The sequence below is a fragment of the Nicotiana sylvestris genome, chromosome 1 (genome assembly GCF_000393655.2).
Source record: "Nicotiana sylvestris chromosome 1, ASM39365v2, whole genome shotgun sequence".
NCBI lineage: Eukaryota > Viridiplantae > Streptophyta > Magnoliopsida > Solanales > Solanaceae > Nicotiana > Nicotiana sylvestris.
Genome location: NC_091057.1, coordinates 34,538,990 through 34,611,078, shown reverse-complemented (window position 1 = coordinate 34,611,078; position 72,089 = coordinate 34,538,990). Strand labels below are relative to the sequence as shown.

General features: G+C 37.2%; 1 protein-coding gene and 1 long non-coding RNA gene across 2 annotated transcripts; one reads left to right on the top strand and one right to left on the bottom strand.

Moving 5' to 3' along the window:
- Window positions 1–24,983: 24,983 nt before the first annotated feature.
- Window positions 24,984–26,785, bottom strand: LOC138879231 (uncharacterized). The gene is made up of 3 exons (XR_011402677.1): window positions 26,660–26,785; window positions 25,974–26,037; window positions 24,984–25,195 (listed from the first exon to the last, which is right to left on the bottom strand). It is a non-coding gene; the product is annotated as an uncharacterized lncRNA (long non-coding RNA).
- A 26,174-nt stretch (window positions 26,786–52,959) lies between these two features.
- LOC104231328 (protein BLISTER-like) lies at window positions 52,960–70,995 on the top strand. Its single transcript, XM_070145622.1, has 13 exons — window positions 52,960–53,349; window positions 54,978–55,746; window positions 55,933–56,456; window positions 57,988–58,107; window positions 60,581–60,646; window positions 62,416–62,526; window positions 63,611–63,687; window positions 64,382–64,449; window positions 68,822–68,935; window positions 69,043–69,218; window positions 69,350–69,418; window positions 69,764–69,919; window positions 70,358–70,995. Exons 1-13 carry the CDS (start codon window positions 53,293–53,295, stop codon window positions 70,436–70,438), a joined length of 2,388 nt encoding a protein of 795 aa, XP_070001723.1. The 5' UTR covers window positions 52,960–53,292; the 3' UTR covers window positions 70,439–70,995.
- The last annotated feature ends 1,094 nt before the right edge of the window (window positions 70,996–72,089 follow it).

Below are 72,089 nucleotides of genomic sequence, written 5' to 3'. Positions count from 1 at the left end.
AGCTCCTCTTTCCCTCCGGCTCCTCTCATTTTACTGCAGAATCCCCTCAAATGGGCCACCGGGTCTATGTGCCCGTCATATAGATTGAATTTGGGCATCTTGAATCCCACTGGCAGTTGAACATTGGGAAAAAGACACAAATCTTTGTAGGCCACGCTCACCTGGCCTCCCAACCCCTGCATGTTTCTGAATGACTATTCTAGGCTTTTAACCTTCCTGAATATCTCCTCATGTTCTGGATTTTTAGGTGGTTTCTCAGTCTCAACAGGGAGGTCGAAACGAGGAGTGTAGGAGTAAGGTTCTGGGGCCTTGAAAGTAGGCTCAGGGGGATAGTATTAGTTATTTTGGATCTGGAATAAAGGCTCACTAGAGGGTCGGTGGAGTGTAGCGGGTGGGGGTGCCACGAAAATAGGGGTGGCTGGTGGAGGAGGGTATGGAACTGGTTTGGGTGGTGGAGCTTGTGGTGTTTGGGAGGTGGTGCCTTGGTAGTGGTGGTAAATGGGAAATCCTGGAGATGAATCAACAGTGGGAGGTTCCTGGGATTGAGCCAACAGCGGGACGAAAGCAGGGTTGGTGGGGTAGGATGGTGGTGGATGCCCTTTTACCCATGCCGGTACATCTCTGCCATCTGTTGTTTTAGATTATACAACTCCTCTTTCAGATTAACATCATACTTTTCCCCCTCTCTTGACGGATCAATAACACTTGCATCCAGTTCTTGGTTAGCCATGATCAACTTGTTTTTGGACCTGGTGTTGTACGGGTGAGTTGCCAGAATGCCAAACAAACTAACCACCTGCCTGTTACTTGATGACAACAACAAACTTGTTAGCGATTAGGGCTTAACAGATAGGCAACCGCACGTTGGGGATGCAATGCACCTAAATTCTCTTGTTTTCTCTCCTTTTTTTTCTCTTTCTTTTTTTTCATTTCACGGTTATGATCGAATCCTATGGGGATTGCCTACGTATCATGACGCCGTATGAATCAGACCAAGTGTAGTTCTAGGGATAAGTGCAAAATAAAAGAAAGATACATTTTTTGGGTTTCCAATTTTTCATAAAATAAAAGTAAATAAACACCCTGGTTACGACGATTTTACCTACAGATAAAAAAAACTGACAGACTCGATGAGTGGACCAACAAACTTCAAAAGAAAACTGAAAATACAGACTCAAAATGAACAAACTAACAATACATACTCGAAAATAAACTAACAAACAGATTCGAATAAACAAAGTCAAGAATACATGAGTGCTTCCACCGCTGCTCCAGTTGGCCTTGTTGCGGGCCTTTGCGCCATGACGGAACAAATCATCCATGACCTGCCGGACAAAAATCATAATTGAGGCAAAGAACATGGATTGGGTCATGTCCTCACACTCGTCGCACTTCATCACAATGTAGTCCGCGATTCTCCTAACTCTTCCTCTGATAATGCCCTTCACTTGAAGCAACCGTCCAATTTGTTGAGATCTAGCGTCCAAAACTTGTTCAGCTGTGTGATTTTGCTCTTGGAGCTGCTGCAGGTCTTTCACTAGCCGTGTCATCAGCGCATAACAGTGTTCTCTTTCTGCTTTGAAATCTCTTGCCTGCTTAGTCATTTCGTTCTCAAGGACGGTGATCTTTTTCTTCAACCCCACGATTCTGTTGTCATATTTCTCTTTTAACTGTTTGACCAAGCGTGCTCATTCCTCCGCATTTTTAGCCAATTTTGTTTGAGCTCTTGCCAGTTCGCCTTCGGCCTTGTTCAGATCAAAACCATATTCACCCACTTTCTGCCTAAGGTTACTTATAAGCTTTTCATCTCTTACACTTCTAGCGGGGTTTTTGGCTGCTATTTTCATTTCCTAAATTTGGGCTCGGAGGGTATCATTTTCTTTGGCTAGATTTTTCTTTTCACCCTCATCTGCAGCGGCTTGCAAACCATTCTCAAATTGAAGATCTCTAACTTGCTTTTCCAGCTTGCTTATGGTGTCCCTATACTCATTTTCTTTGGCCAACCAATCCCATTATTCCTGTGACGCATTGACAAATTCTTGAAGATGGGGTCTTTTGGATGGTCTTCCAAACTCAACACTTCTTTTTTACCATGCGAGGTAACCGGGCGAGACTTCACCCTTAGATAGATCACGCACTTGGGTGTTTGCTGTCAAGTACTGGCACTCACTCCAGATCTGGAAAACTGCCGCTTCATGAAATTGACCATTAGAACCGATCTCGACTACCTGAGTGCTAAGGTCTTCATCCTTTGGAACTATTTGACATCTCCCCAGCTGTCTTAAAACCTGGTACGGAGCATAAGGCTGTATACTTCTGAGACCTATCAGGAGGAAGTGAGGACTGGTGGCCGGCATGTATATGATTTCATCAGCATGAAGCCAACCCAACTTCCATTCTATTTGATCGACAGTGATATAGCGGAGGCACACTATCCATTCTGCGACCCTTTTTGGCATATTGAACTCGTCGACCCTTGTATAAAACTCCTCTATGCAGCTTTTTCCCGTTGACTCATGGTTCATGTACTGGGGACGATGACATAGATGCTCAGTCATCCACATTTGTAGCAACAAGTTACATCCTTCGAAAAAGTCTGCTCCGGCTTTGCAGGCTGTGAGAGCTCGAAATATTTCAGACACTATCATGGGTGCGAGGGTGCTTTTGGCCTGAGTAAGCAAAGTGTTGACGACCCCGGTTACCCGTACATAGATATTTTTGTCCTTCCTGGGAAACACTAAAAGACCCAAAAATATCACCATGAAGGCGAAGCATCTATGCTCTTCCCATTTTTGTCGATTCCCTTTGCTGCAAATTTTGCTCTCCGGGTTTTCAAATCCCCCTATGTGTCTGTACCGTTGATATATGAACTGTGGAGTAGAAAATCCAACCGCCAAATCTGCATATTTGACCCCCCTGCTTATTTTTAGCAAATCAAGGAACTTGTGAGGGATGACGGCTCTCGGGGCAACCAGATATTTATGTCTCAAAGCATCGGTACTCCCAACATAACCGGTTATCTCTTCTAAAGTGGGTGTGAGTTCAAAGTCCGAGAAATGAAACATGTTGTCTGCTGGATCCCAAAATGTAACCAATGCTTTTATTAAGTCTCCTCTAGGCCTGATTTTCAATAACCCGGTGAGACCCCCCAAGTACTAGTTGACCACATCTCATCCTGATTTTCCCATATCTTCCCACCACATGTACAGTTCCAAAGGAATCCTGGTCATGACCTTCATTAGCAAGTTTTGACCCGTGCTCATTCTGCACATTTAGGTTAGGGTGATTGGTTTACACACAAAGTGAATCTCATTTGAAAAACTGACAAAAGGGGTTATTTTTGCAAAAATTTAAGAAATTAGGGCTGCTTTTGCGAATAAGGCCCTTCAACACTTTGAAATGGAAGTTTTTAGGGCTGTGCTCGCTAAGTGGCCAAAATTTGACAAAATACAGTCAGCGGCTATTCTTGCAAAAATAGCCTTCCGGCGTCCCGTCCGGACATTCGGCTACTTAGACAAGAACGGCATGACCCATTTTATTTACGACAGAATGACGACGCCTCATATATTTTTTCAAAATTTTTCAAAAAAAGCGGGGCTGGACCCGATGAGGCTTGCCTACGTATCCCACATCCGATGAGAATCAAACCTGCGTAGTTCGGCCAATTTTGACACAACTGCAAAAAATAAAACATTTAAATGATTTTTCTACTGTTTTTCTTCTTTTTTTTCAAAACTTTTTGGCAGAGTTTTGGGATGTTTTGGATGCCGGATTTTGGGCAACGAATGAAATTTTCTCTCATTCTTCGCACTTGGTCTCTCTTTCTTTTTTTCTCTAATAAATTTTGGTCTTTCTCACTTAATCTAGAAGTCGGTCAACATGCAGTCCGAAACAGATTAAATGCACAGGTAGCACATAAACATGCATCATGTTGGTCTTTTATTTTTGGGTACGCCTGTCCTAGACGGACCCAACCCCTATGTTGAGTCCCCAAAGTCAAATACATATGATGCAAACAAGCATTCCTACAAGGGATCCGGCATGAGACTGAGTTATTCTAAGTTCAAAACCTGGGTATGTTGTTCTAGACTTGTGCACCCGAGCAGACAACTCGAGCCAAGGGGGGCTACGTACCGGGAACCAAAAGGCCATCCGGCTTTGTAACTTGTCTGAGCCTCTTCCTAATTTAAGGTATGACACTAACAGAAGAGGAGTCACGCCAGCGTGTACATCCCTAAAGATGAGAAGAGAAGGGTTTCATAGCGGTTTATATACAGTTCAGATAATATCAAAGCGGTAAAAAGCAACATTTAGCACATTAGGCTCAAACATGTAATTAAAACCAGATAATAAATAAAAGCCAAATATAACAATTATTCTAAGCTTGAATTCTTGAACCCTGAACTAGATGTTCTGGGTTCTTGTCCCCAGCAGAGTCGCCAGAGCTGTCACACCTCCTTTTTCCTACCCCCGAAAAGAGTATAAGGAAGTTTTTTTCAATTTAAGTGACAATCAAAATGGGATTATTTATTTAAAATTCAGAGTCGCCACTTGGGATAATTTATGGTGACCCAAGTCACCGGTTTAGATCCCGAACCGAGGAAAGGTTGACACTGTTTTACAGTTCGCGAACACATATATACGGGTAAGGAATTATGTTAACCCGGAAGAAGGTGTTAGGCATTCCCAGGTTCCGTGGTTTTAGCACGGTCGCTCAACTGTTATTATTGGCCTTTTTATTTGATTTTAAAACATCTTTGAAACCTATGTACATTTTATTCTTTTTAAACCGCTTTTAATAAATTAGTGTTACATAATGTGAATCATGTCACGGGAGCCGTACCCACGATCTACAACATGTTTATTTTATTAACAAGATTAAATTGTGGCTGGGTCACATAAATGTACCCCCTGATTTTAGAAATTAGGCATCACAACTACGTCACGGGAACCGTACCCGTAGCTATGATAATTTATTAATTAATGCGCCTGAAGCAACTACGAAAGTTCGAAACATTTTCTAAACTAAATTGTTGAGGGCCATATGTTATGAATTTTATTTTTGTATGGCACACCTCAAATTATTTTAGGAAAAGAATTGTATTTATCTAAGGCAAACTTTAATACTCCTACTTATATTTAAAAAAAACTAAGTATCACAACCACGTCACAGGAACCGTACCCATAGTTGTAATAACTTAATTGCGCGCCTAAAGCAAACTACGAGATTTATTTTAGTAACTAAGTTATAAAATATGAGGGCCATAGATTATATGATTCAAATGTTTAATGACACACCTCAAAACTATTCAACTGAATGAACTAGGATATTCATATTTGGAGCTAATATAAAATTAATCATCGCAACTACGCCACGGGAACCGTACCTATAGTTGTGATGTTCAATTACGTGCTTAAAGTAATGCAACAAAAAATATATTAAACCCAATTTACTTTCAATTAGTAACCAGTACCCCATGACTTATGTCAAACACTTCGTTCTTCTCTTTTGAAACTTTCAAACCCCAGCAACTACATGTTCAATCCAATAATGTAAGGAACGAACAATTTAGAATATACCGAACTATGGAAACGCAGCAACATGAGTGATTAAACTCAAAGAACAAGAAACGAACAAACAGGCATATATTCCAACTCTTAACAGCAGACTCAAATCTTTCCCAAATCCAACACTCAAACTGGCCAAGAATGGGAGGAAATAAAGCTAAGTTAACTACTCAATAGCAATAATTCAATATGCTTTACCCAAAATGGACAGAAAGAATGAGTTTTTAACAAATAAAAGCTGCAACTTCAAATGCTAAAGCAAGTAAAATACACTCAAAGAAACACAAAAAAGAAAGAAAATGTTCGATCTTTTATCCAATTGGCGATGAAACTCCAGCAAGTATAGGTAAACGTAGATTGTCTTATTCTTATAGAATGCCTGAAACCCTCTTGGAAGTGGAGCCATTCAAATCAAAAGTATTGTCAAAAAGCTCCCACATACCAAACCAGTTGTGAAACAATGGAGATGTAGATAACCAGAAAAAAGAAACAATTTTCAATAGGGCATATATTCCAACTCTTAATAGCATGACTGTAAATTGAGTAAACTCACACTGAACTTAACAAATCCAAATGTTGAACTTAGCAAGTCCCTTTCCAAACCAGCCCTCAGTTTATTGGTGAGACCTATTAAGTTCAAATTCTATATGGGACTAACTCACTGATGCATCGGAACTTACATGGGATCCTCTTTCAACATTAGATGATCAAATTACTTATTGTTACCCTAAAACCACACTTTAAGCCTGGAATCAGCCAAACAAACAAGGACTTGCTAGGAAAATAAAGCACAAAGGCACACAGCTCGACTAGCAGATACCAACTAATTTTGAAAGAAACAAAATCATGCTACTACAGAATAAGCTTCATATTGAATCCTGTTCAGGAAGTTCACTTGACAGAATAGGCATGCCAGAAACATGAACACTCCCTGATTCTCTCAAACATGGTGAGTCACAAAGAAAGAGCCAATATTATCAAGGACAATTTCAGCAACTTCAAATCAGCAGAACATGCAAAAATGATCATAGAATCAGAGAAAAGGGGAAACTATTCAGTGATTCATGCCGAACATATCGAAACCAAATAGTGGGCTCGAGCAAATCACCATGAACATCAGAACAAGTTGCACACAGCAGGAAAAACACAAGAAAAGTTCAATTGTGAAGTGATTATTCCTTAATAACATAACCAAAAATTCTGACCAATAACACTTAACAAACCAACTATTCAAGCAATAGGGTGATTCCAGTTTAAAGCTTATAGTAGATGAGGAAGATTTCACAAGAACAAATCATTTAGAATCCAAGAAAAAAAAACATCTCGCGAATAAGCGTCATAGATTCATGCTCGCTCGAAAATCACAAAAAGAAACTGAACATATCTTTCATTTGAAAGCGATGAAATCTTAACTCAAAATATATTTCGAGCCCGAATAACAGTCACAACATACAGGGAATGGAAGACGACTACTCAAATCGGCTCTTATTGACTGAAAATGCTCAAGCACATCACACCACTGAGAAGAGATTCATTCAGCAAGAAATTCGATCACAGCACAAAACAAATCATTCTAGACAGAATCTCACAACTTAAGAACACTTAAAAAAAACAGAGTCGCATAGGAGAAAAAAGAATCGAACTTGAAGTTGCAAATTTCCTTTATAATAATTACAGAATCAGCAAATACACCTTTCGATCTCAAAATCCTAGCGAGTATCAATAGCAAATCAGCGGGACAACAGTAGAAAATCAAAGTCGACGAACTCGAACCTCAATTCATTTTTCACCTCTTTGGAACTCAAAGCCGTATTGAGAAATTAAAAAATGTATATGCTTCTTTGAAATTTTTTAAAGAAAAAAAAATTAGAGAAGAGAAATTAGAAGCTGAAAAATCCTCCAAACTCTTTTTCCTCTCCGATTATTTTTTACCCCGAAAATTCTCTCCCTTACAAAATCGGAATCGGCCCTTTTTGAAAACGAACCCCTGATGAATGTGGAGCTTGGATTGAGTGAAATCGATCCAACGCCTCATACCCATCTAACGAATCGTCCTCCAGAACCTTCCAATCGCGTGATATGGTTCAAAATCGGGCGAGTGAGGGGGGAAACTTTGGTATCCGAAACCGTTAGAAATGGCAAGAGGAGAGAAGTAGGGAACGCGTGGTTGTGAGTTTGGATTCACTCGCCTAACTTTAGGCGAGTTTGGGGACGAATTTAGGCTTCGGAGAAGAAGAATAGTGTTCTCCACCGTTTGGGTCTTTAGAGATTAGGGCTCTGTGAGTCTGTGTATTCGCGTGTGTATATTTGGGGATGGGTCGGGTCAGCCAGGAGGGTTGAGGCATGGGCTAGGGTGAAAAACTGGGAAGATTGATGGCAAAGTTTGGGCCCTAGCGTTTGGGTCCAAAATTACAGTCCTATTCTCTTTTCCCTTTACCCTTTATTTGTTTTTCTTTTCCCTTTTTAATTAAAAAAACTAAATTAGACTCTTAAATTAAACCAAACTGTAAAATTAAGTTAATTACCTACTAAGATATTTATGAAAGTTAATTACTCCTAAATTAAAAGAAAAAATTACCAATTTAATACTAAAAGGCTAAAATGCAAAAATGAGACATTTTTTGTGATTTTTCATTTTTATAAAATAACTAATTTACTAATTAACCAAAAAATATAAAAATAAATCATAAATGCAAATGCGTGGTATTTTTGGTATTTTTGTTTTTTAATGGAAACTAAATATGCACAAAGATGCAGCTAATTAACAAAATTCTACGAAAAATGCTATAAAATTGCGAAAATTGGAAACATTATTTCCTTATGTTTTATGGGAGTAATTTTTATAGGGAAAAAATCACGTGCTCACACTACATAGTCCTGAGCAGCTGCAACCGGCTAGGCTGGATGTGCCCCCGGCGTCTGAAGTCCCTGCACGACCTGCTCAGGTGTGCGAGCGGCGGGAGTTTGATTGCCTCCCCCGGCCTGAGAAGTAGCTGCGGCTGTAGTGGCTGAAACCGCTTGAGCTAGGCCAATGAAAACTGATAAAATCTAAGCCAAGGCCTCCTGAAGACCCGGAATCACAATGGGCACAGCTGGTGCCTGAGCTGGTGCTGCTGGAGCATCCATAACTGGGACTTGATCCTAAACTGTGGCAACTGGTGGATCTGCAGATGCTGCCCTAACTGCTCTGCCCCTACCGCGACCACGACGGTGTCCTCGGCCCCTGGTGGCCACAGCTGGTGGTACTGGTGGTCGTCCATCCTGACCGGTAGCGCATGTCCTCACCATCTGTGAGAGAATAGAATAACAGAAGTTTAGTAATCGGATCAACAAATTCGCACGACGAGAATTTCAAGAATATGAAGTTTTTCCTAAAGGTTCTGCAGCCTCTCGAGGATAAATACAGACGTCTCTGTACCGATCCACGAGACTCTAATAAACCTTCTCATGACTCGTGAGACCTATGTAACCTAGGATCTGATACCAATTTGTCACGACCCTAAACCCGGACCCGGTCATGATGGCGCCTCTCGTGAAGACAAGGCCAGCCGACACTACCCATTTCAATATTTAATAGTTAAGCATCAGTATAAGCATGATCAAATAAATCAAGGTTTAAGCAGTTAATAGCATAATTCGGGAAAATAACCCAACACAGCTCGATACCGGGGTGTCACTAGTCATGAGCATCTAACAAAATGGAATACTCAAAATCAAACTACAGAGTTTAATACAGGAAACCAATAACATAAAGAAATAAGATAGAGAAGAGCTCCGGGCTGCGAACACCAACAGCTACCTAGAGACTCCTCGGATCCGCCTAAGCCGGAAATGATCAGCACTCGGGAGTGTGTGATGACCCAAAATGTCATCTTTAATTTAAATAAGTATCTCGATATTTTAAGACATTGAAAAGCGCTATCAATAAATCCTCGACTTGCACGCACAGTCCGTATAATTGTTCGGAAGGTTCTTATGTGAAAATGGATTAAATTGTGAACTAGAGCTTTAAAACTCAACTGAGTTGACTTCGGTCAACATTTTGAGCAAACGAACCCGGATAAAGGTTTGACCATTCTGGTAGTTTCGTATCGTGATTTGGGACTAGGTCATATGCCCGAAATCAAATTTAGAGGTCCCTAGATATCGTCATTTAACAGAATATAGAAATCTAAGGTTAAAGATTTCTTAAGTTTGACCAGAGATTTGACTTTTTGATATCGGGGTCGGAATCCAGTTCTGAAAATTTTCATAGCTTTGTTATGTCATTTATGACTTGTGTGCAAAATTTGAAGTCAATCGGACTTGATTTGGTAGGTTTTTGCATCGAATATAGAAGTTGGACGTTCTTAGTTTCATTAGGCTTGAATTGGGGTGTGATTCACGGTTTTAGCATTATTTGATGCGATTTGAGGTTTCGACTTAGTCTGTATTATGTTTTAGGACTTGTTGGTATATTTTGTTGAAGTCCCGAAGGCCTCGGGTAGATTTCGGAAGGTTAACGGATATAAAAAGGCTGCTGAATTTTCTTTTACCCGAACTTTTTTCTGGACAGAATGTTAAGTTCTGAAGTCCCATTTTCCATTTTTACCAAATTGGAGCTCGGGGAGAGGCGATTTGAGGGAGATTTTCAGAGAAAACAACGGGGTAAGTGTTCTTAACTTAATTTTGGTTAGATTACCCGAATCTATTACTAGTTTTGGCATTTAATTGGTGATTTCAGTTGGAAAAATTTTAAAAACCCTCTTGGTTTAATTTGAAGATTTGAGGGTCTAGTTGATATCGGATTTTGGTAAAATTGGTATGGTTAGACTCGTGGTTGGATGAGGTTTCATATTCCATGGTCGGGTTCTGAGACGTGGGCCCCCACAGGCGAATATTTAGTGCAAAATTCGGATTTTTAATGGAAAATATAAAATTTAATATGGAATTAATTCCTATAATTTTTATTGACTAAATCGAATTGTTTATGATTAGATTTGAGAAGTTCGGGCACAAATTCGCGAGGAAAAGGCTTGTTGGAATTTTGAATTGGTTGCAAAGCGAGGTAAGTGTTTGATCTAACCTTAGCTTGAGAGATTAGGAGTTGTGTCCTATTTGTTATGTGTTATTTATTGAGTACGACGTATAGGCATGGTGACGAGTAACTATACATTGGTGTCAAACATGCCCGTGAGTCTTATACTTTCATTAATGTGACTCCGTTTCATATTGTATATGCTCTATATGATAATTTCTATTGAGGAATATGACTTGTGGAAGTATTATTGTTAATTAAACATGGTAGAGCATTGGCTCAAGTTGAGAATTGAGTTGTTGAACATTGTAGAGCATTGGCTCAAGTTGAGAATTGAATTGTTGAACATTGTAGAGCATTGGCTCAAGTTGTGAATTGAGTTGTTAAGTAAACGTGAAAGAAGAAAGGAGAGAGAGAGAATCATGATATTGTCTCCCTTGCCGGGATGTTATTGTTTTGATGTTGTTTCCCTTGCCGGGATTTGATTGTTGTACTATTGTTCTCTTGCCGGGATTTTATATTGATTTCATTTATTTCCTTGACCTTATTCCTTGTGATTGTTGTTTGGGTAAGGTAGAGTGTTAAAGCATGAAGGGTGATGCCGTGTATGATTTGGTGAGGAAGAGTGTTAAAGTACGAAGTGTGATGTCGTGTATGATGTTGTGAGGAAGAGTGTAAAGCACGAAGGGTGATGTCGTACCGCACGATGTACAATTCCGTGCCGATTATATTGATTTTATGGTGTTGATGAGAGTAAAAGCACGAAGGGTGATGTCGTGCAGTTTATGTTAATTCTTATGGAGAGGACGAGAGTAAAAGCATGAAGGGTGATACTGTGCACTTGTCCTTGATTTTTCCTAATTCTAATTGAGTTATGTTGTCCTTTACGTTTATTTGCTGATTTTATGTTGTTACTTGATTTTATTTTGATGTTATAGATTCCCTTACCCTTATTTCTTGTGATTGTTGCTTAGGTGAGGAAGAGTGTAAAGCACGAAGGGTGATGTCGTGTATTGTTTTGGTGAGAGAGTGTTAAAGCACGAAGGGTGATGCAGTGTACTTTTTGTTTGCTGTGTTTACTTGTTATTAACAATTCAAGTGTATTAACTGTTTAGATCCCTTTACTGTTGTGATCCTTTGGGTTGGAATCCATAGTGTTTACAATACCTCGCCTTATTATTTTATATGTTCAATACTTCATATTTCAGAATTTGTTACATTTTTAACTCAATTGATTTCTCAATTAAATTTTTCTTAGACCGTTTGAGGTTGTACTTTACTTAAAAAGGAATTTTTACTATGTTTTAATTTATTGATTTCTCGTATTAAAGGTAATGATTCATTCGATATTGTACTCTATTTGAAAAGGGTATTTTCTTTATCAAATAATTTCTAAAAATAACTTCATCTTTTCTTGTTGGTTTCCTAATTGGGTTGGAAGCTGTACTCTACTTTACGTTAAGTGAATGAGGCTCTTTGAACAGTCTTAATTGTATTGGGTTATGGAACCTATGAACTGAGTAACATGAGGATATTGTTGTGCAATGTGAGGCAGAAATATGTGGGCACAAGGTGCCGGGGAAAATATTATGGTTTTATTTAATGGCACGTGAGTTGTCCATGCGATTGTGATATAAATATGGGCACGAGGTGCCGTGAATATATGAAAGTGGGCGGAGACCTATTTTATTTATGATTATGAAATGAGGCGTCACAATGTGACCTTTACTCGAAAGAATTATATTCGAAAGATGCTTATTTGAAAGATATTTATTTAAAGGAAATATATTCATTGAAAAACATATTATCTTAGAGATTTATATTTGAAGGACTTGATTAATTGATTTCACTTGTATCTGTTATTTGTTGAGAAACATTTACGGTGTTCTTGTTGCCTGCTATCTATATTACTAGTTGATCATTGTTGCCATCATTGTTATCTGCTTCCTATTATTTTTGTACGTTATATTGCACAGGTTTATTTGGTAGTTTGGTCCTAGCCTCGTCACTACTTTGCCGAGGTTAGCTAGGCACTTACTAGCACATGGGGTCGGTTGTGTTGATACTACACTCTGCACTCTTTTGTGCAGATCCCAGTGCTGTAGACTTTGGACTGCAGTGAGATTGTTGTTTCTTGTTCATCAGGCGACCCGAGGTAGTCCTGCAGGCGTCCGCAGGCCTTGGCGTCTCCGTCTATCTATTATTCATGTTTCCTTCATGTATTTCCAGAGTCAGTGTTGTATTTATTTCTTTCAGACCTTTATTTGTAGTACTCCTAGACAGTCTATGAAGTTGTGACACCAGTGTTGGGTAGATTTGTATGGATTGGTATTAGTAGTATTATTAAAACTTTAAAATGCAGTTTTCCGCTTATTCAATTTTGTTGTTATCTAATTGTTGGCTCTTGACTGTTATCAGAATAAAAATGGAAACAAGGTAGATAGTGTAGTTGGTTGGCTTGCCTAGCTTTCACTAGTAGGCGCCATCACGACTCCCGAGGGCGGGAAATTCGGGTCGTGACAAGTTGGTATCAGAGCCCTAGGTTACATATGTCTCACAATTCACAGACAAGTTTAGTAGAGTCTTGTGGATCGGTACGGAGACGTATGTACTTATCTTCGAGAGGCTACAAAACTAGTAGGAAAAAAATTTCCACTTCATTCATTCCTTATCGTGCGGCATTTATACAACTTGAAGCATATATATATTATATTCTTTTACATCCACTTATGTATGGAATTGCGCACTACGCCAATGGTTTGTGATACCATAAAAGGGTTATAAGAGAGCCAGGGTTGCTCAACCATTGTTACCATGTGTCGTTCAGAATCGAGGTTGTGGAAGTGCAAAGAGATCTTTCAGTTGTGCGCATCGGAGTGCATCAGATTTTGACGTCTGGTTGATAAGTACAATCTTAAGAAGGTTTAATTGGTTATGTAATCATCACAAGTGGATGTAGATCTAAAGATAGTTAGTTGTATTAGAGACTATGTGGTTCGTATGAGATTTCTAATTAGCGAAGAGTACATACTAGCAGCCAAGACACTGGAGGAAGTGAGTTTAATTTCATGAGGATGACAATCGCCAAGTAAATGGTTTGAGATGTCTTATGACTGGTGCCGTACGAGCGGTGAAGGTTAGTATTCTGGATCGTCGGGAACGTGTCTTACGATTTCGCACCAAGTGAGGGGAGTCCACTATCAACGATCAGATTGCGGGGTCATGTGTTATATTAGTTTTGGCTTGAGCTGTATATATGTGATATTGAAAAGTTTGCCGAAACTTGTATATGATTAAGAGCTGATATTTGAATGGGATGATAATGAGACTTGAGATATTCCTGCGTCCTTAATAGTTCTACATTTCAGTATCAGTGGGGTCATGGAAACATATTCAGTATACTCGTAGTGTTTAAGTTAATCACAACACTCACGTGGGGCAGTCATCTTTTAATGTACCAGTGGCATGGAATTTCCTGCAATGGTTATTTAAGTTATCCGTTACAGACTCAGTATGAGCAGTCGAACTGCGGATGGGTTGCTATGAAAATGGTGATACTAGGAACATCCTGAGAAATTGGCATAGACTTGGGAGAAATCTGTTCCATCAAAGCACACGTGTCACGTACTCCATTACAGTTACTACTCTACTTACACTACCAATTAGGGGTGGAGGAAAAGCGAGTAGATAGAGCCTAAGAGGTGGAGGACCGACCCATTGATATATTTGCTATAGTATAGCTGAGGTCGCTACACTAGATGGAGTCGTTACAAGTACGAACTCGAGTTATCATAAAGGAACAATTTCCTTAACTTAATTCGGTTCTGAGTATCGAGGCAAGTCCTCCTAATATCCTCCACTCATGAGTGAACTTTGTAATTCTAAAATCTACTTATGTGAATACTCCTATTGGGAGATTATATGGAGATAGCTATGTCTATCACTATATGTTGGTCACTAAAAATAGTTGTGAGGCTAAAAGCAGTTTTTGTTAATCATTTCATTGAGTTCGATGTAATTTCCAAATAATTGATTTCAATTGTGAATAATATTCCCTATCGATATGAGGGTTCTTTATATGTTGTGATTTTGTTTAACGAAAATTATTTAGAAGAAGAAAGAAAGGAAATGGAAAATTTCAGTTGGCACAATGTGCATATTACTTGTGTACGGAGTTGAGGACGAGATCCTCGTACTTTTATATAATGTGAAATATTTAAACCGGACTACAAGCTGCGGTGGATGTTATATAAAGACGAGGTCCTTGGGTTGAAAAATATTTATGTGTTTAAATTCTCCCTTGTGAAATTAAAAATTTGTACTATAGTACTTATAGGGAGTCATGCCTATGAGGCTTATTTGAAATTTCTTGTATGAATATCTCTGTGCATAATTTGCCAAATTGTATTGTAATTATTGAGTTTTAGCCTACAAGGTGTGTGCCCAGGTGCGTTAAATTGTGAATCGTTAATTTGTGTAGGTAATTATGAGGTTTTCATGCTACGTTGTTAGTAAAGTGAAAGCTTGAAACAAGAATTTATTAACATGAAGTTAATTGACAATTTTGTAATCGATTATGTACCACTATTAAAACCAGAGATGTGGTTAAGGTCATATATATGATGTGTTTCATGTCGAAATATCTTTATGATAGTGTCACTCTTGTAATGCGAAGATTGGTGTTATTGATAAATACATTGTGGTGATTTGTTGAGTTGTGGATGTGTTATTAGGAGTTGTTTTGGTGTTACTCTGGCAGGTGGATAGGCCCAATTACAGGGGAGACTCTGCCGAAATTTCTAAAAATTTGGGAGTTAGAAAAATTTGGGATATGGAGATGTGCAAAGAAAGAGATAAGTTACATTATATGTTTGGAGACGGACTCTACTTCTCATTTGAGGACGAATGACCCTAAGTGCGGGAGAATATAACACCCCGTATTTGATAGGTGCGTAAGCACGAGTTGCTACAGCCAGTCGATACTAATATCGCGTGTTGATGTGAAAATCGGACCTTTCTGGAAATGATTGGAGTGTAAGAAATTTGGTCTTAAAGTTTACAAATATGGATAAAGGAGATAATATCAATTGAAATGGTGTTGTCAGCTTATGTTGAATGCGGTAATGTGGGATCAATCGCGAATATTTGTGTAAAAGTAAAATCATCAATTTGGTAACATGAAAATAATTCTTAGTACGTTCGAGGACGAACGTTTGTTTTAGAGGTGGAGAATGTGATGACCCAAAATATCATCTTTAATTTAAATAATTCTCTCAGTATTTTAAGACCTTGAAAAGCGCTATCAATAAATTCTCGACTTGTGTGCGCAGTCCGTATAATTTTTCCGAAGGTTCTTATGTGAAAAATGGATTAAATTGTGAACTATAGCTTAAAACTCAACTGAGTTGACTTCGGTCAATATTTTGAGCAAACGAACCCAGATAAAAGGTTGACCATTCTGGTAGTTCCGTATCGTGATTTGGGACTTAGTCATATGCCCGAAATTGAATTTGGAAGTCCCTAGATCAAATTATCATCATTTAACGGAATCTAGAAATCTAAGGTTAAAGATTTCTTAAGTTTGACCGGAGATTTGACTTTTTGATATCGGGGTCGGAATCTAGTTCTAAAAATTTTCATAGCTTTGTTATGTCATTTATGACTTGTGTGCAAAATTTGAAGTTAATCGGACTTGATTTGATAGGTTTTTGCATCGAATATAAAAGTTGGATGTTCTTAGTTTCATTAGGCTTGAATTGGGTTGTAATTCACGTTTTTAGCATTATTTGATGCGATTTGAGGTTTCGACTAAGTCTATATCATGTTTTAGGACTTTTTGGTGTATTTTGTTGAAGTCCCGAGGGCTTCGGGTGGATTTCGGAAGGTTAACGGATATAAAAAGACTGTTGAATTTTCTTTTACAGCATGTCAACAGTCCCCGTGAACAGTACCCCTGAACAGTACCCATGAATAGTCCCCGTGAACAGTCCATGAACAGTACCCAAACTTTTTCTGGACAGGATGTTAAATTCTGGAAATGGGACTCAATCCTATTTTCCATTTTTACCAAATTGGAGCTCGGGGAGAGGCGATTTTCGGGAGATTTTCAGAGAAAATAATGGGATAAGTGTTCTTAACTTAATTTTGGTTAGATTACCCGAATCTATTAATAGTTTTGGCATTTAATTGGTGATTTTAGTTGGGAAAGTTTTGAAAACCCTCTTGGTTTAATTTGAAGATTTGAGTGTCGAGTTGATGTCGGATTTTGGTAAAATTAGTATGGTTGCACTCGTGGTTGGATGAGGTTTCATATTCCATGATTTTTGTTGGGTTCCGAGACGTGGGCCCCACGGGCGAATTTTTAGTGCAAATTTCCGATTTTTAATGGAAAATGTAGAATTTCATATGAAATTAATTCCTATAATTTTTATTGACTGAATCGAATTGTTTATGACTAGATTTGAGAATTTTGGGCACGAATTCGCGAGGCAAAGGCTTGTTGAAATTTTGAATTGATTGCAAAGCGAGGTAAGTGTTTGGTCTAACCTTAGCTTGAGGCATTAAGAGTTGTGTCCTATTTGTTATGTGTTATTTGTTGAGTACGACGTATAGGCATGGTGACGAGTATCTATATGTTGGTGTCAAACATGCCCGTGAGTCTTATACTTTCATTAATGTGACTCTGTTTCGTATTGTATATGCTTTATATGATAATTTCTATTGAGGAATATGACTTGTGAAAGTATTATTGTTAATTAAATATGGTAGAGCATTGGCTCAAGTTGAGAATTGAATTGTTGAACATTATAGAGCATTGGCTCAAGGTATGAATTGAATTGTTGAACATTGTAGAGCATTGGATCAAGTTGTGAATTGAGTTGTTAAGTAAACGTGAAAGAAGAAAGGAGAGAGAGAGAGAATCATGATATTGTCTCCCTTGCCGGGATGTTATTGTTTTATGTTGTTTCCCTTGCCGGGATGTTATTGTTTTATGTTGTTTCCCTTTCCGGGATTTGATTGTTATACTATTGTTCCCTTGCCGGAATTTATTGTGATTTCATTTATTTCCTTGCCCTTATTCCTTGTGATTGTTGTTTGGGTGAGGAAGAGTGTTAAAGCACGAAGGGTGATGCCGTGTATGATTTGGTGAGGAAGAGTGTAAAGCACGAGGGGTGATGTCGTGCCGCACGATGTACAATTTTGTGCTGATTATATTGATTTTATGGTGAGGATGAGAGTAAAAGCACGAAGGGTGATGTCGTGCAGTTTATATTGATTCTTATGGTGAGGACGAGAGTAAAAGTACGAAGGGTGATGTCGTGCACTTGTCCTTGATTTTTCCTAATTCTAATTGAGTTATGTTGTCCTTTACGTTTATTTACTGATTTTCTATTGTTACTTGATTTTATTTCGATGTTATAGATTGTCTAACCCTTATTTCTTGTGATTGTTGCTTGGGTGAGGAAGAGTGTAAAGCACGAAGGGTGATGTCGTGTATTGTTTTGGTGAGAGAGTGTTAAAGCGCGAAGGGTGATGTCGTGCACTTTCTGTTTGCTGTGTTTACTTGTTATTAACAATTCAAGTGTATAACTGTTTAGATCCCTTTACTGTTGTGATCCTTTGTGTTGGAATTCATAGTGTTTACAATACCTTGCCATATTCTTTTATATGTTCAATACTTCAAATTTCAGAATTTGTTACATTTTTAACTCAATTGATTTCTCAATTAATTTTTTCTTAAACTGTTTGAGGTTGTACTTTACTTAAAAAGGAATTTTTACTTTGTTTTATTTTATTGATTTCTCATATTAAAGGTAATTATTCATTCGATATTGTACTTTAATTGAAAAGGGTATTTTCTTTATCAAATGATTTCTAAAAATAACTTCATCTTTTCTTGTTGGTTTCCTAATTGAGTTGGAAGTTGTACTCTACTTTATGTTAAGTGAATGAGGCTCTTTGAACATTCTTAATTGTATTGGGTTATGGAAGCTATGAACTGAGTAACATGAGGATATTGTTGTGCAATGTGAGGCAGAAATATGTGGGCAGAAGGTGCCGGGAAAAATATTATGGTTTTATTTAATGGCACGTGAGTTGTCCGTGCGATTGTGATATAAATATGGGCATGAGGTGCCGTGAAAATATGAAAGTGGGTGGAGACCTATATTATTTATGATTATGAAATGAGGCATCACAAGGTGACCTTTACTCGAAAGAATTATATTCGAAATATGCTTATTTGAAAGATATTTATTTAAAGGAAATATATTTATTGAAAAACATATTATCTTAGAGATTTATATTTTAAGGACTTGATTAATTGATTTCACTTGTATCTATTATTTGTTGAGAAACATTTACGGTGTTCTTGTTGCCTGCTATCTATATCACTGGTTGATCATTGTTTCCATCATTATTATCTGCTTCCTATTATTTTTGTACGCTATATTGCACAGGTTTATTTGGTAGTCTGGTCCTAGCCTCGTCATTACTTCGTCGAGGTTAGGCTAGGCACTTACCAGCACATGGGGTCGGTTGTGCTGATACTACACTCTACACTCTTTTGTGCAGATCTCAGTGTTGTAGACTTTGGACCGCAGTGACATTGCTGTTTCTTGTTCATCAGGCGACCCGAGGTAGTCCTGCAGGCGTCCGCAAGCCTTGGCGTCTCCTTCTATCTATTATTCCTGTTGCCTTAATGTATTTCTAGAGACAGTGTTGTATTTATTTCTTTCATACCTTTATATATAGTACTCCTAGATAATTTGTGAAGTTGTGACACCAGTTTTGGGTAGATTTGTATGGATTGGTATTAGCAGTATTATTAAAACTTTAAAATGCAGCCTTTCGCTTATTCAATTCTGTTGTTATCTAATTGTTGGCTCTTGACTGTTATCAGATTAAATGGAAACAACGTAGATAGTTCAATTGGTTGGCTTGTCTAGCTTTCAATAGTAGGCGCCATCACGACTCCTGAGGGTGGGAAATTCGGGTCGTGACAGAGCGGGACCAGATACGCTTGAATTTGCACATAGGGTGCAGGGAGCAAAGTGAGTACTGCAACTCAGTGAGTAATAATCATAAATAAAGACTGAAAACAGGAAATCACGTAAGGCACAAAGCATGCTATAATGAAGCAGAAAACCATTAAAACAGAAAACCAGTGAAAGATAAGTAAAAATCCTTTAACTCAAATTTAACTTCATGAAAAGACTTTTTCAACAATTAAGCATGGTAATTGACAAGCAATTAAGAAAAGATAAACACATAAAGGTTCGCCCCTCGGGCACGTATCAACAAATCCGCCCCTCGGGCAACATCTCAAAACAATGCCAGCCCCTCAGGCTCAATCTCACATCACAAAGGGTACCCGCACTCACTGAGGGTGTGCAGACTCCTGGAGCGGGGCCTTATAGCCCAAACGCAATATCAAGCCATCTCGCGGCATCATCACTAGGCTCTCAGCCTCATATCAATCAAGTCACCTTGTGGCGTACATACCTCAGGTCGTCGGCCTCATAATCAATATCAAATATTTTCTCACAACATAAGCGCTCGGCCTTACTCAGTCAAAATCCTCACAAGCCACTCGGGCAATAGTAAAAATGATTCTCAGCCCAAAATATCATTTGAAAGATCATTTAAGTATTAAAACAGAGTTAACATGGCTGACTATGAAAATAATGAAATATAACATGACCGAGTTCAAGTATAAAGTCAAAACAGTGAGAAAATATCAATAAAAGTCTCCTAAGGGTTCAAATAGTTGGCACGAAGCCCAAACATGGCATTCAGCCCAAATCATGATGATCGCAAATAGATTTCAGTCAAATAAGCGATAAAATAGTCATTTGGGACGGACCAAGTCACAATCCCCAATAGTGCACGACCCCACACTCGTCATCTAGCGTGTGCGTCACTTCAATATAGCACAACGATGTGCAATCCGGGGTTTCATACCCGCAGAACATTATTTACAATCATTACTCACCTCAATTCGGTCAAGTCTCTAGCTCGCGACGCCTTTGCCCCTCGAATCGGCCTCGACTCGCGTCGAATCTATCCAAAATCAGAAAGAGGACGTCAAAATATGCTAAGGGAACGAAGCCCAAGCGAAAATAATTAATTTACAACATAAATCCCGACACTACCAAAACCCAACTCTCGGGTCCATATCTCGGAATTCGATATTTCTTACATTAATAGATTCCTTGTCTCCCCACAAATTCACACATATCAAAAGTTCTGAAATCCGACCTCAAATGGTCCTTCAAATCCTCAAGCAAAGGTCTAAGCTTTCAAGCCCTAGTTCTACAATTTTTGGCTTAATTTTCATGATTATTTAGGTGGAATTCATGTTAGAATCGAGTTTTAAGTCCAAAAATCTTACCTCCAAGTGATTCCCCTTGAATCCTTCTTCAATCCCCTTCAAAAAGCTCCAAAAACGACCAACAATGGAGGAAATAAACCCTAAAATCGCTGATAAGACAAGTATTTAAACATTCTGCCCTGGCCTGAAATCCTTCTTCGCGAACGCGGTCAAAGTCTCGCGTTCGCAAAACACAAATTAACTTTGACCAATTTTCCTATTTCGCGAGCGCGACCTCCCCATCGCGAACGCGATTCTTTGCTCAGACCAATCTTCGCGATCGCGTTCCGCCTCTCGCGAACGCGATGAGTAAAAATCCACTGAAGCTCAGCTGCCCATTTTCTTCTATACGAATACGACACCACCCCGCGAAGGCGATGCACAAACACTTAGCCCTTCGCGAACGCGTAGCCTTTCTCGCGAACGCAAAGCTTAAATTCCACCTTCCTCAACTGATTCTTCGCGAACGCGAGGATCTACTCGCGAGCGCGAAGAGTAAAATACCTGCACCTCCAAACACCAAGAAATGATTCGATTGACCACCCGAAACTCCCCCGAGGCCCTCGGGACCTCAACCAAGGCACCAACATATCCCAAAACCTTATTCAAACTTGCACAAATCTTCAAAAAACCTTAAACAACATCAAATCAACCAAAACACATTGGATTCAAGCCTAAGTTTCCAAAATCTTCTGAATTCCGCTTTTGATCAAAAACCCAACCAAACCATGTCCGAATGACCTGAAATTTTGCGCACACATCCCAAATGACACAATGGAGTTGCTGCAACTCTTGAAATTCCATTCCGACCCCTATATCAAAATCTCGCCTACCAACCGAAAATCGCCAAAATATCAACTTCGTCAATTCAAGTCTAAATCTACTCCGAATCTCCAAAACTCATTCCGATTGCGCTCCTAAGTCCCAAATCACCTCCTGAAGCTATCCGAACCATCAGAACTCACATCCGAGCCCTCTAACGCATAAGTCAATATCCGGTTGACTTTTCGAGCTTAACATTCCTCAAAAGAGACTAAGTGTCTCAAACCTTACCAAAATCATTCCGGATTCGATCCGACCAACCCGATACCACATATACACGGATACACAAAGCATAAAAAAGCAGAAATGGGGGAAACGGGGCGGTAACTTATGAGACGACTGGCCGAGTCGTCACACATATATCATGAACCAACAAAAACTTAATTATTCAGGACTTTAACATTTTAATATTAAATAGTTCCAAAAATTCTTTTTCTAATAAAAAAAGATTAAATAGTTTCATAATTATTTTTCGTCCATATATCTTTATTCCCCATATATGACATTCTCCAATATTTTGTTTAGGTGCGTACAAGTGATTAAACATAGGAACGTTCTTTTTTACATTTTTATTGGTAGACGATATTTAAATTTTCTTTTTGCAGTGACCTTATTGTGGTAGATATGGTATGAGAAGAAAAATTGTTTGGATAAATGAAATAAAAATAATATAGGTCGAAACTAGATAGATTCTTGTGTTGTCGAATATGCATAAACAAATTCCTTTGTTTTTGTTCTATTTCGAGCCAATAAGCAGATGGAAAATAATAGCAGGAACATGACAAAGAAATTCATACATACTGTGATGTACAAAAATCGTATCAATTATGATGATGTATCACATAATGGATTAACTTCATTGCTTATAATTCGAGGATTTCTATTGGTTTTATATTTATCATTTTTGTAACTTGAATTGTATTTTTAATTATTATTTCATAACTTAAAATAATGTAATAATATTTAGTAATATTATTTGTAAAAATTTATACTTATTGATATGGGGTACACGCGCAACGCGCGTACCCTAAGACTAGTATTATTAAAAACGATTCAATAATTTACCACCTGTGTTGCTAATCTCTTGCAATTAGGTAAGAAATCTATCCAATCCTATTATCAACATGCTATAATAAATTCATTTTTTCACTCCTTGTAAATGAAAAAATAATTAATCATTACACTTTCATAAAAGATCTTTGTATTGACTGTTGACTTAATTAAATTACAGTCTTACCCTCTTTTCCGTAGTATAAAATTAGATCAATTGTCATTCCAATCACCAAACAATTTTCTTTCAATATGAGTTTTTCCTCATTCATTAGTGTTATTTTACTCTCCATTCTCTTATCATTTTATATCATACCAAGCTTAAATGCCTTTAGCCTCCCAACAATTAATAAATCTTCTTGGGATTTACCAGAAAGTGTAGTTAATATTACCAATTCCCTACCCAGTGGCCCTCCTTTGGTAATTCATTGTGCATCAAAAGATGATGATTTTGGATTCCATACACTCAAAAGGCAAGAGACATTTAGCTTTACATTCAAAAGAAATATTTTTGGAAGAACTCTGTATTTTTGTCACTTTTGGTGGGGTTCAAAGAATGTATTTATTGATGTGTTTAAAGGATATTCTTGCAGAAATAAAGCTTCACAAGTAATATCGGAGTGTGACTACAGTGCGAGGGAAGATGGGATTTATTTATCATATAACATCTTTTTTGTGCCATATACAGATTTAATAACTAAGTGGTAATGATTAAGGTCTGATGTATTTTCATCGATCTCTTCAGTATGAAAAAAAATTAAATGAATATATATTTATGCCATCGTTCTTGTTTCTTATATACTTTTTCATTATTTTTGCATTCCGAAAATGATAGTTGGAAAATCAAAATAGGTCGAGGTCATTTTAGATATGATAAGACGGTTCAGGTGAAAGGGATATGTTGAGGGGCGGAGGCAAAAGTCGAGCTACAGGTTCAGTCGAACTCAATAGTTTTCACCTCAATAGTATATTTTGTGTTGAGAAATTTATTAAATATGTAAAACTATTAAATTTAGAACCTACTCATTTGCACTTAAAGTCGTTCTAAAATTCAGAACCCGCAAGATTAATATTCTGGCTCCGCCTTTAAATATATTGAGCGTCTAAGGGATCTTACTCACTTATAGTCTAGATAAGAACAACACTAAATTGTTGAGATTAAAAGAAGGATGAGTACATAATTTCATTAATGTTAGAGTTATCCCAACTTAAATGTACTAAACTAAACTACATTGGTCAACTTGATTAATAACTTAAGCATCAATATTGTACTTAAATTAAAGGTTGTGTCTTGATTAAAAAATACTTTGTTGAAGAAAAAAAGCTTTCACAATAATGGTTGTTCCCAGAAGACACGACTAGTTTGTTTGTGGTATTCAAAGAAGAAGAGAATCCAAGCAAAAGTGAGAGGCTATATTTGTAAAAATAAATAAAAAAGGCAAATTTGAAAGAGTAGCCTCAAAAAAGGTTATGTGATGCAATTCTTTTGTCCATTATGAGCTAGTTTGTTGGGGTTTTAAGTATATTAAATGCTTAAAAGATGGTGAATGAGAAATAAAATTTTTAAGTGAAATTTTAAGTTTTCCCCCTTGATAAAAAAATATTGTCCCATATTGAAAGAGGAAGAGGTTTTTTTATGGGTATATAAGCAATTGCTCTTCTTCTAGCTCTTAAAGAGTTGAGAAGAAGGCAAGTCTCGCGCCGTCGTCGTCGCTCGCTCGGCTTCGACTTCGGTCAAATGATTGATTGATTAATTTTTTGGACCAAATTTATTTGTTAATAGTAAAATATTAACAGAAATATTATTAAATATTCGTTTTAATAACAGAATATTAATATTAAATTCAATTAGTTTTCCGTTTTTCAGTTGTGTAACTGAAAATTAAATTTCCCTCTTCAATTCCCGGTTTATTATTTGTCACGACCCAATTTAGGATCATGACCGGCAAGTAAGCCTCATCGGTATTTTACAGAAAAATCGGACAGAGTTTTTCCTGTTTTTGGACTATTCCAAAAATTTCTGTCTCATATCAACAACCAAACATCCTAGTATCATACCAAACAATCGACAACTTATCAATTAACCAAAATTAGTCTCCACCATTACTAATCAACCCACTAATAGCCAGAAATACTAATCTATCTCCAACTTTGATAATAAAGAACGATACTCAACATAAGACTATAATAACAAAATAATACTTATGGCACTAAAATAATGACTATAGAGCGGCTCTAAGAGTTCAAAGAAAAGACTATAACAATAAATAAAATCTCCGCCCACGCGAACAAGTGCGAGGCTCACTAAGAACTATCAACATGTGCGCTCTAATTAACGAAATCCTCGCCCGCGACAACTGTTGTCTCTGTAAAAAAAATTAGCGGGGAATGAATCGCTAGCTCAGTGAGTAATAACACTTAACCACAACCATTTTTATTGGGGACAAGTCAGAAAATATGCTAGTAGATCAAACAGAAAATAACATAAAAATGCACTTTCAGAAACAATAAATAATTTTCAGTCTCATCATGTTTTTCTTGTAGTATAATACAATTAACAATTCAGTAATAAGCTCAGTAACCACTGTATAATATCAATATTCACATTTGGGAGGTTTCAACGAACGGATCATGTAATCGGTATAACTGTGAATTTCTTCGCAAGAAGTCAAATATAACGGTAGTCCCTACTCGAGGGAAATTGGTAACGATATGCTAGTTCTACCTTCCCACTAGCGAGGGCTATAACTCTACTCTGTAATCAGTAAATACAAGGTGCACCAGGTCTAACGAACCCGCCGTTAGCTACGGGATCCTTAAAAGTCTACTCCCATTTATACTTGTCTCTGTATCCGTATATACTCATAGAAAAATATTTTAAAACAATATAGAGCATTTCGTTTTTTATCAAATCATGTAATTTCATTTCGATAACAGTAAATTCAAGTAACAGTAAAACATATCTAGTGACAACAAGAATATTTGAAATAACGGTAATCATGCAATTAATTATTTCGGTATCATATCGAGTAAAAGACTTGTCCCACATGCAACTCAAAATAATCGGTAATATATTCATATTAAAAATCATGTGTAAATCATGCAAGTTATGAAAACACAAATTGCGGTAAGATTACTACTCACAGTACTTGTGCCGAAATACCAAATGTTTCACCTCGAGCAATTCGTACAACTTCCTCCAATCAATCTATAATTACATAATATCAATCTCATGTTAATTGCCTCATTTAGGCTAAATCCATCACTAATCTAGAATAACTAATCCTCCGAATTTTATATTTTATCATCAATTCGCCGAATTATATTTATCCATGCTACGGGTAATTTTGATTAGTCTGAAATCTTTTAAATAAAAAGGTATTTATATGATTTATTCCCTGTACTGTTCAATTTCCTTAATCGTGTGCATAAATTGAAAATAAGATACCTTTATTGTCCATAATATTCCTTCTTAATTAGTACTTATCTTTGTACTCAATAATAGACATACCACATTCAAATCCAAATTCGATATTTTCATTGCAATATAATTAAACACCAAAACTCAATCCTTGCACCCTAACTTAATTTACATCTATAAGAGATCATATATAATGAGACTAGTTTAAGTACAAATACATCAATACCCTTCTTTTTCCAAGTGAATTTATCCTACAGTAACCTTAACCAACTTCCAATTGCATAATTTGCCCAGAATAATTATTCTTGATATTTAATTTCTTATACCTTATGAAACCCTTTAAATATATGAACTGAGATAAAAAGAATTACCAGAAGAAAAAAACCAAGATAAGAAATTCGAGTATTACTCGTAAAAACCAGTGCGTATTTAAGATTTCTCAAGGTTTGGTTCCAGCCTCCTTCTTCTTCTTCTTCTTCTTCTTCTTCTTCTTCTTCTTCTTCTTCTTCTTCTTCTTCTTCTTCTTTTTCCTTTTCTGCGTTTTCTGAAGCAGACCCGTTTCCCCCTTTCTTTCTTTCATTTTTAGCTTCTTATGTGTTTGCCTTTCTTTCCCTTTTCTTTATTTGTTTACCGTCACTGTACAATGGGCTTTTGCCCATTTAATTAGCTAGGTTCCTTTTATTTTTTTTTAGTTAAATAACATTAAATGACAAAAAAAAAACAACTTGAATATGAAGTATTACATTATTTTATAAATTAGCCATTTATGTTATGGCATTTATGCTATGGATGTTTTGCATAAATAGTTATTCTGAAGAGTTGCACCTCTTCAATTTTCAGCCCAACTTTGGCTATAAATACAAGTTCATTCTCTCGGAATTTCCATACGATTTCTGAGTTTCTTCTCCTTCTTTGCATTGTTTTAACTTCAAAAAAAGCAACACTAAGTGTGATTTGCTGCCGAACTTTGTGTTCGCTGAAATACTGGGGTTTGAAGTACCACTACACCAGTGTGTAATTCATTCTATCCTGGGAGGAAATAATCCATAACCTTGGGTACTAGGATGAGATTAGATTCCTTAAGGAAACACTTTAAATTTAGTGAGTTCGGATTAATTTTTGTTTCGTTGATATTTCTGTTTATGTTATTTTATATTTTCCAGAATTATTTTACAAATACAGTTTACTAACAAGCTTAAGGAATTTCATTTGTATTCTGTATTTGTGTTATATTCACTGTTTTGGAGTTTAAAACCTTTGTGGTTTTCTACTCTGTTGGAGATTAAAATCTACGTGATTTTAACGTTTGTTTGTGTCATTCTTTTACAGAAATGACTACTAATGATAACGTGAACCAGGTTGTTCCAATGGTGACTGCCAATGCATCAATAAGCCGAACACCAGCGTTGGCACCGGCGGAGAAACCTAAAAAAAAATTCAGGTTAAATTTCAAGCGGTGGCAGCAGAAGTTGTTCTTATACTTGACTACTTTAAGTCTGCAGAAGTTCATCAAGGAAGATGTTCATATTCTGCCCGATGAAACTCCAGAGAATGAGCGTTTTCTCGTGATTGAGGCATGGAAGCATTCTGATTTTCTATGTAAGAATTATGTTCTAAGCTGACCGGAGGACTATTTGTATAATGTCTACAGTGGCGTGGAGACGTCAAAAGAATTGTGGATTGCGCTTGAAATGAAATACAAAACTGAAGATGTTGGGTTGAAGAAATTCGTTGCCGCCAAGTTTTTGAACTACAAAATGGTAGATAGCAAGTTTGTTATTACCCAATTCCAGGAATTGCAAGTGATTATCCACGATCTCCTTGCTAAAGGTATAAATCAAATTAATACTGATATTGAAAGTAGTAATCTTAGTATTTTTACTAACAGAATTTTCATTAAAGGTCTTGTCATCAATGAAGCATTCCAAGTAGCAGTGATGATTGAGAAGTTGCCTCCTTTGTGGAAGGACTTCAAAAACTACTTGAAACATAAACGCAAGGAGATGTCCCTTGAAGATCTCATTATTCGGTTGAGAATCGAAGAGGAAAATAAAGTTGCTGAAAAGAGAGGTCGTGGAAACTCAACAATAATGGGAGCAAACATTGTTGAGGATACTTCTCAAAATAAGAGAAAGAGGAAGCAGGCTTCTGAACCAAAAAGCAACCCAAGCAAGAAGCGGTTCAACGGAAATTGCTACAATTGTGGAAAAACTGGGCACAAATCTACGGAGTGTCGTACTCCGAAGAAAGACAAGAAGAAGGGTCAAGTAAACATGGTTTAAAAGCATGAAGATGTTGATGACTTGTGTGTTATGCTTTCTGAATGCAACTTGGTAGGAAATCCTAAGGAGTGGTGGATTGATTCTGGAGCCACTCGCCATATTTGTGCTGTTAGGGAAGACTCTTTCTATGGGAAATGCTGCAACCGCCAAGATTGAAGGATGTGAGAAGATCTTTCTGAAGATGACTTCTAGCAAGGTGGTGACTTTGAACAACGTCCTTCATGTTCCCGAGATTAGGAAGAATATAGTCTCTGTTGGACTTCTTGTTAAGAATAATTTTAAGTGTGTTTTTGTTTCCGATAAGGTTGTGATAAGTAAGAACTAAATGTTTGTAGGAAAAGGTTACCTCACTGAGGGCCTTTTCAAGCTGAATGTAATAGTTGTTGAGAATAATAATAAAATTTCAGCTTCGTCTTACTTACTTGAGTCAACTGAATTATGGCATATACGTTTGGGTCATGTCAATTATAAAACCTTGCGAAAAATGATTAACTTGGAAGTATTGCCTAAGTTTGAATGCGACAAATCAAAATGTCAAATATGTGTGGAATCTAAGTATGTTAAACATCCTTATAAGTCAATTAAAAGGAATTCAGATCCTTTAGACTTAATTCATACAGATATTTACGATATGAAGTGAATACCATCTCGCGGTGGAAAGAAGTATGTCATAACTTTTATTGACGATAGTACTCGATATTGTTATGTTTACTTACTTAATAGTAAATATGAAGCAATAGACGCATTCAAGCAATACAAAAATGAAGTTGAGATGCAACTTAACAAGAAAACCAAAATGATAAAAAGTGATATGGGTAGTGAATATGAATCTCCTTTTGAACAAATATGTTTAGAATATGGAATTATTCATCAAATAACGACCCCTTACACTCCCCAATCCAATGGGATTGCGGAAAGAAAGAATCTTTCATTAAAGGAGATGATGAACGCATTGTTGATAAGTTCTGGTTTGCCACAGAACTTGTGGGGGGAAAGTCGTTCTTACGGCTAACCGAATACTAAATCGAGTGCCCCATAGAAAAACACAATCCACTCCATATGAAAAATGGAAAGGAAGGAAGCCCAACTTGAATTATTTTAAAGTGTGGGGGTGTTTGGCAAAAGTGCAAGTTCCTAAACCCAAAAGGGTAAAAATAAGAGCGAAAACCGTTGATTGTGTTTTCATAAGATATGCAACCAATAGTAAAGCATATTGATTTCTGGTTCATAAATCAAAAAATCCCGACATTCATAATAATACGGTTATAGAATCAGATAATGCTGAGTTCTTTGAAAATATATGTTCGTATAAAAAGAAATGCGAGTCGATTGGTAAAGGATCTAAATGACCTCGGGAAGAAACATAAGAAAGTATATTTAATCAGGAGGATCCAAGATGTAGTAAACGTCAAAGAACGTCTACTTCATTTGGACCAGATTTTATGACTTTCTTGTTGGAAAATGAGCCTCGAACATTTAAAGAAGCTATGTCTTCTTCTGAATCATTATTTTGGAAAGAGGCAGTCAATAGTGAAATAGAATCCATATTGAACAACCATACATGAGGATTGGTTGATCTTCCTCTTGGAAATAAACCTTTGGTTCTAAATGAATTTTTAAGAGAAAAATGAAAGATGATGGAACTATTGATAAATTTAAGGCAAGACTTGTAGTCAAAGGGCATAGACAACGAGAAGGTATTGACTACTTTTATACATACTCTCCAATTACAAGAATTACGTCCATGCGGATGTTAATAGTATTAGCTACGATGTATGGTCTTGAAATTCATCAAATGGACGTTAAGACGACCTTCTTGAATGGAGATTTGGAGGAAGAAAACTACATGGAACAACCTGAAGAGTTTGTTGTTCCAGGTAAAGAAAAAAAGATCTGTAGACTTGTTAAGTCCCTTTACGGACTAAAACAAGCACTCAAATAATGGCATGCGAAATTTGACCAAACAATGTTGTCAAATGGTTTTAAGATAAATGAATGGGATAAATGTGTGTACATTAAAAATGTTCCAAATCACATAGTCATTGTTTTCTTATATGTGGACGATATGTTGATAATGAATAATGACATTGCCAGCATAAATGCTACTAAGAGTATGCTAACTAGCAAGTTTGATATGAAGGACTTGGGAGTTGCTGATTTAATTCTAGGGATTAAGATCCATAACACTCCTCAAGGTCTAGCATTGTCACAATCTCATTATATTAAGACAGTACTTGAAAAATTCAAGCACTTAGGGTTTAAAGTTGCAAAGAATCCAATTGACGTAAATCTTGCATTAGCAAAGCACAAAGGCCAAAGCATATTACAATTGGATTATGCTCGTGTGTTGGGATGCTTAATGTACATCATGAATTGTATACGATCAGATATAGCGTGTGCTATAAGTAAATTAAGTCGATACACGAGAAATCCAGGTCAATCTCATTGGATGGCAATGAAACGAGTTTTGGGATATTTAGAACATACCCAGGGCTTTGCTTTGCACTACAGTAAATATCCTATGGTTATTGAGGGATACTGTGATGCAAATTAGATCACCAGTTCAGCTGATTCGAAGTCCACAAGTGGATATATATTCACTATTGGTGGGGAGCGGTATCTTGAAAGTCGTTCAAACAAACTTGTATTGCCCACTCTACAATGAAGGTTGAGTTCATAGCCTTAGATAAAGCCGGTGAAGAAGCTAAATGGCTCCGAAATTTCTTGGAAGACATTCCATTTTGGCCCAAACCATTGGCACTAATATACATACATTGTGATAGTCAAGCGGCAATTGGAAGGGCTGGGAGCGTTATGTATAACGGTAAATCTCGTAATATACGACGAAGATATAAAACCGTTAGGCAATTACTCTCTAGAGGAATTATCACAATTGACTATGTAAAGTCAAGTGATAATGTGTCGGATCCATTTACAAAAGGCGTAACTAGATAGGTAGTTGAGAAATCATCAAGGGGAATGGGACTATGGACGAGAACAAGGCATAGTGGCAGTAACAATACCTAGAAGACTGAAGATCCCAAGATCTAGGTTCAAGGAGATAAAACAAAGTCATTAATGACGGTTCAACATTGTCAACTAAACTTTTGGTCTATTCTCGTGATGAAACAATGTTCAGTACCAAGGATAAAGCATTAAGGCTTTTTATTGATTTCTAAATTTGAGACGGGGTATATCAAATAGTGTATCTACAGGATGATACATTTAGGAATCACCTATATAAGTGTGAAGTGTTAGTCGCTTCAAGGAGAACTTTGTAAGGCCAGTTCTCTACGCACTTATGAAACTAGGTGTTGTTCATGGCTGAAACGAATACAACAATGAGAACCAAAGACGATTAAGGGTTGGTTGTGTGACTTGTGGTTGTCTAGATATACACCAAAGTTCGACGGTTCAAAGATATCAAATCTACCGATTGACTGAGTATATCCAACATAAGTTCACTACGGAAAGTTTAAAGGGAAACCTACTTATCCAGATGCAACTAATCCTTGCTTGCGAATCACACAGTTTTTCATGCATATTTCCGTTATATAGCCATTTCCTATTCATGTGGGGGATTGTTGAGGTTTTAAGTATATTAAATTCTTAAAAGATGGTGAATGGGAAATGGAGGGAAATAAAAATTTTAAGTGAAATTTTAAGTTTCCCCTTTTGATGAAGGAACATTGTCCCATATTGGAATAGGAAGAGGTTTTTTATGGGTATATAAGCAATTGTTCTTCTTCTAGATCTTAAAGAGTTGAGAAGAACGCAAGCCTCGCGTCGTCGTCGCTCGCTCGGCTCTACTTTGACTTCGGATTCAGATTCGGATTTGGATTTGGTCAAACGATTAATTGATTAATTTTTTGGACCAAATTTATTTGTTAATAGTAAAATATTAACAGAAATATTATTAAATATCCGTTTTAATAATAGAATATTAATATTAAAATAAATATTAATATTAAATCCAATCAGTTTTTCAATTTCAGTTATGTAACTGAAAATTAAACTTCCCTCTTCAATTCCCAGTTTATTATTGCATAAATTAGTCATTTATGTTATGGCATTTATGCTATGGGCATTTTGCATAAACAGCCATTCTGAAGAGTTGCACCTCTTCAGTTTCCAGCCCAACTTTGGCTATAAATACAAGTCTATTCTCTCAGAATTTTCATATGATTTTCTGAGCTTCTCCTTCTTCTTCTTCTGCATTGTTTTAACTTCAAAGAAAGCAACAGTAAGTGTGATTTGCTACCGAACTTTGTGTTCGCTGAAATACTGGGGTTTGAAGTACCACTACACTAGTGTGTAATTCATTCTATCCTGGGAGGAAATAATCCATAACCTTAGGTACTAGGAGGGGATTAAATTCCTTGAGGAAATACTATGAATTCAGTGGGCTCAGATTAATTTTTGTTTCGTTGATATTTCTGTTTATGTTATTTTATATTTTCCATAATTATTTTACAAATACAGTTTACTGACGTAGCTGATCCAAACCCATATAGATGCAACATAACCCATACATAATTGGGCCTACCTGACCAATGGCAATACTTTCGGGATCTTTATATAAATAGCCGGATGGATTCACTATTAACTTTTTTCTCGTCCGTGTTCATTGATTTTATACTGATAATACATGAGTTTATACATATTATACTTAAATTATAAATATATATATATATCGTCGACTATTTTTTAATAAAAGCAATTGGATAATCTACTAATTAAGTTAATTTTTCGGTATTTCTTTTTTAAGCACTGCTAAGAGAGAAGTGTGAATAATGACATTTGAATGTGTAAAGGCCTTATTGTTAAGGAATGAGAGCAAAATAGAACAATATAATAATAAAAACAAGATGTGTGGGAGGAGAATGTAGAAGTTATTTTATTCAAGTGTGTTTCTTGTGTGTCCTTCATAAGATAAATTATACCCTATATATAGGATATAGGATACATGAAAGGTTACAAGAATACATCTAAATGTTACAAATATTAAGTGATGAATCAACTAAATACATGAACTCAAGTCATGCTTTATATCTAACGACTTTATTTTTATCATTTTGTTTTCGTACAAAAACTCATTTATATCCCACTGGCTTTATTCCTTCAGGTGTTCAAACTGTACGTCCGAATACTTCACGTTTTTCAAGTAAAGTTAATTATGTCTGGATAGCATTTTTCCATTTTGGCCAATCATTTCTCTGTCTACATTCATCGATAGATCTTGGTTCAAGATCCTCATCTTGTTGCATTATTCAATAACAACATTATAAGCAAAAATATTATAGACAATAATATTATTTCATCCCTTGCGATGCCCATATATATTTATACAACCATGATAATAATTTTGTCTTCTTTTGTACTTTTGATTTATCGTTATTACATTCACTTCTGGGAATGGAGCTGATCCGGTACTGAGATGGACTTCATAATATTTTATTAAAAAGTATCATTTTTACGCTGCCATTATTATATCATTAATGTGGGTCATTTGGACCTGAACCCAATGTCTTATCCATACGAGACATGTTATGCCATAATATGATGGGACTTGAATCCAACATCTTATCATCATGGTGCATCTGGACTTGAACCTGATGTCTTATCCTCATGATGCAGTAGGACTTGAACCCACTGTCTTAAGCTCATATAATATTTATCACAAATATCACATTCTCTTTAGAGAATGAGACATAATTTTAGATCGCCACAAATTAAAATTTTGATAAAACTATCTTACTAAATAGTAGAATTAATCTACATGATTGAAAAAAAAATTGTAATAAGTAGTATGCCTTAAATATTCTAGGTATAAATATAAACATGTCATAAAGGCATATTAATAGTAGTGAACCATTAAAACAATAAAGAGATATTATAGTCGTTCCATGCAAATTCACCAATTGCTTTTAACATATTGATTCATATGTACTATAACTAGTAGTCCCGTTTGATTTGCTACATATTACTAATATTTGTCATCATCCAAACTTACGTAAATATAAATACCGAAGATTCAATAACTAATACCTTTTGGAATTAAGCAAAGTAGGATGTTATCACTTGTTACGATTCGGATTTCTCACCCTCGGGAGTGGTGATGGCGCCTACTCGTGAAAGTTAGGCAAGTCGAGTATTATAAATTCATTGACCTTTTTATTAAGCCTTTTCAATAGATCAATATAATAGGTGATCAACAGCGGAATCATTAAAAATAACCAGAAATACGGAAGATGAAAACTTAATAGTTTAACCAAACACTGATACATAAATCCGAGATACAACTCTACCCAGAATTTGATGTCACAATATCACAGACGGTCTAGGAATACTATAAATAAAGGTTCGAAAGATAACTACAAGCTGTTTCAGAATTACATAGAAGAAATAGTATGGAAAGATAGAAGGAGACGCCAGGGCCTGCGGACGCCTGCAAGACTACCTCGGGTCGCCTGAATTGTCACAACCCGGCCAATAGTCTCATGAGTTACCACTCTGTTTTCCCCCATTTCTGCTTCTTTAAGCTTTGTTTATCCGTGTTATGTGGTATCGGATTGGTCGGATTGAATCCAAAATGATTTTGGTAAGGTTTGAGACACTTAGTCTTTTTTAAGGAAGTTTAAGTTGGAAAAGTTAATCGGATGTTGACTTATATGTTAGAGGGCTCGGATGTGAGTTCTAATGGTTCGATTAGCTTCGGAAGGTGATTTGTGACTTAGGAGCGTGATCGGAATGAATTTTGGAGGTTCATAGTAGATTTAGGCTTGAATTGGCGAAGTTGATATTTTGGCGATATCCGGTTGGTAGGTGAGATTTTGATATAAGGGTCGGAATGGAATTTCGAGAGTTGAAGTAGTTCCACTGTATTATTTGGGATGTGTGTGCAAAATTTTAGGTCATTCGGATGTGGTTTGGTTGGGTTTTTTTATCAAAAGCGGAATTTGGAAGATTTTAGAAAATTTGGCTTGAATCCGATGTGCTTTGGTTGATTTGATGTTGTTTGAGGTATTTTGAAGATTTGTACAAGTTTGAATAAGGTATTAGGATATGTTTGTGCTTTTGGTTGAGATCTCGGGGGCTCGGGGTGATTTCGGATGGTTAATGGAGAAGTTGAAATTTTGTTGCACTTGCTGAATTTGCTGCTTCTGGTATTTCTGCACCTGCGGATTGGGGACCGCAGGTGCGATGAGGGAGGTTGCAGAAGCGAAAAGTGCTGATGGAGTCAGGGACCGTAGAAGCGGTGAGATGGATTGCATCTGCGATGTCATAGATGCAGATGAGGGATCGCAGATGCGAAAAATGGTGAGTTACGTGATTTCCACATAAGTGGAGAAATAACCGCAAATGCGGTACCGCAGAAGAGGTATTGGGCCGCAAATGCGAAAAGCTCTGGGCAGAAAGTATAAATTGTGGCCTTCACGAATTTTGAGCTATTTCACCATTTTTATCTTGGCTTGGGAGCTTTTTAAACGATTTGAAAGGGGGATTTCAAGGGAACTTCATTGAGGTAAGTAATTTGGACCTAAAACTCATTCCTATGTTATTATTTCATAGATTAGAGCTAGAAATCATGGGAATTAAGGGTGAAAATTGGCAAAATTAGGGCTTGGGAACTTAGACCTTTAATTGGGGATTGAAGGACCATTTGGGGTCGGATTTGAGAACTTTTGATATTTATGAACTCGTGGGGAGACAAGGAATCTATTGATGTAAAAATTATCGAATTCCGAGATGTGGGCCTAGGGGTTGGTAATTTTGAGATTTATGTTGTAAATTGATTATTTTTGCTTGGGCTTCGTTCCCTTAGCATATTTTGACGTCCTCGTTCTAATTTTGGATATATTCGACGCGTGGAGGCCAATTTGAGGAGCAAAGGTGTCGCAAGCTAGAGATTTGACCGGTTCGAGATGAGTAATGATTGTAAATGATGTTTTGAGGGTTTGAAACCCCGGATTGCACATCGTAGTGCTATATTGAGGTAAGGTACACGCTTAATGACGAGCGTGAGGTCGTGCACTATTGGGGATTGTGACTTGGTCCGTCCCGATTGATTATTTTATCGCGTATTTGACTGAAATCTATTTGTTATCATCATTATTTGGGTTGAATGTCATATTTGGGCCTTGTGCCAACTATTTGAACTCTTTGGGGATTTTTACTGGTATTTTTTCACCGTTTTGACTTTATACTTGAACCCAGTCATGTTATATTTCACTTTTTTCATACTCAGTCATGTTTTCTCCGTTTTAACACTTACATGATCTTTTAAGTGATATTTTGGGCTGAGAAACATGTTTTACTACTGCCCGAGTGGCTTGTGAGGATTTTGACTAAGTAGGGCCGATGGGCTATGTTGTGAGGAAATATTTGATACTAATTATGAGGCCGAGAGCCTGAGATATGTATGCCATGAGGTGGCTTGATTGATGTGAGGCCGAGGGCCTAGTGATGATGCCACGAGGTGACTTGATATTGCGCTTGGGCTGAAAGTGGCCCCTCCAGGAGTCTGTACACCCCCAGTGAGCACGGGTACCCATTGTGATATGAGATTGAGCTCGAGGGGCTGGTATTGTTCTATGTGATTGCCCGAGGGGCTAGTACTATTTTGAGATGTTGCTCGAGGGGCTGATTTGTTGATACTATGCCCGAGGGGCGAGCCTTTATGTGTTTACTTTTCATAATTGACTGCCAATTACCTGCTTAATTATTGAAAAAGGCTTTTCATGAAACTACGTTTGAGTTAAAGGATTTTACCTATGTTTCACTGATTTACTGATTTTAAATGGTTTTACTGCTTCATTATAGAATGCTTCGTGCCTTATGTGATTTCTTGCTTTCAGTATTTATTTATATTTGTTACACACTGAGTTGGAGTACTCACTTTACTCCCTGCATCCCTGTGTGCAGATTCAGGCATTGCGGATCCTGCTAGTGCGAGTTGAGAGCTCCCAACAGATATTGGAGTCCACGAGGTAGCTGTTTGGCATCCGCAATCCCGTATTTCTCCTTCTTTATCATTTCTATCTCTTTTCAGACTTTTGTACTAGCTTATAGACTTAGCAGACTTGTATTATGACTTATAGATGCTCATGACTAGTGACACCCCGATATCGGGTTGTGTTGGGTTGTTCTTCCGCGTATTTATGATATTATCTACTATTTTGGATTATTTTATCATGGTTAGACCGTTTCTTAATGCTTAACTGTTAATCATTGGAAAATGGGAAGTGTCGGCTGGCCTTGTCTTCACGAGAGGCGCTATCACGATCGGGTTCGGGTTTAGGGTTGTGACATGAATGGACTAAAGGCATCACCATCACTTGTGACGACCCGGCCGGTCGTCTTAATAATTAACACCTTAATCCCCTATTAATTGCTTTTCCCAAGTTTATTTCTGCTAATGTAATTTGTCGGGATGTTCGATTTTGAGTTTTGGGGAGTTTTGGGACACTTAGTCCCTAAATGAGAGCTTAAGTGTTGGAAAGTTGACCATAGTCGGAACAGTGTGAAGACGGCTTCGGAATGGAAATTTGATGGTTCCGTTAGCTTCGTTGGGTGATTTTGGGATTAGGAGCGTGTTCGGATTATGTTTTGGAGGTCCGTAGCTAATTTAGGTTTGAAACACCGAAGGTTGATTTTTGAAGTTTCCGGTTCGATAGAGAGATTTTGATTAGAGGGTCGGAATGGAATTCTGAGAGTTGCAGTAGTCTCGCTGTGTCATTTGGGATATGTGTGCAAAATTTCAGGTCATTCGGACGTGTTTTGGTTGGGTTTTTGATCGAAAGCGGAATTCGGAAGATTTTAGGAACTTAGGCTTGAATCCGAGGTGTTTTGGTTGTTTTGGTGTTGTTTGAAGTGTTTTGAAGATTTGTACAAGTTTGAATAAGGTTTTAGGATATGTTGATGCCTTTGGTTGAGGTCCCGGGGGTCTCGAGATGAATTCGGATGGTTAACGGAGAAAATTTTGGAGTTGAAGTTGTGCAGCAGCTGGCCTTCTAGTATTTTTGCATCTGCGGTTTGGGGACCGCAGATACGGCACCGCAGAAGCGGCTAAAGGGCCGCAGAAGCATCCTTGTGTCAATTCCTCAAGAATTGCAGATGCAGTGAAGGGCTCGCAGAAGCGGTGAGGTCTGCAGATGCGGAAGCTGGCATTTAAATTAAAGTCGCAGATGCGATGTTGTGTCCATAGAAGCGGGACCGCAGATGCGGTCCCAGGGCCGCAAATCGGAAATCGCTGGGCAGAACATATAAATAGTTGTCTTCGCGAATTTGAGGGATTCTTTCACCATTTTCATCCGGATTTGAAGCTTTTGAAAGAGATTTTTGAGGAAAACAAATGGGAATCACTTGGAGGTAACGTCCTTGACTTCATAACTCATTTTTATGGGATTAAAGACCTAATTAATGGTGAGAAATTTGGGGAAAAATGGGTAATTAGGGCTTGAGTTTAAGAGGCCTTTAATTGAGGATTTGAGGGGTCATTTGGACTCCGATTTCAGTATTCTTTTTATGTATAGACTCGTGAGAGTACGAGGTTTCTAAAAATGTAAATTTCACCCGATTCCAAAACGTGGGCCCGAGGGGCGTTCTGGTCATTTTATATAATTTTGCGTATTAGCTTAGAATTTAATTGTAGAATCAGTTACTTGAAGTATTATTTACATTATGCAATTGAATTGAATAGATTTGGGCCATTTGGAGTCGAGTACTCATGGCAAAGACGTGGTGTTAGGTTGATTATGAGCCGGTTCGAAGTAAGTGGCTTGTCTAACCTTGTATGAGGGACCTTCCCCTTAGGATTGGTATATTTGGTAATTGGAATGTCTTGTACGTGAGGTGACGAGTGCATACTTGTGCTAATTATTGGAAATCCGGTTTTCTTTAAGTAATTACTAGTATATTTCCTTTCTTGTTTCTATTTCTTGCACTATTAAGCCTGTTGTTAGCTTAGGAAAGCATGTCTAAGTAACTTAATTGCTTTATTTGATTCAACGTGCCTTACCTGAATTCTGTGCAGCATGTTAGGCTAGAATCACTTATTGCCTTAATATGAAATTTTGCCATTACTGTATATCTTCTTACTGCTGCTGTGTATTTATTTTGGGACTACGGGTTAGATTCCCGGTAGATCCCCCTGCACAGTTATATGGAACTATGGGAATGCACCCGGTAGATTCCCCTAGTACTGGGTATTTACATTTGGGACTACGGAACGAGATTCTGGTTGATCTCCGCGCTCTATGAGTTGGACCACGGGACGGGATCCCGAGAGATCCTTCGGGCATATATATGATGGACTACGGGACGGTATCCCGAGAGATTCACTGGATATATAAAGATGGGACTACAGGTCGGTATCATGGGAGATCCCCGATTATTACTATTGGTGTTGAGCTCTATTTCCTTTCCATGTTTATCGTGTTCTGTATAATTGTTGTTGTTTTGTATATCCTGTGTTATTTTACTGCCGTACTTATTTATACTATTCTGTCTTATACTGTTGATCTTTATATTTGTTTAACCTTAGTAGGGCCCTAACCTTCCTCATCACTACCCAACCGAGGTTAGGCTTGGCACTTACTGAGTACCGCTGTGGTGTACTCATGCCCCTTCTGAGCATGTCTTTCATGTGCAGATCTAGGTACCGCTGATCAGGCCTACTATCCTTGAGGGAGGCGACTGCTCTAGAGACTTCGAGGTACATATGTCGTGTCCACAGACCGAGAAGTCCCTTTCTATTCCTGCTTTTAGTATTTATCCCTTTCGTACTTTACTGTTCTTATTAGACATTACGGAGTTAGAGCTATGTAATATTGATCTTAGCTTGTGATTCGTGGGTTTCCGGGTCTTGGATTCATGTACTGGTATTGAGAGTTAAATATGGTGTAAGCCGAGCGGCACATTTAAACACTGTTGCTATTTTATTTCTGTTTTAAATTGTTTGCTTCCGCAAAATTTTGGTTTTTCTTCCGCTAATTAGGCTTACCTAGTCGTAGAGACTAGGTGCCGTCACAATGGTTCACGGAGGGCGAACTGGGGTCGTGACAAGTTGGTATCAGAGCTCTAGGTTCATAGGAGTTACGGATCACAAGCTGGTTTATTAGAGTCTTGCTGATCGGTACAGAGACGTCTGTACTTATCTACGATAGGCTATGTAACTGTTAGGAAAAAATTTCACTTCATTTGATTTACTTGTCGTGCGATATTTTGACATCACAGTTCTAAACTTCTTCCTTCTATTCTCTCACAGATGGTGAGGACACGTGCTACTCGAGATGATCAGGCACCCGCGCCCCCTACTGCAGCCATCAGAGGCCGGGGCCGGGGTAGAGGCCGAGGACGTGCACGTGGTGCAGCCAGAGCACCTGCGCGAGCTGCCACCGAGGTACCACCAGCAGATCCAGTGGATCTACTGCTACTACCACTCCTGCTCTTCAGGAGACTTTGGCACAGTTCATGAGCATGTACACCACCTTAGCTCAGGCAGGGTTGCTTCCCCTTGCTGCAGCTACGTCTCAGGTCGGGGGAGGAGCACAGACTCCCGTCGCCCGTACTCCTAAGCAGCGAGTGCATGTTGAGTAGATCCCTGAGATTATTCCTGTGCCACCTACAGTGCCAGTTCAGCCCGAGGACAGGGCAGCGGCTTCTGAGGATGAGCAGTTGAGGCTTGAGAGGTTCAATAAGTACAAACCCCCTGTATTTAGTGGCTTCCGAGGATGAGCAGTGGAGGCTTGAGAGGCTTGTGAGGTTAGAGGTGAGTAATGATTGTAAATATGTTCTGAGGGTTTGAAACCCCGGATTGCACATCGTAGTGCTATATTGAGGTGAGGCACACGCTTAATGACGAGCGTGGGGTCGTGCACTATTGGGAATTGTGACTTGGTCCGTCCCAATTGATGATTTTACTGCGTATTTGACTGAAGTCCATTTGTTATCATCATTATTTGGGCTGAATGCAATATTTGGGCCTTGTGCCAACTATTTGAACCCTTCGGGGATTTTTACTGGTATTTTCTCACCGTTTTGACTTTATACTTGAACTCAGTCATGTTATATTTTACTGTTTTTCGTACTAAGCCATGTTTACTCTATTTTAACACTTACATGATCTTTTAAATGATATTTTGGGCTGAGAAACATGTTTTACTACTGTCTAAGTGGCTTGTGAGGATTTTGACTAAGTAAGGCCGAGGGGCTATGTTGTGAGGAAATATTTGATACTGATTATGAGGCCGAGGGCCTGAGATAAGTACGCCACGAGGTGGCTTGATTGATGTGAGGTCGAGGGCCTAGTGATGATACCACGAGGTGGCTTGATATTGTGCTTGGGCCGAAAGGGGACCCTTCAGGAGTCTGTATACCTCAAGTGGGTGGGGGTACCCATTATGATATGAGATTGAGCCCGAGGGGCTGGTATTGTTCTATGGGATTGCCCGAGGGGCTGGTACTGTTCTGAGATGTTGCCCGAGGGGCGGATTTGTTGATACTATGCCCGAGGGGCGAGCCTTTATGTGTTTACTTTTCATAATTGACTGTCAACTACCTACTTAATTATTGAAAAAGGGTTTTCATGAAACTACGTTTGAGTTAAAGGATTTTACCTATGTTTCACCGATTTACTGATTTTAAATGGTTTTACCGCTTCATTATAGAATGCTTAGTGCCTTACGTGATTTATTGCTTTCAGTCTTTATTTACATTTGTTACTCACTGAGTTGGAGTACTCACTTTACTCCCTGCACCCCTGTGTGCAGATTCAGGCGTTGCGGATCCTGCTAGTGCAAGTTGAGAGCTCCCGACAGATATCGGAGTCCATGAGGTAGCTTCTTGACATCTGCAGTCCCGTATTTCTCCTCCTTTATCATTTCTATCTCTTTTCAGACATTTGTACTAGCTTATAGACTTAGCAGACTTGTATTATGACTTATACATGCTCATGACTAGTGACACCCCAATATTGGGTTTTGTGGGGTGTTCTTCCGCGTATTTATGATATTATCTGCTACTTTGGATTATTTTATCATGGTTAGACCATTTCTTAATGCTTAACAGTTAATGATTGGAAAATGGGAAGTGTCGGCTGACCTTGTCTTCATGAGAGGCGCCATCACGACTGGGTCTGGGTTTAGGGTCGTGACTTGAATGGACTGAAGACAGCACCCTCACTGTGGTCCAAAAGCTGCAGCACCGGGATCTGCACACAATGCAGAGTGTAGTATCATCACAACCGAGCTCATGTGCTGGTAAGTGCCTAGCCTAATCTCGGCGAAGTAGTGACAAGGCTAGGACCAGACTACCAAATAACCCTGTGCAGTTAAATCATATACAGTGGAAAATAGAAGCAAATATTCACAGTTAAAGATGGGGAGGGAAAAGCATGCTAGGAGGAGTATCAGATAACAACAAAATACCAAAGAGGAATGTAAAGAAACCATAATTTAATTGCCAACAATAATCAAGAAAACAAACACAGTATTCACTTTCATTTCTTTCTTGTTGCAGGCATGCAACCCGATCCCATTTCATATATCTCGTTGCAGGCGTGCAACCCACTCCCATTTCATATATCTCATTGCAGGCGTGCAACCCGCTCCCATTTCATATATCTTGTTGCAGGCGTACAACCCGCTCCCATTTTATATATCTTGTTGCAGGCGTGCAACCCGATCCCATTTCATATATCTTGTTACAGGCGTGTAACCCGCTCCCATTTCATATATCTTGTTGCATGCGTGCAACCCGATCCCATTTCAAATATCACCGTGGCAGCGTGCCACCCGATCCCATTTACAAATCAACATCAATCATAAAAGAATTCCGGCAAGGGAGCAAGAGTATAACAACAACATCCCGGCAAGGGAGACAATATCGTAAACCATAACATCACGGCAAGGGAGACAATATCATAAAAAATAACATCCCGGCAAGAGAGACAATATCATAAAATCTAACATCCTGGCAAGGGAACCAACAATGATAAACATCGTATTGAGCATGAATAAATCACAACGGAATTAGAACAATTACTCGTCATCATGCCTATACGTCGTACTCCATAATTAACACATAGCAAATAAGACACAACTCCTAATCCCTCAAGCTAAGGTTAGACTAAACACTTACCTCGATTCCACGAACACAATTCAAGCCTCAACTACCACTTCTTGTTTCCACGACCAACTCGTTTGTATCTAGCTATAATTTTCTTAACGATATCAATAAATGCTAAATGAATCAATTTTGATGCATGAAAATAGGTTTTTATGAAGATTTCCCCAAAAAGTCAAAAATCGACCCCGGGCCCACATGGTCAAAATCCGAGGTTCGAACCAAAACCCGATTACCCATTCACTCATGAACCCAAATATATAATTTGTTTTTAAATCGGACCTCAAATCGAGGTCCAAATCCCCAAAATTTGAAAACCCTAAGTTCTACCCAAAACACCAAATTTTCCTCATGAAACCCTTGATTTTGAGTTGAAATCACGTGAAAAGATGTTAAAGATTAATGAAAACGAGTTAGAAATGACATACAATCGATTTGGAAGAGTAGTTGTCTTTGAAAAATCGCCCAAAAGTGTTTAGGTTTTGAAAAGGTTTGAAAAATGAAAGATTTTCAGCTAAGTTAAGATTTTGCAGGTCGCAGATGTCGCAATTACGACCCTAAAAACTCTGAAGCTGAGGTGCACTGATAGGAGCTGGAGATGCACTATAGGGCTGCTGATCATAATACTGCATCTGAGAATCACGGCCACCTGGGGCACCATGAGAAGCCTAAAGTGTTGAATGAAACGGCCTGGGAGGATGGCCCCTACCAAAAGAATCCCTGCCTCCAGACGAGGCACCACTGAACCTACCAGAATGACGAGGTATCTTATCGTACCCCTGACCACCCCCTGTGATAGAACCATCTCAACTCTCCTAACCACATTGGCTGCCTCCTGAAAAGAAATCTCACTCCCTGTCTCCTTAGCCATATACAATCGAATAGACTGAATGAGTCCCTCAATGAACCTCCTCACTCTCTCTCTCAGTGGGAAGTATAATAAGAGCATGATGGACCAAGTCAATAAATCTGGTCTCGTACTTAGTAATAGTCATAGAACCCTGCTGGAGACACTCAAACTGCCTCCGATAGTTCTCCCTCTAAGTGATAGGAAGAAACTTCTCTAGAAATAGCTGAGAAAACTGCTTCCAAGTCAAAGCTGATGACCCAACTAGTCTAGTCAAACAATAATCTCTCCACCAAGTCTTGGCAGATCAAGATAAGTGAAAAGCAGCAAAGCCAACCCCATTGGTTTTCACTATCTCCATGTTCTTGAGAACCTCATGACAATTGTCTAAATAATCCTGGGGATCCCCAGAAGATGCACCACTGAAAGTGGAAGTGAAGAGCTTGGTAAACCTATCCAATCTCCATAAGGCATCAGTAGACATAGCTGCTCCATCATCAGTCTGAGCTACGACACCTGCCTGAACTGCTCCAACTGGCTAAGTTGTTGGAGTCTGAAATTGGGGAGCCATCTGTTCCGGAGTATGGGTAGCAGAGGTCTAGGCTCCTCCTCCAGCCTGAGAGACGGCTGGTGCTACAGGAAGTAAGCTTGCCCGGGTGACACTCTCCATAAGGCCCACTAGATGGACCAGAGCATCCTGGAGTACTGGGGTAGCAATGAACCCCTCTAGGACTTGAGTTGGGCCCACCAGAACTGCCTGGGCCGGAACCTCATCATCAAACTCAACCTGAGGCTCCACCGCCCGCTGGTGCTGCTGCTCTGGGCTGAGCTTTGCCCCTGCCTCGGCCTCTAGCACGGCCTCTCCCTCTACCCCTTGTAGGAGCTGCTACTGGGGCTCGGGCTGCTGATTAGTGGATGAGGAAACATGTGTTCTTGCCATCTGCAAAAGAACAAAGTATAAATTCAATTAGCATTGAGAAACCAAACCGCAAGATAGGAAAGAATATATGTGAAATTTTTCCTAACTCCGTAGCCTCTGGGGGATAAATAAAGACGTCTCTGTACCGATCCCTCAGACTCTACTGAGCTTGTCCGTGAATTGTGAGACCTAAGTAACCTAGATCTCTAATACCAACTTGTCACGACTCGGATTTTCCACCCTCAAGAGTCGTGATGGCGCCTTCTCGTAAAAGCTAGGCAAGCCAAGTATTATAAATTCATTACCCTTTTTATTAAGCCTTTTCAACAGATCAATATAATAGGTTATCAACAACGGAATCATTAAAAATAACCAGAAATGCGGAAGACGAAAACTTAATAGTTTAACCAAACACTGATACATAAATCTGAGATACAACTCTACCCAGAATTTGGTGCCACAATATCACAGACGGTCTAGGAATACTTCAAATAAGGGTTCGAAATATAACTACAAGTTGTTTCAGAAATACATAGAAGAAATAGTATGAAAAGATAGAAGAAGACGCTAGGGCTTGCGGACGTCTGTAGGACTACCTCGGGTCGCCTAAATGGACTGAAGATAGCAACCTCACTGTAGTCCAAAAGCTACAGCACCGGGATCTGCACACAGTGCAGAGTGTAGTATCAACATAACCGACCCCATGTGCTGGTAAGTGCCTAGCCTAACCTCGACAAAGTAGTGACGAGGCTAGGACCAAACTACCAAATAAACCTGTGCAGTTACATCATATACAACAAAAAATAGAAGCAGATATTCACAGTTAAAAATGGGGAGGGGAAAACATGCTACGGGGAGTATCAGATAACAACAAAATCCTAAAGAGTAATGTAAAGAAACCAGAATTTAATTGCCAATAATAAAGAGGAAAACAAACACAATATTCACTTTCATTTCTTTCTTGTTGTAGGCGTACAAGCCGATCCCATTTCATATATCTCGTTGCAGGCGTGCAAACTGCTCCTATTTCATATATCTCGTTGCAGGCGTGCAACCGACTCCCATTTCATATATCTCGTTGTAGGCGTGCAACTCGCTCCCATTTCATATATCTTGTTGCAGGCGTGCAACTCGCTCCCATTTCATATATCTTGTTGTAGGCGTTCAACCCGATCCCATTTTATATATCTCATTGCAGGCGTGGAACCCACTCTCATTTCATATATCTTGTTGCAGGCGTGCAACCTAATCCTATTTCAAATATCACTGTGGCGGCGTGCCACCCGATCCCATTTACAAATCAACATCAATCATAAAAGAATCCCGGCAAGGGAGCAAGAGTATAACAACAACATCCCGGCAAGGGAGACAATATCGTAAACCATAACATCCCAGCAAGGGAGACAATATCATAAACAATAACATCCTGGCAAGGGAGACAATATCATAAACTCTAACATCCTGTCAAGGGAACCAACCATGATAAACATCGTATTAAGCATGAATAAATCACAACGGAATTACAATAATTACAGTACTAGACTCACGGGCATGCTTAACTCTGATGTATAGATACTCGTCACCATGCCTATACATCGTACTCCACAATTAACACATAGCAAATAAGACACAACTCCTAATCCCTCAAGCTAAGATTAGACCAAACACTTACCTCGATGCCACGAACACAATTCAAGCCTCAACTACCGCTTTACCTCTTGTTTGCACCACCAACTCGCTTGTATCTAGCCACAATTTACTTAACGATATCAATAAATGCTAAATAAATCAATTTTGATGCATGAAAATAGGTTTTTATGAGGATTTCCCCAAAAAGTCAAAAATCGACCCCGGGCCCGCATGGTCAAAACCCGAGGTTCGAACCAAAATCCGATTACTCATTCACCCACGAACCCAAATATATAATTTGTTTTGAAATCAGACCTCAAATCGAGGTCCAAATCCCCAAAATTTAAAAAACCTAAGTTCTATCCAAAACACCCAATTTCCCCTATAAAAACCCTTGATTCTGAGTTGAAATCATGTGAAAAGATGATAAAGATTAATGAAAACGAGTTAGAAATGACTTACAATCGATTTGGAAGAGTAGTTGTCTTTGAAAAATCGCCCAAAGGTGTTTAGGTTTTGAAAAGGTTTGAAAAATGAAAGATTTTCGGCTAAGTTATGATTTTGCAGGTCGCAGATATCGCAATTGCGACCAGGGTTCGCAATTGCGAACCCCTTCGAAACCTTCTAACTTCACAAATGCGAAAGATACGTCGCATTTGCGACCATGGGCAATTCCGATCACCTTTGCATTTGCGAGGGACCTGTCGCATTTGCGAGGAAAGGTCGCATTTGCAACCAAGGCCTGCCAGCCCAGTCTTCGCAAATGCGAATGTTTATTCACAAATGCGAGCTCGCAATTGTGAAGCCTGCAAACCTGCAACACACAACAGTTTTTCCTAAGTTCAAAACACTCGGTGGCCTATCCAAAACTCACCCGAGCCATCGGGGCTCCAAACCAAACGTGCACGCAAGTCCAAAAACATCATACAGACTTTCTCGTGCGATCAAATCATCAAAATAATATCAATATCCATGAATTTAGCACCAAAATCAAAGAAAAATCTCATGAACTCTTAAGTGCTATTTTTAACAACTGATGGTCCGATTCACGTCATATCAAGTCCGTTTCTTACCAAATTTTACATGCTCAACTTAAATACCACATAAGACCTGTACCAGGCTCCGAAACCAAAATACGAGCCCGATACCATCAAATTCCAATACATTCAAGTTTCTAAAAACTCTTAAAATTTCAGTTAAACAATTTTCTTCAAAAATTCATTTCTCGGGTTTGGGACCTCAGAATTCAATTCTGAGTACACCCAGGTCCCAAATTTTACTATGGACCTTACGAGACCGTCGGATCACGGGTCCGGATCCGTTTACCAAGATTGTTGACCAAAGTCAACTTAAATTCATCTTAAAAGCCAAATTCATCATTTTCACAGATTTTCACATAATGGCTTTCCGGATACATGCTCGGATTGCGTACACAAATCGAGGTAAGATAAAAAGAGGTTTTTAAGGCCTCGGAACACAGAATTTATTTCTAAAACAAGTGATGACCTTTTGGGTCATCACATCATTATTATTCCATTAAAATATATCATGCATATTTCTTCTTTGTTATTTATACAGCCAACTGAAGATTGGGAAGTTTTCATATTCTTTATAAAGAAAAAGAAAAGAAATATATCATAAGTAATACTGAAAATTTTAAGAACAAAAAAAACTATACTTAGGAAAATAAATATTGACAACATAAAATATTTTATTCAATATGAACTTCATTAAAAAAAATTATTCTTATAATTTTTCCTAGTAATAAGCCTTCAGTTATGATGTTCAAAAAAGTCTCGAGCTTCTAAATAAATAATATCTACAAGGCCTTTAAAAATATCATCTCTATAGGTATGGTTTGCTTCAACTTTATCATGATTATTCACAGGGTCCGCCTCAACATCATTTTGAAATATCAAGTGAGTCTCAACCTTGTTTTGTTTCCCTTTTACGGAGACTTGATAAAGTTTGACAAAATATTTCAGGCGTACGATAAATTCGTGTCCAATGATTTTTCATACCACATCGGTGACAAATATTATCTTTGCCTTTTGAAAGATTATTCTGAGAACCCTTATTGTTTTCTTGTTTATAACGATCAAAGTGATACAGAAAAGAGTTACAACTTTAGTTGTTTTCTAATTTTTTTTTTCCGATGAATTATCCATTGAATGTATTGTGAATAAAGAGATGTCCAATTAAAAGGATGAAAAAATAATAACATTCAACCTTCTTTATAACAATTTCGTTTGTTTCGATATTTTTGGCCGTTATAGATAAAAATTATTCAAATATCAGTTTTTCCTTTTCTAATGTTACATATAAAAAATAAGAAAATTATTCAAATTTAAAATCTCAAAAGATATGCGTATTTCACTAGTTAAATATTGACGAAAGCTAATATATTAAGAATAAATTCATAACTAAATGAGAAAGATTTAAACTCTAAGGCACACATTTAAAGCTACTTAAAAAGTAAATTCTTTCAAGATTAATGGAAGAACTTTGTAATTGTAGCTTGTTTCATAGATTTCACTCTCTTACGAGCGATATAATACTTGAATTGACGAAGATTCATGTCCAAATTTTCAGCAAAAAGGTATCCAATATCTTTCACTTGAAGATAATCTAAGAGCTTCACAATTAAATCTTCATATTTTTTTTGGCATTTGTCCACTGGAAAAAATATCATGTGCAAATCTTCAAATCTTATGTCTTATGCAAAATAGAAACTTTGTACAGTGAAAAAGCTTGTGGTCATATTTAAAGAATTATTATTCGTAACCTTAAAGATTTTATATGGTTGTTATAGAGGGGTAATTTTACAAAGAGCGTTCTGCTATAAACATGGTTGTTGTTGTTACCGGTAAAATACTATTATAAAGAGGTAAAATATAACTTAAACAATCGATTTTGAGAAAAACTTGACTTTTATAGTGAATAATCATTATATTAGAACACTGTTATAAAGATGTCTGACTGTAAGTAACACGTGGAGTTTTAAACGGGGATGTGTAATTAAGAAGAGTAATCAAGCAACGATGACTTTTTTTTTCATTTTACTTTATTTTGTGATACAATGGAATTACTTTTCTGCCTTTTTATCCGAGCTACAATAATTGTGTTTCCCTAATATAATAATTTTACCATTACGTCTAGCAAGATTGACTAAAATATATTACTACTAATGTAGTTGAGCACCAAATCAATATATTGTTGCGTTATTACCATAATCTTTCATCTAACATCATTTTTGCACCCACAGTTACTGCGAAAAGTTACCAATTTTGGACTACAACTATTCTTCATTTCCAAACTAATTAGATTCTAATATATGAACTACTATTAAATATACATTTTACTGAATTTGGACTTATATCGTATTCCGATAATAAATGTTTTGAATAGGTACGGCAAGTCAAATTATTTTTCATAAGGTCTATCTAATAATGTGTTTGGCCAAGCTTCTCAAGAGGCCAAAAATTCTTCTTTTTTTTTTTCTTCCCCAAAAGTACTTCCCCCCTAATTTAGGTATTTGGCCAAGTTTTTTTGGAGAAAAAAAAGTACTTTTGAGAAGAAGCATAAATAGTTTCTGAGAAGTAGAAAAAAGTAGCTAAAAAGTAGCTTCTTCCCAAAAGCAAAAGCAGAAGCAATTTTGACTTTTCTTCTTACCAAAAATATCCTTAATAAAATATATAGTCCATTTGGCAAAGTTGCAAAAATCAGTTTTTTTGAGAAGTGTTTTTTTTCAAAAGTGTTTTTCTCAAAAGTACTTTTGGTGAGAAACAGTTTGTGTTTGGCTAATTAGTTTGAAAAGCACTTCTGAACAGCAATTAGTGTTTGACGAAGCATTAAAAAACTGTTTCTAAGTGTATTTTTCTCAAAAAAGTGCTTTTGGAGAGAAACTACTTTTTTCTGCTTCTCCAAAGCTGCTTCTGCTTCTCCTCAAAAATATTTTTTTTCCTTCCAAAAGCTTGACCAAACACCTCAATTTTTGGCCAAAAGTGCTTTTGGCAAAAAAAAAAAACACTTTTGGCCAAAAAGAAGCTTGGCCAAACACGCTAATAGTATATACCAAATAACCATTAAACCTAATACTTAGGATATTAATGTATAAGTATTTCTTTTTATTTTTAGGATAACTTTCTAATATATAGTGACTTTAGGGGTGAATGGTTTATATTTGTTGAATGATTTTTAATATATTTAACTTATATTAAAAGAATTAAGTACTTTTTATTTTATTTTCATATTTTAGTTAAATAAAATAAAAGATTTAATTATTGCCTGCAATAACAAATTTTTGAGATTATTTATTTACTTATAATATTAACTATTAAGTAATCTATTCATGTCCTTATTCGTAATTTGATACTTAAAATCACTTTCTGAAAAGCTTGGTCAAACACAAATTATTGCTCAAAAGTGTTTTTCAGAGCGATTAGCCAAACACAAATTGTTTCTCTTTAAGAGTACTTTTTTCAAAAATACTTTTGCAATAAGCACTTCTCAAAAGATTTCTCCCGTTTGGCAGGCTATAAAACTTAAAAACCTAAGAGGTGTAATGTCATTTTCTAAATTAAAAAGTTCAACAAAATTAAGAAAATTCATTCATTTTTTTATTGACTTAATCATTGTTGCAGGTGTGTCACGTGCCATCAAAAGTACACGTGTCAGCCTATAAAACCTTGCTGCAACGTCATATCTGTAACTGCCGGTGGGTAAAACAAATAATTAACGTCATAACAAAAAAACAAAAAAAAAAACACTAAAAAAACAAACGGAAAATATACAAAAATATCCTTGAACTATTCGAAATAGCTCAAAAATATCCCTGCCGTTTATATTTTGGCCCAAAAATATCCCTCAACCGTTAGTTTTGACATAAAACTGACATGACAGTCCAACTCGGTTAGAGTTGCTTATATGGTCGTCCACCTAAGCAATCCATATGTGAAAATTGTCTTTTCAAAAAGTTTTATTTTTCCAGAACTTTTTAATAAAATATAAAATCAACATTTATTTTGAAAAAAGTCAAAAATTTCGGAAAAAAATATTTATTTCGGATTTTTTTAATTAAAATACAAAATCAACACATATTCCAAAAAAGTAAAAAATTTACGAAAAAATTATTCTTGAATGGGGTTTATGATTTGATTAAAAAAACTCCATTGTTCTCTTTTATGAATTTCGGAGTTATGTCTCTGAATGCTTTTGAATCTAGTAATAGAGCAGTTATGTCTTGGAACATTATCCCTTTATAATTTCAACCCCATTCTTTATCTCCAAAAAAGAAAATTAACACACAACGTTTACAAGAAAAAAAATTAAAACTTTATCTGTACAACAACAAAGACGTCAGTTTCTTAATCCTAAACAAGTTGGGGTCGGTTATATGAATTTTCGATATCTATAATCGTAAATTCACAAAAGAGAACAATGAAGTTTTTTAATCAAATCATAAACCCTAATCAAGAACAATTTTTTCGTAATTTTTTTTTTACTTTTTTCGGAATAAGTGTTGATTTTGTATTTTAATTAAAAAAAATTCGAAACAAATATTTTTTTTCGATTTTTTTTACTTTTTCCAGAATAAATGTTGATTTTGTATTTTATTAAAAATTTCTGAAAAAAAAATTCCGAAAAAAATTATTTACACATATGGATTACTTAGGTCGACGACCGCGAAAACAATTCTAACCCAGTTGGACTGTCATGTCAATTTCAATGGCAAAACTAACAGTTTAGGGGCATTTTTGGGCCAAAATATAGACGACAGGTATATTTTTAGCACAAAAAATAAACGAACTATATTTTTAAGCTATTTCGAATAGTTTAATCCGAAAAGCAAAATAACAAAAGTTCAAGAGCTGCAAATCTACAGAAAAAGAAAAAAATAGAAAACATTTGAAATGAGCTTTTTCTTTTTCTTTTCACTTTCTCTTCTTCTTCGATCCCATCAGAGCCCTTATTCTGAATCAAATTGAGGTTTTTTTTTTCTTCCCCAACATTTTTAAAATTCCAAATTTTGGTCCCTCAATTACTCGAATTTTTATCCATTTACCCCGAAATTGAGAATTGAATTTGTTATTATTACTCACAATTATTTCTTGTATATGAAATGAAATGTAGATTTGATTGACCTGTTTTGTTATAAGAGAATCTGGAGTTTAATTTTTTTAAATTAGGGTTTTGGGGCGAGGATTTAAGAGGAAAGTTTTGATTTTATGCGAATTTGAATGGCGTCAGCTCAGGTGCTAAAAAAGCAAGAGCATTTGCAAGCTGGGAAAAAGAAGGTACTTGAGTTTTTTTTTAATCTTAGAAAAGAGATGCTTTGGTTTGGTTTAAGGATATAATTTGTTAAGGTTGTAGGATTACTTAATTTACTTGATTGTTTGCAAATTAATGTTTAATATTTGGTAATGTTAATGAGCTGAGTTCTATGAGTGGAGAAGATTTGTAATGAATCATATTCTACTTCTGATTGCGTACAAGTTGGAGTGCGGTAAAGAAATCTCTTACTTTGAATTATCATAAGTACCTTTGAATTGTTATCATATAGTTGAAGTTTGCGGACTCCCTATGTATTTACAAGAATGTGACACATCGAGGTGGATCCAGGATCTAAACTTTATGGGTTTGGGATGTGATCGAACCCACTAACCATTTGACTTAGTTAACAACAACAACAACCCACTAAGATCCCACAAGTGGGATATGGGGAGGGTAGATTTGGTCTGAGCCAAAGCTACTCAGGTCAGTTGAACCCTTAGCTCCTAATGTAACGGGGAAATTTGAGGTGCACTGTCTATTTATCCTTTATCATCCATAAACAAGGATTGCGATATGGCTTTTGATTTGTGAAATTCATGCAATTTCAATTGTTTTGTATGAATTAAAACACATCAAGACTAAGGTTTGAGGTAGCTTGAGAAGGTGCTTTTTGTTGATATTTCCTTTTCATGTCTGGTGGTTGGATAAATTCTAGATTTTCAAACTGTTATAGACAGTTCTACTCAAGTGAGGCTGGCAGTGAAAGATATCATTGCCTAGATCATCTTCTGTAAGGCAGAGCTTATAATGTCACAATACTTGAACGGAACTAGCATGAGATGAGACCGATGGTGATGCTTTTTGAAAGACTTGGTTATACGAAGATTTGATACTCGGAAACATGTAATCAGGTAAAGCTGGTCAGGGATTGATTTAGATGATAGAAAACCTTTGAGCCTTATGTGAAGCATCGGTGCTGATCAATCTGATCGTTTTAGGTAGAAGTGAACATTAGCTGTGTTGAGATAGCTGTTTCTATTTTTTTTGGCTTATCCCTAACAGTATAGCTGATAATACTGCATAACTGGTATACTATTGATTTCAGAACATCTTCTATTAAGGCAGTAGTTAAAAGAATTGTCATTTGTCAGTACAAAGACTCTAATATGTTGGCTGACTGGTTTTGGGTGGGGTACGCGTTCCCTTCCTCCTGTGCAACCAGGTTTTGCTTTCCTATACTACGACATTGGTGCGGATGTATTTCGAAAGCACATTGGTGCGGATATCTTCTAAAAGATCGCACCTTAAAAGCTCCGGACGCCATCTTTCAAAATGTTAATCTTGTCTTCACTTTGCCGTTGTTTAACAATTTGAATACTTGTGACATCAAGAACTCCAAAGAAATATGAGTTGGTGTTGTCCCACGAGATGTGGCATCCTGCTAATATTATGGTTATCATCATACGAACCTCTAGATTAATCTTCTTTTGTATTAAAAGAGGTTGTTGGCTGCTCCTTTTTTTTCTATTGTTTCGACTTCACTAAATTGCTATTGCCTTGTCTATGTTCTGAACATCACCTGCTTTTGCTCTTTATAGAATTTGGTGCACTTCTTATTTATCTGATACTTTTGCAATGGTATCATTTGCAGCTAGAGGAGTTTCGCAAGAAGAGAGCAGTAGAGAAGGCTAAAAAGGCGACTCCAAATAGTCAACAGCTTGCTTCTGATGGAGGTGTAGAGAATCAATCTTCGGTAAATGAGCACTCTAGAATTAAGGACTCCAGTGGAGCTGGTACATCTGATGCTGTTGGCGGATCTGTTCTAGAACCTTCTGAAGTACATGCTAAGCATGATTTTGCGAAGCCTGATATTACCCAGAAGTCTGATTCAATTTTTTGCCAAGATGCTAATGCTGGTGCTACGGCTAGTTTGTACAAGTACAACGATGATGCTGTTCTAACTTCTGCTGTTCGTGCCAACAGTTATGATTTTGGTTCTTCCAATTCAGCGTTATCTCATTTAGAAGATAAAGGGTCTAAAAGTGATGAGAATCTTAAGGTATCTGAAAGAGTTAGTGATACTTATGACTCCACTGAGAAGAGGGAGAATGATGGGGCCTTAGAAGGTCTTCCATTCGGATTTGCAACTAGTCACTCTACAGCCATTTTTCCGTCATCGCCCCCCAATAATGACAGAATTTCAAGTCAGTTCACCTATGATGATCTGGGTAAAAGCATATCGGAGGAGAATCATGCAAAGGATCATTCTGTAACTAATGATGGTACTTCTCATGCTTTTCCTGCAAATGTCTCACCTTCAAATTCATTTGGTTCACCTTCAAATTCATTTGGTTCTCACCAAGACAAGCCAAGTTATACAGATCGCTGGACTAGTGGCATGAGTTCCTCTTCATATGGTGGTAATTTTCTTGGTTATATTGTATCTGTTCTGCACCTGAAGAACCTTTGTTTCCATAATTTCTTTATCTCCTTTTCTCCATTTATATATGGTTTCTTTGACCCAGCAAACTGATTAATGTAATGCACTATTTGCTTTGCCGCATTGATGGTGCACAATCTGATATCTATATCCCCTTTTTTGGTAGATTACATGCCTCGTGCTACCAGTGTCACAAAATTTTATCCTGAAGTTGGGCGAAATGATGTTGCTGTGGGATCTAGTAATTTTGTGCTGCCTGATAAAGGATACAGCCAGTTAAGTGGCTCCGGTATTGACTCGACTAAAACTTCTCCTTGGGCGTCGGACTCCAAGTATGATGGTTTTAGTTTTGATGCTAGAAGTTCTTCTAGTTACTCACAGATGTCTCCGCTCACAACTGGGGCAACTGGGAGGAGATCTCCATCTTTCCTTGATTCCATCAACATTTCAAAAGTTTCTGCTGCATCCCCTCCCTCAATAGGATCATTCACTACAGACACATATAACTCTGTTCACCCTAAGGACAGTCTGGGTTCATCAAATTCTGAGAACTTGACAAATCCTTCAAAAATTACTGGTAATGGGGTGGATCCATACAAGCATGCTGTTGAGAAAGATGTGGGAAACATGGACAATAGACATCCATTTTACTCACAAAAGCAAAATGAAGATTTTGCTGCTTTAGAACAGGTTATTATACAATTTTCCCTCTTTTAAATAGTAGGTCTACAATTGTTGAATACCATTTACCTATAGAAGCTAAAATTGCTCCTTACTTCCTTCCTTTTGGATTAGCATATATTCTTATTGCCTACTTTAGTGAGAACATTGGACTGGAAACAAATGCTGTCCAGTCACCAACAATGTGATGCTTCTCATAAAGCAGATTGCTTATTCAGCTACCAAAATTTCCTAAGTATCATGAATTGGTTCAAATAATGGCAATTGATAGGCACAAGATTTAGAGTCTCCTACTCAGTTGACTGTGAAAACTAACTATTTCATTGTTTCAGGCCCGCTGTCAAAAATAGCAAGCAATTTCATGAACTTCAAGTTGTTAGCCACAATGGGTGTAAACTAGGATGTAGAAACTCTACTCATAACAACAGATCTTGGCACAATTTTAGATGAACTGCTTATATAGGGCATACTAACATAGAGTTGTCTTTTGTCTAAGAGCATGTTAGATCGATTAGGTAGCGTGAAAATCCTTTGACAAAAGAAAGAAAAGAGAATGATGTCTGGTGTTTTTTTTTTTTTTTTAAATTTATGAAAAATGAAGAACAATATACCTTATTCTCAAGGTTTTCTTTTGGAGTAAATGAGTAATAAACATATGATCTCTATCAAATAGAAGATATTAAGTGCTAGAGAAGGTTCTAAAATAGTGTACACTGTATAACATGTGGAAATAATGCCATCCACTTTAAGAGATTCCTTAGCCAGAGCTTTATTTAATTTGCACCTTGTAATATATATGATAGGCGAGTAGCAAGTTCAAATCCTGCTGGGGAACCAGGTCTGGTATTCATGTGGAGACGTTTGAAGCCTTGAAGGAGCGAGGCCCCATTATCTACCGACTTTTGTAACCGGAGCCTACGGTTTTGTCGGTTATTATATATATATATATATGTACACACACATATACATGTTTACATATGTGCATATACAATTTAAGCTGGAAAAAGAGAAATAATGTCGGTATGTTGAATGTGCTGAAAGGTAATTTGATGCGAACTGAAACTGCCCAAAACCCAATCATGTTTCTTGTTTTTAATTGTGAACTACAGAATGTCCTGTGCATTTATTAAGCTAAAAGAGTTTTTTCCTGCAGTGAACGGATATGAGTAATAAACACACACCTTGTTGCTTCATTCAAATAATACTGTCAAGATTTATGGTCTCATGCATTTGTTTATTTTTCTTGTTCCAATAAAAGAATGGTGCCATGCATTTCTACATATCCAGGGTTGATGGAGCTAAAAGAAAAAGATAGAATAGGTATTTCTAGTGTATACTAATAATTAAAGGTCACTTGAACTTCATCATTCAGATAATATCCAAAATCAAGAATTGGCATCTTCCGTTTCTATTGAGGGGTGGGACAGCCTTTGGAAAGAAAAAGACAGGGACATGCATGACCCATATTTGTCCGGATATCGGATTTTGTATAGGATCTGTAGTAGTAAACAGTAACATGCTCTATGCTTATTTTCTACAGCATATTGAAGATTTAACACAAGAGAAGTTCTCCTTACAACGTGCTCTTGAGGCTTCACGAGCTCTAGCAGAGTCTCTAGCTGCTGAAAATTCAACTCTGACAGATAGTTATAACCAACAGGTATACTTTCATACTTCTGCGTTTATTCAGAACTGTCAAAAGTCAATACTTAGCAGGCTTTCCATAGGGAAGCATATGCAAGCTTAAAATATATGTTACATAGGCCACGTTGTTTCCAAACCCAATGAGAAGCTTTCAGATTAACTGTTGGCAAAATAGAAGTTCTGATTCTCCCTTATACAACTTGTCAGCATTATTATGTGTCAGCTGTTTTCTTATGGTAACTTGTACATTAATTATTTTCTACATTTTTGTTGTCAAACCTAATGCATTACTAAAGGATTATGTGCCATCCTCATGGTTTTCTGGTAGAAGTATGTAATGAGTATTGTACGACTGTTCTTTTCATGCGTTTTTGTTGAAATCCTAAAATCCTTATCAAAGAAATAGTGTCGTTTTCTTATACCAGTGTTAGGTACTAACATAGAATAACTAAGTCAAAATTGTTACATCCTGTCTTTATAGTGTTCATGTAAAGTGTTCATCGAGTCCCTTTAGTCTAAGATTTACATGAGAACTTGCTGGCGTGTATTGATAGAGAATTATAAGTAAAATGGACTACAAAGTCATGGAGTTGTAAGCAGAAAGGCACCAAAATAAACTAGAGTAATGGGGCTTTTGTTGTTGTTGGTGGGTCGTGCTGCCAACACTAATCTCATAATAACATTTGACTGGATAACTATATAGGATCCCAAGACAACTCTCATTGTTACGTCCTAGTGGCATACCTACTCTATAGGCTATTTACTTGAGCACGTTTGGCGTAGCTGATTAAAAGTAGCTTAAGAACATCAAGTGCCGGAAAACACTTTTTAAGTGGTTAACCTGAATCTATAAATAAGTAATTACATGGTTGGATAGAAGTGCTGAAGCTAATAATAAACAATGAATGTGTTTGGTAAAAAAGTCCGCACTTTTTTATTAAGACGATTGAAATGCTCTTAAAGCTATTTACAAAAAAAATATAAAATGTATCGTTACATGGAAAAAGATCAACAATGGAAATGAACTGGAGAGGGAGTTTCGGGTTTTGTTTTATCAAGCGTTGGGGGATAAAATAATACTTTTGAAGGGCTTTATAAAAAAAAGTACTACCTTTTTTCAATTTATGTGACATATTTTCCTTGTTAGTCCATTCCAAAAAGAATAACACATTTCTAAATTTGGAAACATTTTATCCATTTTACTCTTAATGAGAAGCTTTATAGTCACACAAATGTATGGCCCCACAAAGCTTTTACTCTTTAAGCTTAAGACCACAAGTTCCAACTGTCTCTCTTTTCTCTTAAACTCCGTGCCGAGTCAAACTACGTCTCATAAATTGAAATGGAGGGAGTGATGTTTTGGTTGATTTTGCTTATACTTTACTAAATGCTTAGATGAGCCAAAAGTACTTATAAGATGGTTTCCACCAGCTTAAAAGCTTATCCAAACACCCACTTATTTTCTTCATAGTTGAAATACCTTTTATTCAATATATGCTAGTGAAGATTAGCTCTGGGTCAGTGTCTAAATGTCTTCTTGGAGGCATGATCGATGAGCTAACTTACCTTGAAAGCTACATCAGTGTGAGAATGAACTACATAGAGCTTCATAGACAATTATGCACTAGTCTGCACTTGGCCCCTGTGTAGGTTCTGATCTGAGTAGTTATGTTACATGGAACGAGTACGGGTATCCAATACGCCTTGCAGATTCATCATTATTTAAATCTTGAACTCTAGGATACAAATATAGGTGCAGTTGGCAAGACATGGCTAGTAGATGTATACATATCTCAGTATTAATTGAAAAGTCATAGAACTAGAACAAGTGTGTGCCTTAGGTGTGTGTGTTTTTGTGTCTACATATGTATATTTAGCAATAATTATGAGAATGAAAATAAAAAACTGGAGTTGCAGGGCAATAAGTTCTCGTCAGAGAGCTTCAGAGACAACAATGCGCTACTCGGGCACTTGGCCCCTGTTTAGGTTTTGATCTGAGTAGCTAAGTTACATGGAGATGAGCACGGATATCCAATACGGGTGTGGATTAGAGGTTAGATTCATCATCATTTAAATCCTAAAATTCTGGAATACGAATAAGAATATGGTGCCAATCCTATGCGTATCCCACAACTCACACCTAAATCCTGCTGGATCAGACATGGTGTGGCAGGTGGTTTTGAAGGACTTGTGTAACAAAGCTGAGCAGTTAATTAGTCACCTGTCAAAGCTAAAGGTTGTTAAGTGCTTATCATAAAATTTGAAAAAGGACTTTTTGAGTCCACATCAGTTTATGAATTATATTCTCCTTTCTCTTGGTTGAGTTTTAGTTCTTATGTGTGCTTTTGTTTTTTTTATCATTTTGCAATACATCTACATGACCAGTTCATATTGCTGGCCTCTCCTTGAAAATCTTTACACTTTTGGTAATGATGTGTGTGCCTTTACGTTTTGCAATAAATCTACATGACCTGTATTTTCTTTTGTAGGGAAGTTTTGTTGCCCAACTAAAGGCTGAGATGGAGAAGTTGCAGGAGGAGATTAAAGTTCATCTGGTCTGTACAATCTTGCTTGCTTACCCCCAGCTGTACTGTATTACAAAATCTGCATTTTCCTTTTTAGAGTCTTCCGGCACTTCTAGGTGTTCTGTTTCCGCAACATATTTGAAATGTTGAACTTCTGGAAGTTGTTAGTGATGACTTGCATTTACTATCATTTTTTATAAGGACTTGTATTTGGTTTTATTCTGTTTGAATATTATTTATTATATTTATTATTATTATGATTAGTGCACCCTTGAAAACAACATAACAACATTCTTTTTAAACAAAAAAAAAGAATCTATTTGAGGGGAAGAGGACTCGAACCTCCACGCTATTTAGCACAAATTTTTGAGTCTCGTGTGTGTACTACTACTACTATTATTATTATGTATATCTGACTTTTTCACTTTTTATTTTTGTTTGGTAATGATGATGACATGAGTTGAGCCTAAATGGAGATTCATATAGCCGAACCCAATTTGTTTTGTAGCTGAGGCATAGTTGTTGTGTTTTATTCCCTTTGATTTATCAAGAAGTAATATTGATCAATTTGTTTTGGAGTTGTTGATGTGACATCTTAAAAGTTATCATCCAGCACTATACAGATTGGAAGAGAACTAGTTTAAAGACGTTCTTTATCATCTAACAGACTTGATTTGCTCTATGTAAAAGTTAGAAAGTGAAGCAATACATACTGGTTATCCGAATCTTCCATTTCTTTGCTTCTTACTTCTTTTTCCCTTTCTGTGGAGTGTGCAATAGTAATATGGTTTTAACTCTTTAGAGTACAAATGATTTATTAAATGATCAAGAGAGTTGATTGGTAGTTGAAGAATTTAACATAGTTGCTTCTCAAGTATGTCACACTAGTATCTATTACTCCCTTTGTTTCATTTTGTATGACACTTTTCCTTTTTAGTTCGTTCCAAAAGAAAGACACTTTTTTATATTTGGAAACTTTTAAATTTTAAACTTCCAAATTTATCCGTATGACATGCTCTTACAACCATAGAAATGTTATGTGATGTTTAAGACCATAAGTTTTGAGGGTGCTTTTGATATGTACCAGAAGCTATGTTGCACGGACTCTCCAAAATATTGCTGCACCGTGTCGGATTCTCCAAAATACACTGCTTTTGGAGAATCCGACACGCACCCGGCGATATTAGAGTCCGAGCAACATAGACCGGAAGTCTTTCTTTCCTTTTAAAACTATTTGCGCAGTTAAAGACCACCATATAAAATGAATCAGAGGGAGTATTTATCAACTTGTTTGTTTCTTTACTTGAATTTCTGTCTTTCATGATCAAAACTTAGTCCTTGTTCCGCACTTTCTTTGATCTGGCTTCATTAAGTTTGTTTACTGTCTCATAGTCTGACATTTGGTCTGGCAAATGGTAACGGATTCCCTAACTGATTTTGAATGGTTCTCCAGATTTAAATTTTGTCAAGAGGCATACATTTTGAGGTATCTGTAAAAACCTGTTGAAGAATGTATTTAATCACCTTACTTGTCAAAAAACTGTACTTGAGCATCTAAAATCTGGTTACATATATCTAGGATCTTCTGGACAAGGTTCTGGAGCTGTATGACTATGATGTACTAATTTCATTTATTGTCTTTGTTTAGATGAGCTGTGTGCCATCTATACATGGAAAACTCGCTCTTTTTTCTTTCCATCAATTTTTGTAATCAGATGGCTGGATGAGTCAGTAGCTTTCAGTATTATTGTAATTTGAGGTATATGATTTGCTTTCTTTATTGAGTTCAATGTAACTAGGGTGAACTTGAAGCCGTGAAAATGGAATATACAAATGTACAATTGGAATGTAATGCTGCTGATGAACGCGCCAAGTTGTTGGCGTCCGAAGTGATTGGCTTGGAAGAGAAGGTAATTAGCTGCAGTATTCCCTTCTGTTGACCCAAATAATTTGTTAGGCGTGTCTATATCAATATAATTTGTTAGGCATGTATTGACTTTAAAGTGATTTAACACTACTTCCTCTTTGTTAATGGTTTCACATTGAAATTTGAAACTTGTTTAACTTCGTTAACATACATCATAGCTTGAATTAGTGTAATGTCATTTCATTTTTAATTGTAATTTAGTGGAAGTCATGGTGTATATATAAGTTGACTGTATTGACTTTGAAATAAGGAATTATAGACTTTATGTTTCACTATCTAATTACTTAGTTTTGAATTATATGTCAGGTTTGTTCAATGTAAAACAAAACTTAAGCTGTTTAAGTGGAGCCTAATGTCTGGAGCATTTTTGCCTTATCAGACACATCAGGCGTTTAATCACTTAATACTTATTCAGTTCAAATGGTAACAGCATTTCTTGCAATCGTATGCTATTCTTGTACTTCACATTTTTGGTATGAAAAAAATAGTTCTTTGTCAAAGAAATTGACTGTTAAGTAACTGCAAAGAAAATAGAAATTGGCTTCTCCAGATGTCTGCACAACAGTTTGCGTTATTTCACTTATTTGTTTAAACTATCTTCTACCAAGTATTAAAAGATGATGTCTTGTTAATGTTTGAGTTTCTCACATATAATGCTGTGGCAGTTAGAGGGAAATCTGGTCTTTTTGTCAAGCTTTCTGATGGTCTAAGGATAACGGTTAACTTAATAACTTATAGTTACTTAAATCAAATAATGCTAGTTTTGGGTGATTGAGATGTCCAACCTGTGTATTCTTTTTCACCCGTCCTTTTAGGTAAGTGGATGCTGTTTCTTTTTTCTCTCTTTTTCTTTTTCGTGTTTCTTTCCTGGGATAGAATCTTTGCCAACTAAATATGAACTCCCTTTTGTGCCTGTTCTTTCTTTTTATTTTCTCCCATTCTGTTTGTAAAAAAATGTTATTGATAATTGGCTGAGACCGTAACTTTTGTTCTTTTTTTTAATTTTTTTAATAATAGGATAGATTATTTTTTCTGGTCTTTATATTTTTGTCTACAACATTTTGTAGGCACTTCGTCTAAGATCTAATGAGCTTAAACTGGAGAAAGAGTTGGAGAAGTCACTAGCTGAAATGTCTTCTTTCAAGTATGTTCGAGGCTTGACTGTAAATTAATTAAGGCCGTCATGTTCCCACATAACTTTGTTCTGGTTATAGTTGTCATTTTCTTCTCTTCTCCATTTTTCCTTCCTCCTGTCGTTTAGACTCTCCACTCTTTTAGAGCGGGCATGCATCTTTTCATTTTGTAAAGTTGTAAAATAGTCTTTTCTCTGGTTTCTTGTTGGTGTACCTATGAGGTGCCTATTTGTATAGATGATCTGGTTTTCTTCCTTGAGAACCATGTTGTGGTGTAGGTTCTCTTTTGTTGGCATACAGCTTGCATACGGGGTTCTCCCCTTCTTTTAATAAAATTATTTACCTTGTCAAAAAAAAGAAGAAGAGGGAGGTGAGTTGTGGTTTAATTGTTTCTTGGTAATGGAAATACCGATTGTTTGATGAATATGAAAAAGATATGCCAAATGATGGCAGAATGTGTTGCTTTTACTTATGATGCTTCTAAAGGATTCGTGGCTTCTGAAAGTAACTAGTTGAAAATCATATTGAGCAGCTGCATGTATATGATCTCATACTAATCTGTATTGGCATAAAAGTTGTAGCATTGAAGTGAAAGTGGGTAGTGAATATCAGAATAAAAAGTTGAATCTTTTTCCCATTGTCATTAACCTTTAGATATCTGTGGAGATGTGTATTGATCTCACTTAACTCTCTATCTTTTTGCAGGAAGAAAATTTCTAGCCTTGAAAAAGATCGTCAAGATCTGCAATCAACAATTGATGCTTTAAAAGAAGGTAAGATATGGCTATATCTGCTTGTGCGTACAGAAAAAGCAGTTTGCTTTTTTTATTGGAATTCAGTGTGCATCTGCAGGGACACATATGCTGTGTCATTTTGACAAGTTTCACTGCCTTAAATTTTCTTAAATATACATCCCAGGATCGATAAATACATCCAACTATCACAAATAAAATCATTAATCACACTCTGTTCAACACGATTAAAAAAAGATTACACTCAGTTCAATAAGTACATAATAAGCCACAAAAAAAAGTACGTAATACTGCCAATTTTTTTTTTATTTTTTTTTTTTGATTTGCACCGGGTGTCCGAGTCTCTTCGAGCCCCGACTAATCCGGGGGTGCACAGGCATGTAATACTGCCTATTCTGTTGGCAAAATGGTTCGTGATATTCTAGCTGTAATATCCCAACGTTGGTTGTGTTTGGGAGAAATATAGGTCAACACGTCTGCAGTCTGGTCATTTGATTAAGATAAAGTACCAAAACTAATTTTATTGGCTGGACTTATTATGCATATTCTCATGGAAGCAGTCGTCCAAAGAGTCTATAGGACTCCAAAGAGCAGCTTCCGAGTACCAAAAACGAGTGCTTTGTTATAGCTTCAACCCAATGAACAGTATCTTCTGACTGTTCATTTTGTTTATTTATGGGTACCCTGGCTCCTTTTCTCGGATAAGTTATAGCAGCGTTACTCGTTCAAGCCATTGAGGGGTAGGACCATTAAGATGCGAGCTGTCACGACCCGGGTTTCCCCACCATCGGGAGTCGTGATGGCGCCTACTAACGGAGCTAGGCCAGCCAAACTTTAAACATTCTCTGATAACTTCTCAACAGTAACCATATACGAAATCAATTAAATAAATAAAAAAAAAACGGAAGACTTTAAGTTTATAAAACTGAAATTCAAATGCGGAAGTTTAAGACAAATCTCTACCCAAAATCTGGTGTCACTAACTCACGGACTGCTAAAGAGTGCTACAAACAAGTCTGAATGGAAATACAAAATATCTGTCTCGGTACAATGAAGACAAACTAAACATGGAGAAGGACTTCGGCCTGCGAACGTCAGCTAGGCTACCTTGAAGTCTCTGGACTGAAGTCAGCTCCCGATCAATATGCTACTGCTGCGGTCCTAAAGCTGCTCCGGTACCGTAATCTGTGCAAAAAGCACAGAAGTGCAGCATCAGCACAACCGACCCCATGTGCTGGTAAGTGCCTGGCCTAACCCCGGCGAGGTAGTGACGAGGCTAGGACCAGACTCCAGATAAACCTGAGCAGATATATAATAATGTTGCGGAAGATAAATAGGAATAAGCAGTTTAAAATGGGAGGGGTACATGCTTCGGGGAAACATATCAAGACCAACAAAGAAACTTATTAAAATATGAAAGGACAGCTCAATACCTACAACGATACAATAACAATACTGTTGTGGCGCGCAACCCGATCCCTTATCATTTAACATTGTTGCGGCGTGCAACCCGATCCACATATATATATAACTGTTGCGGCGCACAACCCGATCCAATATAATATCTGTTGCGGCGTGCAACCCGATCCAAATATATATATATATATATATATATATATATATATATATATATATAGCAGTTGCGGTGTGCAACCCGATCCAATTCATTATCTTATGGTAGGCGTACCACCCGCTCCCATTTCATCATATCCTGTGGTAGGCGTACTACCCGCTCCCATTTCATTATCTTGTGGTAGGCGTACCACCCGCTCCCATTTTAGTTCATCAATATCGTCGATGAAAACAATCACGAACAAATCCAAATAGGGAACATAAGGAATATACTAACTTCCCGGCAAGGGAGAAACAGCTATAACCAAACTCGTTACAACATCTAACTACTTCAGTTATAACTAAACTTATTACAACACCTAACTACCTCAGCTATAACCAAACTCGTTACAACATCTAACTACTTCAGCTATAACTAAACTTATTACAACACCTAACGCAAAGAATCATCAACCTAAGCATCCGTAATATCAAATAAGAACATAATGCAAGGGAACCACAACTCAACAATAGCCCGGCAAGGGTGCAACGTGATAATCTCTTCCCTTTCTCACTTTTACTTCACGACTCCCTTCACCACTCGAGCCAATACTCTAGAGTTTCAATTATCACTTATACTTTCACAATTCGTTACACAACTGGAGTCAACGCTCCTCAATGTTCATAGGTCACAATTCTTTCCACAACTTTACACAACAAAAATAGAAATCTTCATCAAGGCATGAATAATACAACAAAATCATGGAAATCACAATATAAGACTCACGGTCATGCTTGTCACCAACGTATAGATACTCGTCACCTTGCCTATACGTCGTACTCAACAAAAAGCAAGTAGCAGATATGACTCAACTCCTAATCCCTCAAGCTAAAATTAGACAAGCCACTTACCTCGAATGCTCCAAACTCAACTCACGCTTCTAGAATAGCTTTACCCCTCGAATTCACCACCCAACCGCTCGAATCTAGTCACAAATTGCTTGAATGCATTAATAATTACTATTGGAACTAACCCCAATGCATAAAAATAGTTTTTACAAGGTTTTTCCCAAAAAGGTCAAAAATACCCCCGGACCCACGTGGTCGAAACTCGAGGTTCGGACCAAAACCCGGTTACCCATTCTCCCACGAATCCAAATATATGTTTTGTTTTGAAATCGGACCCCAAATTGAGGTCCAACTTCTCAATTTGTAGAAAACCTAGGTTCTACCCAAAACACCCAATTTCCCATGAAAATCTTTGATTTGAAGTTGAAATCATGTTAAATGATGTTAAGAAGTGAAGAAATTAAGTTAGAAATCACTTACCAATGGTTTTGGAGAAGAAAAGTTGTTTGGAAAATCGCCTCTTAGGTTTTGGGTTTTTGAAAAGTGGAAAAATGACTGAAAGTCCCGAATATATATACTTTTGCTGGGGGCTGGCGCGGACCGCGCAGAAATGTACCGCGATCGCGCCGAGGGAGGGAAGAAGTGGGCTTTCTCTGAACCCACCCAGCGCGGACCGCACTGATTTGGTGCGCGGCCGCGCTGGTCGACCCTCTGAACTCCACCACGCGGATCGCACAGAAAAGCACCGCGGCCGCGTGGCTGCCAGAGCGGACCGCGCGGAAATGACCGAGGCCGCACTGGGGCCTGCAACATCTGAACCTGCATTTTTAAGCCTAAGACCTCCCGGGCCCCACTCAAAGCTCACCCGAACCCTCGGGGCTCCAAACCAAACATTCATTTGATCTCGAAAACACTTTACAGACTTACTCGTGCGATCAAATCGCCAAAATAACATCATATACATAGGATCAAGCCTCAAAACTCATGATTTTCTTTCAACTTTCATAAAACTCAAATTCCCCATTTTAAGTCCGAAACACGTCATATGACGTCCGTTTTTAGCCAAACTTTACAGATAGTGCTTAAAACATATTTAAGACTCGTACCGGGCGTCGGAACCAAAATACGAGCCCGATACCACAGTTTTCCGATCAATTTTCTTCTTCATTTTCCTTAATAAATTTCAGGAAACAATTTCACACAAAAATTCATTTCTCGGGCTTGGGACCTCGGAATTTGCTTCCGGGCACACGCCCAAGTCCCATATTTTTCTACGGACCCTCCGGGACCGTCGAATCACAGGTCCAGGTCCGGGTCCGTTTACCCAAAATGTTGACCGAAGTCAATATTATGCATATTAATATCAAAATTCATCAAATTTCTCACATAATTCGCATATTTCAACATAAAAACTTTCCGGCTACGCGCCCGGACTGCGCACGCAAATCGAGGCAACTAAAAGCGAGGTTTTCAAGGCCTCGGAAGCACGGAACAAGGAAGAATTACGGTGATGACCCTTTGGGTCGTCACACGAGCACTTCGTTTATCTGTAGATAATTTCATCATGCTGGAGTTAAAATGATTCCTCTGCTCCGTCATTGTGATTAATTTTGTCTTTTATTCGAATTCTTTTTGCATCCAGATGGTGCCTTTCCACAGGAAATGATTGATCTGTCATCCTTTTTGCTCCCTTTTGTAACAAACTTTCCTATTTCATTGCTGTATTTCTCTGATGAACGATCTGAGACTTGAACCTTACAAAATTTAGAGCTTTATGGCTCTGTCACTTCCAAGTAGGGCAAAATGCTGCAAGAGTTCTTATTTCTAAACTATTTTTATTATAATCTTTTGCGACTCTTGAAGTGATCTTGAGTTGTCAATATCCTTCCTACCTTTTCCTAATTTCTCTTTAATATGCTTAGTGTTGTAAGGCAGTCTCTTTTCTCCATCATATGCTTGATTCCTTTCTCTTCCCGATTCTTCTTCCCAACAGAAAAGAAGCTTTTGCAGTCCAAATTCCTAAAAGCTTCTGCTAATGGCAAGTCAGTTGATCCTAGCAGGAGTATGCCGGCAAAAATAGATGTATCAACTTCTACAGAGGATCTCTGTATGTATTTCAAATTTCTCAAATTACTGCCTCATATCTTTTGAAGGCCACTTTTTATCATTGAATTGCTTTTTATATATCATAGATTTCAAATTGTGTCCATTCAGGTGAAGATACTATCGCAAGTAGTACCATAAATGATCCTAATTTGGTTGGTGGTGCTGATGGCCCCGCCTTCTCTTCTCTGCCTGATTTTGGGCAGCTTAGTCTTGAAAGTTTGTCACTGGCCATTCCTCCAGATCAGATTAGGATGATCCAAAACATTAATACATTTATTTCTGAGGTAGCATGATATCCTTGAGACTGATCATTTTCTACACCCTCTAATTTAGTCCTATCTTCTTTGCTCCAAATAAAATCAGGCGTTCTTGACTATCAAATAACTAAAAATTGCACTACTTGGAATGATTACAGTTAGCCTTGGAGAAAGACGAATTGACAAAAGCCCTGTCAGTCGAATCTTCTCAGAGCTCGAAATTGAAGGTAACTTGATCCGATGTGCCAGACGGCAATCTCATTCTCTGCTTGTTCCTTTTCTTTCTACCTGAACTTTTTGATTCCTTTCTTTTCCCCTTTGTTATCTGTGAGTAAACAACATGCATATTTCTTTGGTCATATATGGACTTCTAATTTCTAAAAACTCATCCCCTCCAACATGCTCAGACATTCTTTTTAATATCTGGCGAGTTTCATGTAGTGTTTGTGTTAGAAGTCTCGCATTAATTTTCTTGAGGTTCATCGCTAGTTTAAAGGTGTATGCTAATAATTTTGTTTCTCTCATTATAATATTCTTGGGGGATTTTCCTTCTGTTCCTTTTGGGTTAAAAGGAGTTGAACAAGGACTTAACTCGAAAGCTTGAAGCTCAAACTCAAAGACTGGAGCTTTTAACAGCTCAAAGCATGGCAAATGATAACAGCCAAGCAAGGCAACCAGATGCAGTATCTGTACATGACAATATGGCGTATGCTGATGAAGGAGATGAGGTAAGCTTTGTAAGACTTTTACTGATATGACTTCTAAATACTGTTTTTGTGTGCTTCACAAGCCTTGTAAAGATGTTTTGTTGCCTTTCTATCTTGCAATTTTAGTAGTTCTGCACTTCTGCTCTTACCTTTCTTTGCAAAGGGAACTTCAAGCTTCAGTGAGATGAATAAATGACAAGGCCTTTATGCTCTAGGATTCCTTTTTTAAATTCATCTGTGTTAACCGGTAAACTACATTGATTATGGCAAGCTAAGAAAAACTTGAGTTTGAACTTTGACTCTTTCTCCTGGAGTCAAGTTGCTATCCAATCTGGCACCAGGCTGTTAATCTTGCATGTTGGTGCATATCGCCAAGCTGATAATTTCCAGTATGATTAGTTTGGTGGTTGCTGTAATTTTTCCTTTTTTGTTTCTTTTTTTGCATGTCATTTGGATCAGGTGGTGGAGCGGGTCTTGGGATGGATCATGAAGCTATTTCCTGGAGGGCCATCAAGACGACGAACCAGCAAGCTTCTTTAATCTTCACGGCAAGAGTATAATGACGAGTGGTTTTTTGTGAAAAGCTAGTCTTTTGCTCCTCTCCAGCCCTGTATTTTTGGTAGCCAGACGGAGTTCGGATTTTGTACATTATCCATGGTTTACACGCGCCCCATTTTTTTCCACCAGAGAAGCAATTAGGGGCATATTGGAAGATGGGATAGCCAGTTCTCGACAATTTTGGCAATAAACATGATTTCGTTGTATACAAGGATTCGTTTATCAAACATTGTAATGAAGATCAGAGACAGAAAGATGTGGGGACGTCTACAGTCTACTTGATGTATTTCCAGAAGATGTCTTTAGTTGTCAATCATGAGAAGAAAAGGCTCAGATGTACTTTTTTCTTTTCTGGAAATGATTCTTTTTATATAAATATATTGTCTTCCTTATGTTGTATTTGCTGAAAACTGGGGCTTTAAGAAGCCGCAATATATCTAAAGATGATGTTGGCTGCCCTTTTTTACTTGCTCAGGAACCAGAACTCCATTAGTTTTTCCATTTAATTGATTATAATATTTTGTGGGTTCTTTGTTCTAGACAGGCAATGTATAGCTCAGTTGAATCGTGATTTGTATCTTCCTTTCCAGGTGCAATGCATGTCCTCCAACAAATGGGATTACAAATATTTTTTAATGATAATGGTATTCGGGCTAGTTTATATGTAGCTCAATTATTTTACCAAATAACTTTTATTGGTATAAATATTGAGCAACTCCATCCGTCAAGAACAAATATGATAACGACATCATTGTTTTATGAAGTGTGACAAAACCGATGATATTCAAAATCAAACAAAAACCCATTATTTAATTCCCTTCTATTCAAATTAATTGTCCAAAATTGATTTTGATAGTCCAAAAGGAAGAATCAGTATTATTCATAGTTACTCTTTGCAACCTAGCGTCAATTATTTGAATGTAACCTATTATAGCCTGAAAATTTTGAACAAAATTCTTAGTGAAAAATAGTACTCCTAAAATTAATCAATTTGACATTTTCAAATACCTAGCACGGATAGTGAATTTTCTTTAATATTTCAACATATAATTTGGGTTTGACGACCTGTTTTAAAATTTATAAATTTGATTAATTTAGGTTTGCGCAATTTAAACTCGACAAACTGCTGATTTATGAAAATACTTGATCTGGAAATATTCTTTTGTACTTTATCATGCAAAAAGTCAGAAATATCCAGATTTACAATTGGTAATTGAAAAATAGCCGCAGTTTCAAAAGTAATGGAAATTTAACCATCCTATATCATATATGTGTATGTGTAAATATATATATATATATATATATATATATATATATATATATATATATATATATATATATATATATATATATATATAGAGAGAGAGAGAGAGAGAGAGAGAGAGAGAGAGCAATTTGGTATCAGAGCTAGAAGATTTTAGGACCATAAGTTTATGAAATAACATATTTTTTACTAAATACATAAGTTTCCATCACCACATAATATATATTACTTTAGATAGCATTAATAATAACATAGAATATAGAGAAACATTAGAATTATAACTGAACCTTCTTGAAAAACCAGAACTAGGTATTTTAAATAGTGAAGATTTTAAGAATTTTCTTCTCATTAAAATAGAAAGAATTAATA

What these genes read in the sequence shown, in the direction of transcription:
- LOC104231328 (XM_070145622.1), top strand. Translation starts at nt 53,293, where the DNA reads ATGGCGTCAGCTCAGGTGCTAAAAAAGCAAGAGCATTTGCAAGCTGGG. An exon ending in ATTTTGCTGCTTTAGAACAG is followed by an intron (nt 56,457 to 57,987) that starts GTTATTATACAA and finishes TATTTTCTACAG; the next exon opens with CATATTGAAGATTTAACACA. An exon ending in CAGATAGTTATAACCAACAG is followed by an intron (nt 58,108 to 60,580) that starts GTATACTTTCAT and finishes TTTCTTTTGTAG; the next exon opens with GGAAGTTTTGTTGCCCAACT.